Raw genomic sequence first — 62,117 nt, forward strand, 5'->3', positions numbered from 1 at the left:
CCCACTGTTTCTTTTATCTCCTGGTGCTGGTTTTATCCACCAGCAGCCCCACAGCTTGTTTGGAAAGACAAATCCACTATTCCTCTCAATTGCAAGTCACCTGGCAGGAGGGCCCCTGCTCCTTGCACAGACCCTTCTGCCAGCCTGGGATGTCTCATTTCAGCCTCCTCATCTGCCCCTCAGCAAAGCCCCTCAGCTTCCCTTCATTCCATGGTAACAATTTCTGTCAGAAAGTGATGTTGGGGAGAGGAATGTGACCTCAGCCTGCTGCAAGAGCTCAGCAAAGCAATTCTTTTTCTCCTGGGAGAGTGAGTGTTTCTCTTTCAGTGTCATGGCTTGTGGAGGGCACTGAGAGGATGAGGAGGACAAGTGGTGCTGCAGGACAGGCACGGAAGGGTCCCTGTGCTGCTGGAAGGTGGGGGTGTCAGTAGGTTTGAGCTGGGGTCTGTCCCCATGACTTGCACTCCGTGGGGTGTTTGCAGCTCAGGGCTTTGTCCATGTCCTCTCTGGGGCCTGCTCTGACTCCTTTGCCACTTCAGCTGCCCCTGGAGATGCCTCTGGTGTCCTCTGCCCACCATTCCCCGCACTGCAGGACTGTCCTGCTTTCCCCATCCTCTGCCCCAGTCGCTGCACCTGGGCCCAGCACTGTGGCTGCTGGAGTGATGCAGAACCAGCTGCTCTGAGTTGCTTTCCCCTGATGATGTCTAGATTTTTTGTAGCCCATCTTTTTTTGACAAAACCTTTCCTCCCATTCTTTTTTTGGATGAAATGTTTCCTCCCAACTCTTTTGGATGAAACCTTTCCTCCATTCCTGTTTAAAAGCTGGCCTATTTTAACACTGCCAAGTGAAAATGGGTTGTGCACAGAAAAGATCCCAGTTGCTCTGTAGAACTTCTCTGTCATAATTATTCACTGCCAGTCCTTCTGCTCCCAGCAGCTGTATAATTTATCAGCTGTGTTTTGTGCTCATTTCTCAATCAATGATGAAAACATTGATTAGTGTCAGGCTGGGACTGACTCCTGCAGAATCCCTCTAAATCATCTCTGTTCACTGACGAGTCCTTGTTTGGGAGCTGGATTTGCAGCTCTCCATCCATTTAATGTGGGCTTTATTGGGATTGTATAGCGCTAAATTTGTAATTAGGGTGTCATAGGATATTAACTCAAACACGTTGCCAAAAGCTAAGCAAATAATGGCTACATGGTAACCTTTATCTACAAACTTGTAATTTTCTCAGAGGATGAACTGAGGCTCATTTGACAAGACACTTTCCATTGCACCACGCTGAGGGGTGTATTTTTAATCCCTGAATTCTTTATTAATTGAATCCTCTGTGTCCTCTCCATTTTTCAGTCTGGACTGAGCAGCCGTGAACCAGGGTAGCTGAGCACCCCATCAGCATCCTGCCAAACCTGGCAGCTCCCAGGCTCCCACACACACCATCAGCAGCAGGAGGAGGTGGTTTAGCTTAGCTCAGCCCAGCCCAGCTCAGCCCAGCCCAGCCCAGCCCAGCTCTGCTGTTCAGAAACCCCACAGATGGCACCCAACATGCTCTGGGTTGGTATAAGACCACAGAAAATTTCATCACCCTCATGTCTGACATTCCCATCCTTTCCAAATGCAGAAGGGACCCACTGAAGGCCTTGTCACGAGCAAACCTCCTCGTCTAGGAATGCTGGAGCCTCTCCATGCTTGGAGATCTTCAAAATTCACCTGGGCAGCCCCTGAGCAAGGCAGTGTCACTTGGACATCAGTTCTGCTCCAAGCAGGATGTCAGACTGGAGACACCTGGGGCTGCTCCTGGCCAAAATCCTTTTATGCTTTTTCTAAGTCTATCTAATGAGTCTGTAACATCATTAATGTTTCTTTTGTTTCTAATGTATTTAGTAAACAACTCTTTACTGGCTGTGGCTTTGCCAGACATGGATTTTCCTCTGTCCATTTACCCTCCTCTATCAATAGCTCTGCTCCATGGCTTGATATGGTTGCTGCATATTGATCAGTATCTACTCCTTTCTTCCTCATCATATTTAGTGTCATTTTTCTTCCAATGGCTGTTTTCAGGACTACCAATTTACAGGATGGGCTTTCAGCCAAACTTACATTTTCTTGACTCTGCAATATCAGCTTTTCTGCCCTGTCACAAGCTCAACTCAAAGAACTGCTGCTTTCCCACACTGCAGAAGGATTTTTCCCCCACAGATTCTCAGAGTTACCACCATCTCCATGAAGTTTGTGCAGCTGCTGGCTCCATAAGTGATGGAGAGCCCAGCAAGCCCTGTGAGGCCATGGAGGGTTAGGTGGCTCTGTGGCACGTCCCAGGCAGGAGCAGAGAGCTGAGCCCATCCAATCTGACCCAGTGCCCAAGGGAGGCTCTGCCCCACCTGCTCACACCTGGAACTCTGTTCCACTGCTTCACAGTTCTTACACAGTTTTTCTTCAAGTGGAACCTAAATTTCCCCACCACAGTACAACCCTGCTGCTCCTTGCCCTGTCCTGCCTCCAGCCTTGTACTAAACCGGAGTGTGTTGCTTCAGTTTCCTGGGGTGCCTCAGTCCCTTTTCCAGCCTTTGCACTCTTGCACCATCTGACCCCTCCTGGTGCTCCCCCTGAGTCCAAACCTCCCCTGAATCTCACTGGGGCTGTCCCAGCCCTGCCCAGCCCACACAGGGCTCTGGCACTGTTATTTCTCATGCCATGGCATTCACCCATTCTGCACAATCACAGCATTTCTGACTCTGGTTCCACTGAAGATTTGCAGCAGCATCCCGGTGCTTTCCTGCAGAATGGGTGATGGATTGAGCTGCTGCCCATCCCCAGCTCTCTGCCAAATCCCACTCAGCACTGCTTTGAATCACCACAAACCTTTCAGGGCTGCTCTGCTCTTCCTCCTCTCCACAGGACAACTTGGAAGTGGGGCAGGAGCAGGAAGAGCAGAACCTGAATGCCCGCTGTGGCCACTCCTCTTCTGTGCCTTGAGCTATTTTGTAGCAATTGTGGAATTTGTTCTCTTTGCCAACCGGGTCTAAGCTAGAGGCTCTTTGCTGCCTGTGCCTTTGTGTGATGCTCCAGCTGAAGCAGATGGCACCTATTTTGTTACACCCTCACCATGGCCAGGAGCTGCTGATGGCCCTGAATGTGTGTGCATCCCTCCTCATCCTCCAGCTGAGCTTTCTGACTCATCCTCCCCAAATGTTTCTCCCTGCTCTTTCCCTGCTCCTCGCTCTGGACAGGATCAATCCCCACGTGCCCTTGTTCAGCCTCGTGGCAGGCAGAAGCACCACTTGTCCCTTGTTGCAGACAATTCTTTATGAAAATCCTTTCTTAGGATTTTTTCTTCCTGAGAAGCTGAGAGGCTCCAGGAATAAAATGTAAACAATGGTTATCTGCTGCTGTGGAATGCAACAGGTGCATCTGGGATTGGTCTCGTGTGGATTTAGTGACCACTCACGGCAGAGCTGGCTCTCTCTGTCTGAGCCAGCTGCCTTTGTTATCATTCTTTTCCCTTCTATTCTTAGCTTAGCCAGCCTTCTGAGATGAAACCTTTCCTTCTATTCTTTTTACTATAGTTATAATGTAATATATATATCATAAAATAATAAATCAAGCCTTCTGAAATATGGAGTCAGCTCTACGTCTCTTCCCTGATCCTGAAAACCCCTGTGAACACTGTCACAGTCCCTGATCTCCATCTGGACATTGAGCCATTGATGGTCACATCCACTCTCTGGTTGTAACCATCCTACCAATTCCTCATGCACTGAGCATTCCCTCCATCCATCCACATCTCTCCAGTTAGGACAGAAGGATATTGTGGGGGCCTGTCTCAAAGGTTTTACACAAGCCCAGACAGATACCATTTTCTGTAGTCCCTTGTCCACTGCTACAGATGGTCTGAGCCCTTCTACCAGCAGATGTTTCATTTCAGTGGTTTCATTTCTGCACTTTTAGATACAGCAAGGGCTGGATATGGTGCAGGGTAGGGTTGGAGCAGAGTTTTGGGAGTGAGATGCTTCCAGGGACACAATCATACAAATTTTCCCATAATGATAACATTTTTTCTTCCATTTTAGATATGACACAGTCACTTCAAACTTCAACTCTCCTTGTGCTGCGTGGTGCCAATGTCAGGACAAAGGCTGATATTTTGCCAAACAATGAAATACTGAGATGTGGATGGAGAGAAAACTGAGTAATCACTGAATCATTGAGCAATCAATTAGCATGGATCTGTTCCTGGAGCTGCTTCTGGAATCCTGACCTTGAGGAACTTCCATTGTAGGGGCCAACTCCTGCACCTCCACACTGCTGAGCAGTCCCTGGATCCCTGGGAGTAGGTAGAAAATTAGTTTCTGGTAGGTAGAAAATGAGTTTCCCTTCACCAGGAGGGTGGTCAAGTGTGGGAGCAGGTCACTTTGGGAGGGATCAACATCCAGCAAGTGCCTCAGTGTGGCCTAAAGAAGTTATTGTGCCAGATTTCTGGCAAAGACCTCCAGAGAGCCTCCACACTAGGGCTTCCAAAATTCTGTGGAGGAGTTAAGGAGTCTTTTTCCTATATGGCACAACCATAGTGTTGCTTCCTTTGTTATAGCAATTGGATTTATTATTTATTGTAGTTTATTCTGGGGGATTGGCTTATATAAGTTTGATGTGGCCAACAGGAACAAAATGACATTACCACCCTGCTCAAATCCTCCTTCCTGCTACAGCTGATGCCCCTTGCTTTTGTTTCTCTCCACTTGCTGGATCATTTTAAGGGAAAAGAGGTATCTAATATTATGCTGCTCTTGAAATGCTCACTCTCCTGTCAGCTCTCCTGACCCAGAACTATGGTCTCAGAGTATTCCCCTCCTGGGCAGAGGCAGTTCCCTGGCAGGGATTTAGGATCATGCTTTTGGAAAGGTCCCACCCAAGGGGTGGACACTGACCCCAGCAATCACCCATGCTGAGGCTGTGTCTTTGATTGATTGGGGTGTGCCCAGTGCAGTGGTGAAGCCACCACACCTGGAATGATTTGAAAGCTGTGTAGATGTGGCACCTGTGGAAATAGCACCTGGGTTTGGTGGTGGTGGCCTTGGCAGTGCTGGGGGAATGCTTGGACTTCATGATCTGAGAGGCCTTTTCCAGCCTCAGTGATTCTATGATGCTGGTACTTCATGTTTCAAGCCCTCAGTCCTGACAAGGCTTCCATTTGAGATACAAATCTAATAAACAACTGGCATGGCTGAGTGCTGAGACATCCTTGGGGCTTGCCTGGGACCTGGTGTCACCTGGCTCTTGTCAGGCCAGCGAGACCCAGATGGAGCAGCCCTGTCAGGAAGGCAGCTCAAGATTTCAGCCAGCAGAGTAATAACTAATTGAATGTATTTCAATCATGAGATCCACAGAAGGAGAGCAAACTCCACAGAGTAGAAGGAAATTGCGTCTTAGAGTAATCTGAATGTGGGTAGATAATTAGGCCTATATTTCATGGGAACATTTGCTGGGCAACATAATGAAAAGGCCAGCAACATAATTTTCTTTAAGTAGTGTGATGCCTCCCACTGGGGTGGTGCCGTGCCAGCACTGGTGCTGCAGTGCAGGAGCAGGAGAGGCAGTGCCTGAAGCTGTGGCACAGTGGTGCCAAGCTGGAGCCTGGCCTCCCCCTCTCTAATGCCTGCTCAGAGAAAGCTGCTGAGGCTCCTGCCCTGCAAAGCAGTGGCAGCCCCACAGCCTCATCACTTTTCCACCTTTCCAAACAACACACCAAGTGTGCTCAGGCTGTGCTTGCAGAGCCAGTGCTGCCCTGGGAGTCTCCAGTGGAAAGCCAGGCTGCTGCTACTGACCGAGTTTGGAGCTGCTCATGCCCTGAGTCCTTGCTGAGCCAGCCTGCGAGGTCAGTGCAGGTGAGGAGGCAGCTCTGGGCTGGGATTGAGGAACACACAGGTGTGTGTGCCTGGGAAAGGCCCTCATGCCCAGCAGGAGTGCTCTCTGCCCCCCCAGCCAGACAGGCTGCTGCTCTCACCCCAGGACAGTGCACCCACCCTCAAATCCCCCCAGGCTACCACTGTGCATGGGAAGTAAGCCCCCAAGACCTTTTTCAAGGTTTTTTCCCAAATTTGGGATAAAAATCTCTGCTTTTCCCTATCCTCCTCCCACAGCTGAGCACAGAGCTTCCCTTCCAAATCTCCAGTTTGGGAGGGCTGCTCTGGCTTGCTCTGCCAGGACCTTGCTGCCTTGTGCAGGACCGGACAGATGTTAAACACTATCTGACCTCTTCATAGTGCTGGCAAAATTAGAGAACTTGGGAAAATGCAGTTGCTGAGGAGGAAAGAGGAGAGGGTTTAATGTTTGAGCACAGCTCACTCTGTGCTCAGGGTCCCAGTGGGCTGAGTTCCCCTCCCAGCTGGGACATGTCACGTACAGAAGGCAGGGCTGAAAGGCTTTACCCAGCCCTGGCAATCACTGATTAGATGTTTCACTAAAAATAGCTGGGGGTGAGCTGGCCAGCATGGGGTCTGAGTGCCCTGCATCCCAGCTGGTTCAGAGCTGCTCACCCGGGGATTTGAACTACCTTGGGTTTGAACAAGATTTGCTGATGCCAAATGCTTGGCCATGTAAGAAGAGCTCTATGCAAATGGATCCACTCAAAGGAAAACCGTAATTCTTGACAAACTCCAACTTGTTAGCTATTGATTTTGCTTCAGTGATATATGGCCTCATTTTAATTATACCAGTGTTGGGTAAGTTATTTTCTTACAGCTCCTCATTCGAGTGAAGTTCAGACTTGATTAATTTAACAGCAACATCTTGAAGGGACTAAAGTGGCCAAGCAGGAAGGTGGAAAGGTGATATTTGAGTGACCTTCTGGCACCCAGGAGACCTTGAGCTTCCCAGGCACTTGGCCATAACTACTGTCCTCAAACCCTTTTCCAGTGCTGTGTGAATAAACCCCATCAGCTCCCTCCACCTCAGTGTTGTAGGTTTATCACCAGCTCTCAGGGTTGCTGTGCCTTGTCAAAAGAGCTTAACTAGAGCAGTGTTGCAGTGTTTAAGGACAGTGGGCACACCAGTTTGTCTTCTCTTTTCAGTCTTGTGCTTTGCCCCTTCAGTAGGAACACACTCAGGCCAGTTTTTTGGTGCAGAGAAATGGGAGCAGAAGGCAAGAGGCTGCAAAACACCCCTGCCCTGTCCTGTCTGCGTCACTCCTGTGGCCTGAGCACATCATGTTCCTGGGGAAGCACCTGCAGCTTGGCTTAAGCTGTGGTGATGTAGCCCTGGGAAGTGTCTGTGGGGAGGGGTCCCACAGCTCCCTTGGCACTGCTGGCCCTGGTGCTCTGCCCTTCCCTGGGTGACTGACTGTGCTCTCTGCAGGCACCACAAACAGTCCTGGGCTCAATTTGGAGCACAGGAACTGCAGTCATCTCACATGGGCCATTAAACACCCCCTTCATCCTGGTTTTATGCTTACCACGCTGCTGAGTCCCTTCCCTTCTCCCGGGTTTATAGTCCCACCAAAGCCAGGAGCCAGCATGAGGCACAAATGGATCTGGGCTGGGCAGGATGATATTCAACTGAACCTGGAAGAAAAATAGGATATTTCTGAGGATAAAGATCAGTGCACAGTCCAGTGCTGGAGGAGTTGGGATTGTTTTCATGCTGTCTTTATCTTTGTAATTATCTCCTCTGGATGTCCTGAACCTATTGCTTAGTTATTCACTATCACGAGGTCTTTGTATAATTCTTCAGTGTCTCATGTATTTATGACCCTGCATGCCTTAACATCAGCTGCAAGCTTTGTCACTCCTTTTTTTTCCCCAATTAATTTTCAAGATTATTTCTGAAAAAGCTGAAGTGAGCAGAGCCCTGCCCAGGTCCCTGTGGGGCTTCTTTCCAGTCCTCCCTCCATTCAGGAGCTTGCCTATTGAGAGCTGCTCTTTGGAAATCTTTTAACCAGGTATTTATTTATTTCAAGTATTTTCTGTTAATCCCATGGTAGCTGCATTCCTGTAAGAAACTCGTGTGACAGACCTTTTGGAAACCCAAGCAGACTACACCTCACACTTATTTACCCCTCTAAAGAACTGTAATGCCTTTATCAAACATTCATTTTTTTTCCAGGAAAATCAACTTTATTTTCTTCCCAGTATTTCAAATGTATCCAACTCTGCACTAATGAGATTCTTAGTGACAAATTCACTTTGCCCAGGAGGGAACCTCAGACTTCAGGGTGCATCTTAACCCCAAACCCTTTGCATTTGTCACCTTGAAGCTCTCAGACAGTGAGGCTGTTACACACAGTGATTACATGCTACAACTAAGTAATTAAACTGTTTCACCTCTGAGCTCTCACTGGGCACTTAGGTGAACCACCTCAGCCTGGTGCATTTGCACTCTCTAGTTTGGCTATTTATTCCTCAACTTCTTCTGCTGACACTTGAACATGAGCCAAATCCAATGCCACGTCCATATAAAGATGACTTTTGGCACAGGAACGTCTCCAAGCTTTTCCTCACTGACTACAGATGCAAAATATTCATTGTTTTTCTGCTCTGACCTTATCTCCTACGAATGCTTCTCTTGCACCATAGCCAACTTCTGACTCTCCAGCTTGACGTGCTTGAAGAAGTATTTATTATTGTTTCCCTTTTGCAGGTTGCTGCTGTGACTGGTTTTGGCTTGCCTTATTTCTCCCTTTTTTTGCATTTAAATTGTCAGGATACACAGTTTTTGCTCGTTTAGACAAAAATTACATTTATAAATATAAAAAGAATGGTTCCTTAAAGTCTGAGTGTCAGAATCTGCTACCTAGACCTAATAGGTTTGAGGTTCTGGGTTTTTTTACGGGACAGAGATGTGCTGTTTGGTTTGCCAGGGTGCAGAGACACCAGATTTTCATTTGTGATGCATTTCTCTGGACAAAACCCATGACTGGTTGGGATGGACTTTGCCTGGCTTGGACATCAGGGCATTGCACCTTCCCTGGTGGAAGGAGGGAACATCCTCTGGCCAGCTGTGGTTATTCTGGAAGGTGTTTTGGGGTGAGATCCCCGGAGAGCCCCATGAGTGGGGTTTGGGGCTGGGGTGGAGGGCTGTGAGGCTCCCAGCCCCCTCGGCCCGTTTGCTGTGTGCATGTCTGGAGGCCCTGTTGCCATGGAGAAGCCGTGGGAGCTGTGTCTGCCTGCCTTGCCTGACTTGTTCCTAGCACCAAGCAAAGGCATCTCTCCAGCTGTGAAGGGCCCCCTGGCCACCTCCTCTTCTGGGGTAACCCAGACCCCTAAATGCCTGGGACAAACCCAGGGGCAGGCAGGAAACCCTAAAGGAAGGCAGGGAAGAAGCAAAACCAAGAGGGGAATCTGCAGGGATGGTTCCTGGGGTGCTGTGGAGTCATGGGCTGGGCGCTTCTCCAGGGCACACAGCCCAACGTGGGAAATTCCCAGTGGATCTATGGGAATCTTTCCCTGTGAGAGTGGTGCAGCCCTGGGACATGGACCAGAGCAGGGTTTGCATCTCCATCCTTGGAGGTGCTCAAAACCCACTGGGCCAAGCTCAGAGTGAGCCCTGCTCTGGGCTGGAGCCTCCCCAGCCTCGGAGAGGGAGACCTTGCTGGGGAACGGGCAAGGCAGAGTTTGAGGGTGCAAGACAGAGCAGTCTGACCATGGGGTGAAGATGGAGGCATCCATCTGGATGCTTTTTAATTCTGGGAATTGATAGCACTGGGCACGGCTTCATGGAGACTGGGGCTGCTTGCATGGCTCCAGTTCTCTACAAGTGGTTTTTTATTTCTGTTGCTCATTCAAAACAGATGGATTTTTTTCTCCTTTTCTGTTGTAGGAACTCTTTCGTGACATGACTGTACAACAAAAAACAGGGTGGGGGGAAGTCATGAGTAGAAATTTAATTGGAGTCATATTCTGGGGGAAAAAAATCCGATTTATTGAGGTTGGGTTTTGTTTTGTACATGAAAAATGTCACTGTGAGCAACTTTGGGGTGTTTCCAGGTAGATCTGGTAGGAATTGTGTCATGGATAGAGCAGACCTGCCTGTCAGTTTGGAGGGTGAGTTATATTTTTAAGGAACAGCATTTGCCTCAACTGGCAAAATATTTAAACATAGAAATAAAGACCATTTCCCCCATCTAGTTTACATAAAGGGGAAAAAACGTTTGGGAAACACAGATTGACCTTATTTGTCAAGTATTTTCATGTCTTTATTGTGCACATGTCACTTTTTCTGCTCACAGCTTGGGCCTCAGCAAAGATACAGCTCTGAAAACTTGTTATTCATAGTGAATTGTTCAGATTGTGATAAAATTCTGCTTGGTGAGGCATTTGTATCCTGCTCCTTGAGTCCACAGAAACCAGGGGAATTGGGTACCTTCTTCATCTTTTTTCCTCTCTATAGAAATTATTTTTCAGTGGGTAGGTTAATAGACCAAACAGACTTAATTTGTTCAAATCCTATTATATTTTCTTGCAGGTTTTATGTTGGAGTCTATGGAGAGAGAGGATTGAAGCTTTTCCCCAGCTTTTGGTCTCTTCATGCAGGGTCTCTGAAGGACAGTGAAACATGAGCTTGTGCTACAGTCCTTCCTCAGGTACACACAGCCCAAGGTGTGCCTGTCACTCCCTCCTTCAGCTGCCTCCTTTCACAAAACCTGTAGGAATTTTAATTATCTATAAAACTTCTACCCCTCTGTCCAATATTATTGAATGAGTGGCTCTGAGTTTCTGGGTTTCCTGCACTTGTCTGCAGAGTCAGGGGGACAATCCAAGTGCTTTTTCTGTATGTATTTTGAATAATATGCAAGAATTTGCTGCCCCAGTCACTCAGGTATCCTGAAAGTAGATTTATAAAATACTTTCCCACGGAAAAACATTTTTCCAAACCCCCCTAGGGATCGAAACCTACACCCCTGAAATTGATCTGGAGGCTGGAACCCCTCTGCTGTGAAGAAAGGCTGCAGGAGCTGGGAATGTTCAGATTCAGAAGGCTCTGGGGAGACCTTCTTGCAGCCTTTATGTATTGAAAGGAGGATTATAAGGAAGATGGTGGGAGAATTTTTATCAGGGCCAGGATAAGAGGCAAAGGAATAGATTTAGACTGTGTGATAGGAAGAAAATTTTTATTATCAGGGTGGGCAGGCCCTGGCACAGGGTGCCCAGAGCAGCTGTGGCTGCCCCTGGATCCCTGGCAGTGCCCAAGGCCAGGCTGGACAGGGCTGGGAGCAGCCTGGGACAGTGGGAGGTGTCCCTGCCATGGCATGGATGGAGTAAGTGATCTATGAAGGTACCTTCCAAGCCAAGCAGTTCTGAGACTGTGTGAATTGAAAATCCTCTAAGGCTGGGCTGACTGACAAACCCTTTTGTTGGGTTTGTTTTCAAGCACTCGATGATCTCAAGGCAGGTGTTTGCTCTGGCAGGTGACACTGGACATGAGGGGGTTTCTGAGCACCCATCTCCCCCTCATGGCTCTGCTGCCTCCAGGGCTGCTGCTCTGGGACAACAGCAGGGAGCAGTGACCTGCTCAGGGGACAAAGCCAGCGGTGTTTGTGTCAATCCTTCAGAGCTGTCGTGTCCAAAACCCAATAGTCTGACCTTCATGACCGTGTCCACCCCATGAGCAGAGGGATGCAGCTGCCCTGCTGTGGAAAATAAACCATGTGTGAAATCTTTCAGCCGATCTGTCAAAGGCAGGCTGCAGTTTTGTGTCAAAATGACTGATTTTTTTGCAGGTTGCATGTCTACTTCCTGACAGGAGCCTGGAAGGAGATACCCCCGGGCCTCCCCTTGCAGCCGTGTCTGACGGCCGCTGGCTGGATATTCCCCTCAGGCAGAACCAGGGAATCACGGAGCATCCCGAGCTGGAAGGGACCCACCGGGATCACCCAGCCCTGCCCAGCCCCCCCAGCAGCCCCACCCTGGGCACCCCTGGCAGCGCTGCCCAAAGGCTCCTGGAGCTCTGGCAGCCTCGGGGCCGTGCCCATTCCCTGGGCAGCCTGGGCAGTGCCAGCACCCTCTGGGGGCAGAGCCTTGCCCTGAGCTCCAGCCTGAGCTGCCCTGGCCCAGCCCCAGCCGTGCCCTGGCTCCTGTTCCTGTCCCAGAGCAGAGATGGGAGCTGCCCCTCGGGAGGAGCCGCAGCCCCCTGAGGTGTCCCTGGGCCGCTCCCTCCTCCCGCTGCAGCCACACACTCCCCATGCGGGGGTCCCGCGGCCCCTGAGGCGGGGCCGGCGCCCCCTCCCCGGCCATGATGTCAGGCGGGCGGAGGAGGTGCCGCTGGCCAAATATAGCGGCGCTTCCTGGGCGGCGGGGCGGGCTCGTCCCTCCTTCTCTCCCTCCCTCCCTCCCTGCCTCCTGCCGCAGTCAATGGGGCGGCAGCGGCCGCGGCGGAGCGCAGCGCGGGCCGGGGCCGCGGGCGGGGGGCCGGCATGGCGGGGCTCTGAGGCGGCGCGGCGGCGAGGGGCGGCGGCGCGCCCCGGCATGGGCAGCCGCGGGGCCCGGCGATGAGCGCTCCCCCGGCCGCGACCCCCCGCGCGAATATGGGCACAGCCGTGTCCAAAAGGAAGACGCTCAGGAACGAGGCCATGTCGTCCGTGGCGGCCAAAGTGAGGTGGGTGCCCGGGGCGCGGCGGGCGGTGCCTCGGGGGGCCCCGCGGTGCCGGCACCCTGCTCGCCCCCGGCCGCCTCGGGGGTCGTGCTGGGCTGGAGGGAGCCCCGAGACCCTCGGGACGAGCCCAGGTACCGGTGCGGGCACGACGCGGGGCTTGGGTCCCAGGGCCGTCCCGGGGCTGGGAGTGGCAGCTCCCGGCGGGTCCCTGTCGCTGGCTGCCCCGATCGATGCCCCCAAAGCAGCCGCACACTCGCGGGTGGCAGCGGGCGGCCGTGCCACCCTTGCATCCCGCCGACCCTCAGCCTCTGGAGGGGTGACTGTGTCCAGAGGCGTCCCCGCCATCGGCCCGGCCACAGCACCCGCAGGGCTTTATTTTCTGGGTCGGCAAAGAGCGTGTCAGAAGTGGATTTGTCAGGGATGGATCTTTATAATCGTCGGGAATTCGGAAGCGCGGTCAGCGTGCCCGGTGGTTTCTCCTCTGCTGAAATGCCGTGCGCGTGTCCGAGGGCAAAGTCAGCAGCCTCCTTCAAGGGGTCTCCTCCTTTGAATGGAAAAACTGCTCTGTGAAAATCTGCACCCGCCGCGTCTGCCCTCCCCGGCAGCGTCCCAAACCACTACATGAACCAGTTAGGGGGTTTGGGTTCTATATTGTGCCTCTTCTGGTTTTATATTGCTTGTCCTACGGTGTAGTATTTCACTCACTGCCTGATCCCAGTGCTTTTCAGTATCAAGCATGGGAGATCCGAGAAAATATTTGCTGCTTAGTGGTATTTAGGTTTAAAAAGCTGTCAAAGATGAGCTCTGCCTTAGTGCCCTTTCCCAGGTGAAAGACCCTTCTCCCATGCTGCAGTGCAAGTGTCACAGCAGTCATCTGGTGACTGTTTGGGGGCATTGGCGCAGCTTTTTAGCTGCTCCTTCAGCACAGCTGTGCCAGGGAGTAGGTCTGTCACTGTCTCTGCTTCAGCTAGACTGGCTCTTTGCTGCTGGCGAAAAATTGGGAGAAATTAAACTTTTCAGCTGCATTATGTAACACCTTCTTTGTGTTGTTAGACAAAATTGCGTTAGAATAACCTGGAGTCGTGTGTAGAACTCAATCCGTGTTGCTGAAAGATCTCAGTCACCTCTCTCTGTAACTCAACATTACTGCATCTCTGCTGTGCTCAGACGAAGGAGAAGTCTTAAGGCTTGAAGTGAAGAGATGAAAAGCTTGTACCTTGCCATCTGTTTGAGTTGTAAAGAAATCCATCCTTCAAACTCTGGAGTATCTCGAGGGAAAGCTCTCCAGGCAGAGCCTGCAACTTCTCCCCACGTTTTGTTGCACCCTGTCCATAACCAGTAATGAAAACATGAATGCTTTCCATGGCATTCAGAGATTTGGAAGTGGGATTCTTTGTGGTGATGTCAGCCAGGTGCGTATACAGAAATGACACGCAAAGCACCATAAGTGCTGTGGTGGGGTTCTGGGAGTGGGATTAGGCAGTCACACAAACAACACACTCAGTAATTGGGAGGATTTCAAATGGTGGTGTGGGTGTTTGGGAGCGACTAATGTGTTTTGAACATAACGACTTGTTAGCCTACCCCAGGGTGGGCAGATGCTGCTCAGGTTCTATCAGCTGTGTGGAGTCCAGGAGGTGCCTCGGGGGTTCTGGTTTGCTCCATACCTGCTGACAGCTGCAGGTACAGGTTTGTGGGAGCTCTGTGGTGTCTCTGTGCAGTAAGGTGGTTTGACCAGAAAAGTTATGAGTGGGTTTGGGCTGGGGGACATAATGCCCTTGAGGAGTGTCTGGTCACACAGGCCACAGCACAGGACAGGTGCTTTTATGCGTCTCCCTGTTGGTGGCCGTGGTGGAAATTCCTGGTCCAAAAATCATTTGAGAAGGTCGGTGAATGTGCAGAGGGGCTCCCTGCAGAGCTTCTTTGCATGGAGAAGGTGCTGGTGGTGACAGGTGCTGTCCATGTGCCTCCATCCTGCTGCTCCAGGCACGGCTCAGTCCCTGCTCCCGTGGGCTCTGTCATGCTCAGAATTCCTACAGCGGCAATGACCCACCTGCTGAAAGGTTTCCTGGAGCACATCACACACAGCTGCTCTGCTCTGCCCTGGGTTCTGCTCCCTGTATCTCCTGCGTCCTCATCTACAGCAAGGACTCTGTAGGACACTGGGTAAGCCTACAGAGAGACTGTGCTGTCCATCCCACAAGGGCTGGGCACTTGGGTCACCTGTGTGTGTAGCACTGCTGCAATGGTCATGTGCCCTGTGGGTGTAGGCAGCTGGGGGATCCTGGGATTGCTTCTCTGCATCTTCTGTTCATATATGTCATGACTTCTCTTTAGAGAAAAATCATCTCCTGGAATTCTGCTGCAAGTCCAAGTGACCATGGTGTGTATTTCTTACGTGTGGCTGGAGTGTGTGTGCGCGCTTGGCTGTTTCACTGAGCAAGGAGCAGGGCTTGTTTGCTGGTGTGAGTAATGGGATCCAGGCAGGAGGTGCAGGCTCCCTAGATTGTTAAATTAAAATCTCTGCAGAGCCACTCAGAGGAGTTTTATGTCCCAGGAGCATTAATTAAGCAGCTTGTTGTGTGCTGGGTGTTTTAAGTAGCTCCTTACAAACTAAGGGCACAATTGCTCTGTGCCAAGGCTGTGCAGAGCACCCACGGTGCTGCTGACTTCGGTCTCTGTGGTGTCTCCTCCTGGGGGAATTGCAGCGCCCTGCACGCCCAGGAAGGGCTGTGCTTGGTGCTGCTGCTGCTTTGGTCTCCTGTGAAGGGTTTGGATGTGAGATCTCCCTGCCAGGAGGGTTTGTTCCCTCCCTGTGTGTGCTTTTATTGCCCTGCAGCTCCTGGCCCCCAGTGCTGAAGGCAGGGCTGACGCAGTTGTCCTTGAGCGGTGACCTTGGTGCTGCCCCTCTGCTGACAGCCTCTCCAGGGCCCGCTGTGCCTGTCTGACCTGTGCTCCTTGGCTTCCTCACAACTTTTCCAAGGGTGCAGATGAACCAGAGCCCTTCAGAAATGGGCTTTCATTGCCCCATGTCCCTTGACACCTGCAGGAAAACACTGGCACCCCAAATGAGGCAGTAAAGCGGATGTTTTCCTGCAGATCTGCTTTGTATTGTGCTGGCCTACAGCTGTTGTTTGGAAGAGCATGATGGAGAGAGCAAACAGACATGAGGCTTTTGCTGGGTGTTCCAGAACCATCTCTTCTTGCAGTGGTTAGCACAGGAAATATTTGAATTGGGAGTGTGGTTTGTCTTGCCCAGTTCCATGACCTTGGCATCTAGTCCAGGATAGCTCACAGAGGGATAAGAATTTGGTCTCACTCCCTCTCTTCCTGCCTTGAGAGGGATGAAGAGTGGCTTTGAACACAGCATTAGTGAAAGGGTGGATTTTTCATTGATGAAATGCAGAGGTAAGTGACCATGTACCTTATCCCAGGCTTCTTGCTGCGTGAGTGATTTTTGGCTTAGCTTGGGGTTCTTCATGGAGTCTAGATTCTTCTTTTCTGCTTGTGAATTATCTGAGGAGTGATATGAGCTGTCTCTTTGATTGCCTTTCTTTTAATTTCTGCTGCTCTTCCTCTCTTCTCCTGTCCAAAATTCATGATCATAAATTACTCCAATACTGTGGAGCCTCTAAGACCCATTGCTGACATCCAGTCTCCTGTTATTGAGTGTGAGAATTTTGAAATGAAAATTTTTCAGCTACCATTTCTCTACATAGAAATTTTAGAAAACTAATTTTTGTCAGGGTATTGTTACTATTAGGCTTAAATAACGTAGGTGTCACCAGTCTTTAGTGACTGAGCTGTTAACTGTGGCTGTGCTGGAGGTGTTCCCTTCTCTGCTTGGTGACAAGAGCAGGATTGCTGCTGTAGGAGGATGTAGGTCCTGATGATGCAGGTCTCTTTTCTCCTGTATGCCTGAGATGCAGCACTGTCAGATGCTGTCACAACAGATTCCTGCTGCAACTTCTCTGGGCATTACTTCTGAAGGAGCATGAGAAGGTGGTGGGTGTTCTTTATTTTTCCATGTAATACTCCTGAAAGTCCAGGTTTTGCTTAGCTTGCTGCTAAATGGAGTTATCTGAGGTCTTTCCTGTATCTCTGAGTGTTTCAATCTGCATTTCTTCACTCTGCAAGTGTCAGTTTGGTGGATAAATTTATGTGCATCAGTTTCTCATAGCTGCTCGTGTGCATCAAGGCCCCTTTTATCCTGTTGATGTGATTATTTCAGAGACATGAAGGCCATTCTGTGCTTATTACATTGTAATTGAGATCTTTGTTATTTGGCGGCTTTGCTCCTTCGAGCAAATCTCTGTCTAGACTGTCTGTGCCTCTTCACAGTTCTCTTCCAGACCTGATCCCAGCTCTGACATCTGAGGCACAGTGAGTACTGGAAAATGCCCCAGAAGGGCAGCTGCCTTTGCTGCCTGTGTTGTGCTGCCCCATCCATCCCTCCTTCCCTCCCTGGAGCCTTTCTGATGGAATTCTGGAGGAAACGCTGCTGTTTTCTGAGGCTTGTCTGTGCTGGTTATGCTTAGCAGCACAGTGTGCTAGAGCCCTGGTCCCTGCTTGATGTCCTTTTGTTAAATCTAGCTGTGCTGACTGTGTGCCATGCAGGTCTGCTCTGCCACTAGAATGAAAACCTCTCTCCAGATGAGTCAGGGCTAAACTTGTCCTGCCATCAGCTGATCACCTCTCAGTGCTACCTGCTCATTGGTATGCAGCTTTTGCAGTGTCATACACTCAGGGTTATAGCTCACGGGCCCATGGAGCTGTGAGGCACCTTGTATTCATCTCATTTATGTGAAACAAGTTTTATTTTCCATCTCTTGCTCTTAAATTATCCCAAGGTGTCTCTGCTCAGAGCCCAGTTGAAGGGGTTTATGTCCAGTGCTGTCCAGTGGTGTGAGGGGGCTTGAACTCCATTGCCAGTGATAGTGGAGGCAGAGCTGAGCTGAGGAAAAGTCTGATTGTGTGGCTTGTGGTAACAGATAAAAGAGAGAGAAAAGAATAGGATGAATAGAACAGCTGCCATCTGTTTGAATTGTGCTCTGGCTTTACTGCGATCACGCCGATGGGATAGCGAGGAGAGCGGAGCAATGGCACAGTGACAATGGCACAGTGACAATGGCACAGTGACAATCCAGGTGAGTGCTGGTGAGCTGAGGGGACTCTGAGGGCAGGGGAGGAGCACAGAAGGCTTGGCAAGGGGCAGTGGCCTTAGGAGCAGGTGTGGCCATCAGAGTCCCCTTGGCAAAGGGCAGTGCAGGCATCTGCGGGGGATCTGCTGAGGCACAGCCAAGGAGGAGCTGATGGGAAGCAGGAGTGCAGAAGGGAACCACTGAGATAATAGGCACAATAATTAGTGAGAAATTTCAGGTGTAATTGGCTAGAAACCCCCTGGTGCAGGCTGTGCTGTGTTCACCAGGGCTGGGGAGCTGTGCCCACGTGTCCATGTTTGTTTGCTCTTGGGTTGGCCTGAAGGGTCTGGGAGCCATGGAGTGGAACAGGCAGGACAGAGCTACAGGGAGCAATGCTTTTGAGCAGTGCCCAGCTGTGCTTCTGACCCGCACAAGAGCTCTGAGTATGGCCTGATCTCTGCGTGTGACCTGTTCTCTAGGAGCTCTGGCACCTGGGGTTGTACCCTCCTCTGCCTGGGGAAACGAGAGTGAGGTCAGAGACTCTGCAGCACCTTCCAGCTTGAGCTCTCACTGAGTGACAGCTTTCACCATGGAACACGATGGGCTGGAGGGCAGCAGTGCTTCTCTGCCTCTGTCTTAGCTGGTTATCAGTTTTGGTCTTAGGAAATGCTTTGTACTGGTTTTTTGAGCTTGTGGCTTGCAAGTTAAAGGTGAAATCTTGGTTCAGATTTTCAGACAGACAAAACAGCTTCGGGCACTGGCAAAGAGATGAATGGAGACAATGACAGATGAATTTGGAGCTCGTGGAGCTTTTGAACTAGTTACAGATTCATCATCATATTTCAGCATTTTTTGTGTAAATCACCATGTTCTCTCACTGATAATTTACCTGAGAACTTGCTTGCTGTTATTTTTTCTGCTGATGCAAAAGAGAAGCTTCAAAGTTTTTCCCAATGGCCTGAATGTGTGCCCATTTGTGAATGGTGTTGGTGGTGCCTTGCAAAGACAGACATTTCCATGGGAAGCCTTGGAGTCCCAGAAGTTTGGGTGGAAGAGATCTTGGAATCTCATGCCCAGCCATCTTATTAAAGCCATGGTGGTGTGCAGGATCAGCCGTAGCTTTGGCTGAGCTTTAACCAGCTCTGAAATGGAGTACAGGAGCAGTGCAGGAATTTGCTTGCAGCTGAGTAGCCTAATGTTAAAATCATAAACTGTTAAGGTTAGAAAAGACCTCCAAGGTCAATGAGTCCAACTGCAAACCAAACCCTGCCACATCTACCACTAAACCATGTCCCCAAGTGCCACATCCCCACTTCCAGGGATTTTGACTCAACCATTTCCATGGAACAGCCACACTCCAGTTCCTAACTTTGCGTTTCTGTGTTGCTCCAGGGTCAAGCCTTACTCTTTGCCTGGGCAGAAAGGTTGAGGGTGCCAGGAACATCCACGAGGTGCTTCTCCTCCTGGATGGGTGAACCATGATGGTCACCCCTTTGCTCTCCATAGTGGGGATTGTGGGCTGGTTGTAGGGGTCCCTAAGTGACAGAGCCTCCTTGTGACCACCTCTGGGGGTGTTGGGCACTGAGGGGGACAGTTTGGGCAGCTGCCACCCCAAGCCAGTGTCTAAAGGTACAGCCTGGAGCTGGACATGTAAGAATCCAAAAATAGGGAAAACCTAGCATTATCTGTTAGTATGAAAAGATAGAAAAGCTTAAACCTTTCTTCTTGCACAGCTCCAGCTGTGCTGCTCCAAAGCATTTTGCATTTGACTGTGCTGAAATTTAGTCCCGGAGAGATTAAATTACTCTTTCTTCATTGTTCATATTGATCCTGTGTTGCTGGCTGTGGAAGACAAATGGACTTCCCACTCCTTCCAGCCCAAGTCACTCTGGGAAGTGCTGTGGAGCCTTGTTAACCTTTTCTCCTCTGGGAGGTGGTGCATAAAAGCAGTGGGGAAGATCCTGCCTACACAAGCTGGGACATGCAAAGCAGAAGGTGGTTTTGGAGGTCAAAGCCATTTTCCACTTAGATGTTTAATGGCCATTATGAGCCTTTTGCAGCAGCTTGAGGTGGAGACGATGTTCTGAGGCACCTCTGAAGGAGGAGGACAGTGGATGTGATGCCTTAGGGTGGAGATCTTCTCTGTTGCAGCAAATCTTGTCCTTCCCCAGGAGATGCTGCTGTGCTTGAGGGCTGAGGGTGCTCAGCTCTGGGTTTCTTGGCTTGGCTTGGCTTGGCTTGCCAAGGAGGTGTGTGGCTGTTTCACCTCCCTCTTTGCCACTCTCCACCCTGGGCTGCCCAGTGGCAGCTCAGCTACAGACCTTGGAGAGATTGTTCTACAAACCTGGGGAAAAACCTGTCTCTAGTATTGGGATGGCTGGGAAAAACCTGTCTCTAGTATTGGGATGGCTGGGGAAAACCTGTCTCTAGTATTGGGATGGCTGGGGAAAACCTGTCTCTAGTATTGGGATGGCTGGGGAAAACCTGTCTCTAGTATTGGGATGGCTGGGGAAAACCTGTCTCTAGTATTGGGATGGCTGGGAAAAACCTGGCCCTAGTATTGGGATGGCTGGGGAAAACCTGTCTCTAGTATTGGGATGGCTGGGGAAAACCTGGCTCTAGTATTGGGATGGCTGGGGAAAACCTGTCTCTAGTATTGGCTCTCTTGGGTCACAGGTCTGGTAGATACAGGAGAGCAATCACAGCACCAGGACATTACAAATGCCCTGGCAATTGGAGTCTGGAGGTTGCTGTATTCCATGCCTTGACCAAGGGTTCCTTTCCTGTGTGAGTTGCAAGGAGAAGGCTCTTCCCTGGTTGGAATATTCATAGGTTTGCTCTCTTACGTGGGCCTGGATGTGTGATAAGGGTTGAGCTTGCCCTGCTTGCTTGGTTCTTAATATATTCCAGTAAAATCTCAGTCATCCACAGGACTGGAATCCATCAGAGAAGCAGGAACTGCTTTTGTGGGAGGCTGTGGGTGACTCTCAAATAAGCTTGTCCAGTGCTCCAAATACTGACAGAGCTGGGGCTTGAGAATTTAGGGTTCAGGTAGGTAAAATGGGCATTGGCATCCACATCTGAGCTGTGATGGCTCCCAGCTGGGAGCTTTCAGGACCTGTGGGAACCTAAATGATGGTTTGGCTCCTTCCTGGGCTGCCAGGAGGGGCTTAACTCAGGGGGCTGGAGACAGTGAGTCAGTTCCTCTGTGCATCACAGGATGCAGGTGCATTTCAATTCTGTTTTTTCATTCTTATAACAGAGAAGCTAAAGCCTAAACTAGTCCTGGATTTCTAGTCACAGAATCACAGAATCACAGAAATTCTAGGTTGGAAGAGACCTTTAAGATCATCGAGTCCAACCCATGTTCTAACACCTCAACTAGATCATGGCACCAAGTGCCACATCCAGTCTTTTTTTAAACTCTTTGAGGGATGGTGACTCTACCACCTCCCTGGGTAGATGATTCCAGTATTAGTCCAGCTCTGTTTCCCAGTTTGGCCAGGGAAACACTGATGTTCCACCAGAACCACTGGAATCCTGGTGTGTAATGAGGAAGCCTCTGTGCTCTGGCAGTGAATTTCCATGGGTGTCACCTGAGGCTGAGGGGTGGCAGCTGCAGGGGCACAGCAGTGTGTTGGTATTGAACTGTTCCTTCTCTCCTTGGCCTTTAGCATCTCAAATCTCTCTCTTTCTCTTCTTGGCTGCCTCCTGATGCTGGGACACAGAGCGGCGAGGGCTTTTGGAGAATACCTTTCACAAAACCATCCTGAAGGCAGAAATGGCTCAGGTAAGAGAACTGATGTGCCTTGGTTATGCCCATGTGTGCCTGCACCTATGGTTAATTGCCTTAGAATGAAAATATATTTATTTATCTGTCATGAACAGTGAGATCTCAGCAGCAGAGGCAGGAGGAGCTGCCCCCAAGGAGAAAAGGCAGTTTGGTGACCCAAGGCTTGGGTGGGCTGTGGGGATGAGTTCAGTTAGGGGACAAGTGCCCTGTCATAAATTCACCCCTGCAGCTTAGGAGAAGTTGCAGCTGGGAAATGACTGCACTGCACAAGGCTTCTGCACTGCTTTGTGACTCCTAGGTTTTGCTTTCACTGGGGTATAAAAAGCAGGTGAGTTATTTTCTGTTCACTGGTGTAAATCCTTACTGGCAAAGGTGACATCTGGATTTATTCCAGGGGTTTGCTTCAACAGGGGTTAAACTGAGATTTGCCTAGATGAGGGCACTACATGTGCTGGCTAATGTGTCAGTATTTTCCATGTAGATATTATCCCCATCAGCTTATCATGAGTTCTGCTTGATGGGCAGGAGAGTGCAGGATAAACTCACCAGACTTCTAACAGGGCTGTGTCTTCTCTGTGATGAAAGAAAATATTATGCAGGCAGTTGCAAAACCTACAGAAAATCCTGTGTAATCCACAGAAAGTCTGTGTGAAAAAGCAACAAACTGTTCAGTGCTGTTGAGCTGCTGTGCAGAGGATAAAGTTATTAAATAGAATGTAATGTGGAGTGATGTTATCATTTTAGGTAAGCTGTGTGTGTTTAAGCCTGTACAGGAGATGCCTCTTGCTCTAGGAGCAGTCATACAGTCTTTGCAGCCAGCTGAGTCCTTTCCTTTTCCCTGGGATCTCTTCTAATGACCTTCAAGTTGTGCTTGGCTGAATTGTGCTCATGTTGTGAATGGAAAGGCTCTAAGACAATGTACCAAGGTTTTCTTGGATTTTTTTCATGAAGAACTCCAGGGACACTTTACTTACAATATTTGGTCTAAGAACAGCATGTGGAGGTAGGAAGGGAAGGGGAGAGAAAGGCTGGGGTTTGGTGCAAACCTTTTTTTTGTTGTTCCTTCCATCGTGGCCGTTTCTGCAGCTGCTCCTGTCTCCTGGAGTCTCTGCCAGTCCTTTTTGCAGCCCCCCACCCCAGTTTCCAACAGGAAGAAGTGTTGGCTCCTGTTTGTTTTGTAGTGCTCTTGTAGTACCTGTGGGGTCATGTTGGGGCCAGGCAGAGAATCTCTGATGGAGACAAGAGGAAATTGCAGATGTGTTCAGGTGCCTGAGGCCTGGGCAGCCCTGGGCAGATCCAGGGAGTGGGAGCCTCTCTGATGTGCATTTAAAAGCTGCTGTTTAACTCATCCTTGGGGTGCTCCTGGATTCTCTGACTGTGGGTTAGGAGAGCATGGAAATGGAGCTGATGTGACTCCTGGTTTATGTGTCACAGCCAGGCTCCCCAGACAGCATTTCAGCCCCATCTCTGCTTGTGACATCCATGAGCTCTCCAGGGAAGCCTTTTCACCCACTGTTCCTTGGTGTATCAGCCTTGAGATTGTTTTTGAATCCAGGAGAATTTAGTTGCCACAGGCAAGAATGAAGCAGTGAGAAATACACTTGGAAATACCACAGTACTTCTGGGATCCTTAAGTATTCACTTGGAAAGGAATAAAATTCCCTAGAAATTACTCTGAATTCTGAGGGAGAGGGGAGGGAAAAAAAGGAATCGTCATTTTTAAGTCATCTTCTGAAATTCTGCAATGTATAACTTAACACAGTCTGTAACACTTCTTTATAAATAACCCCAGTAGGAAGGTTGCTATCCAATAAAAAACACTGCAAGTAGAAAATTTGGCTCCTTTTAGTTCATCCCAGCAGCCTGATCACAGGGAAGTCACATCTTTCCTTCCTGCAGGAATTCCACCTCAGGATCACTTGTTCAAGTTCTGGAGGCTTCACCTTTGGCTGGGCAGGTGCTGGAGCTGCCACCCAGTGACTCCAGGGAAGCAAAGGAAGGGCTCTGCTGCAGAAGCTGAAGGTGTAGCACAGATCCAGAGGGACCTGAATGGGCTCCAGCTCCTCAGAGAGCAGGCAGAGGCAATGTGAGCAGGGAGAAGCTGTGCAAAGCCCAGCTTTGTGCAGCCCAGCAAAGCCCTGTGATGCTGTGGTGTTGAATTCCCCCTTGCATGTGTTGGTGCTTTAGGTCCTGAAAGCTCAGTGCTCCAAAGAATCAAGTCCTCAGTGCCTGGGTGTGTCTGTCAGCTCTGAGCTGTCACCTGAGTGTTGTACCTGGTGGGACAGGCCTGTTTCTGCTGTCATAACCCCAGCTGTGTACCCAGGTGCTGCCTGCACTGCCAGCACACTGAGCTGGGTTGAAGGCTCTGGCCTAAATATGACTGGAAGGAGGCAAACCTTGGTTCAGTCCAGAAAAAAATTGTTTAAGAAATGTTTAAAGTCACTGATGAATGCAGTGAGGGAAAAGAGGTGTGGATTTTGAGGAGCAGGAAGGTGGTAGAGCCAGCAGTGGGACAATGAGGGCATAAATGGAGGAGGGAAGGGCAGGATCCTCCTTTTCTGGACCCAAGAGCTAGAACCCTTCTCTCCTCCTGTGCAGGGCAGTTCTCATGCAGAAAATGAGGGGGGTGACATCTTTGGGATGTCAATTATCTGCTGGTCTATCTCCTCAGCAGAGGGGTGAAGTTCTGACAGCCCAGGAGATCCATGGAGATGTGGAGGGAGATGCCAAATGTGCAGACACTGCCCCAACTTGCTCCACTTCTGCTGCACTTTCTTCTCTGAGAATTGTCCATTTCAGTTTGCCTTTCTTTTTAGCTTTTTAGTCCCTTGACTCCAAGGAGAGGAAAAGATATAATGGCTTTTGTATCCCTCATAACTTCACATTCCACAGCTGATCAAAGAGCTGCTCCTTCTGTGATAACTTCTGTTTGTGGTGGCTCCTCTGGAGAGCTTGTGTGTGTGTGGCAGAATGTCTTGGAGAAACTGGGGAGTGGTAATGAAGAGCTGCAGAGGGGTTGTAGGTCAGCAGGACAGCCCAGCTGCCTTGTCCAAGGCTGAGTTATGTGCAAGGCTGTGTTTGCCTTCTGTTTTCAGTGAAAGTGCAGTGTGCATGCTCTGCCTGCTTTGCTGGGGCAGGGTGTGGAGCTGCAGAGCTGCACGAGGTACAGAGCTTGCAGGTGTTGCAGGGTGTACCTGGGGGGAAGAAACGTGAGGGGGAGCTCACCTTTGTTGGTGACAGCTTCTGATTCTGCTGATGTGAGGCCCAGGAACCTCATGGCTCAGAAATGTTGTGTGACTATTCCTATACAACTCTCCTGTCTTATCCTGGAAGATGTTTTTTCCAGGTGACTGCAGAGGTGCATTTACCTCTCCTCTTTCTCAGAGGTTTTGTCAGGGATGATGACCATACAGAATTTTCTTCCCTTGGTTTCCCTTTTGGAGCAGGGCAGTTGCCTGGTGGTGGGGTATAAATGCAGAGGATGGAGGGATTGTCCCTTTGGGGTCACTCAGATTTTCTTTCCCCTGATCTTTAAAATATTTTGAGCAATTAGAAAGAAAGGGAGGGTTGGACTCTGCTGCAGGTGACAGGATATGGATGTGTTGAGGGAGCTGCTGCCAGGATGCTGATGCATCTCCTGCTCTCTTCCTGCCTCTGTTAATTGCTGGATTATTTATGCAGGCTGGAGGTCTTGGGAGGGTTCCCATGAAGAGCACTCTGCCTCGTTCAGCATTCATTCTGCCTCCAAGGCTGTGGCCAGAGTCTTTGCTGACTGTTGTAGCTTTCTGGTGCCTTTTAATGTAGAAGTGGGTGACCCTTGGGACAGACTTAGAAGAAAGGTACAGAAAGGGATGAAAATGTGAAAGGGAAGTGTAAAAAGGCTGCAGAGAATGAAGCATGGAATAAGTAATCACTCAGTCTTACAGAGATCATGGAATTTTGGACATTCTCCAGCTTAGGTGTCAGAGGCCCCACACTGAGATAATGCACATTAGATTTTATCTCCATGTTCTGGAACTGTGAGAAGAAAAGGTACCAGGGCATGGGGCAGTGACATTGAGGAGGACAGCAAGCAGAGCCTTTGAGAAATTCCCCAGACAGCAGGGATCCATCCTGGTGAGCTGGGATTCAGACACAAGGATCGGGAGGGAGCTGTGGGAGGTTTTTCTTGTTACTGTTTTAATCTTGTTACTGTTTTAATCTGTTTTGCTCAGTGGGGTTATTGGGAGGGCAGCTGCTGCTGCTGGAGTGGGGGGCTGTAGGATGCAGCATGGGCTGCCTGCTGGACCAGCTGCTCTGGGCAAGCTGTGTGGGAAAGGCTTTGGAAATGAGAGAAGGAGAGATCCAATATAAAGTGTCCTTGGTGCTGCAGGGGTGATGGGCACTGGGCAGGAGCTGTGAGCCAAATTCTCCATGGCTCCTGCTAAACCAGCGTGGCTACTGGTTTGCAGCAGGACAAACCAAAGGAGGCAGTTAGCTGAAACTGGAAAAGCTTCTTTTTAAGCTCAAAAAAAGTAATCTTTGTGTCTTTCCTTTGTTTTTTGCACGATGCATGATTTTTCAGTCATCAGTGTGAGTATGTGAGAAGAGGGCTTTGTGAGCTTCCCCAAGCCAAGTGGCAGTGGGGAGTGGTGGCAGGAGCAAAACCAAGTTTGTGCCTGTGCTGGGTGTGGAGCCACCACTGGATCAGTCACTGATCTTTGAGTGTGTGTGTGTGCAGGGAGCAGCCAGGCACAGAGGAGCTTCCTGCTGCTGCCAGAAACTGGCAGGGAGTTAGAGAGACCCCAGGTGAGGCTTCATAGCTGCTTCAGGCTGAGTAACCTGTGAGCTGAGCTTCCTGTGCCACCAGCAGGTAAAGCTGCAGCTGTGCAGTGCTCGGAGAGGGACATTCCATCTCTGGGGTTTGCACTGTGGAGCTGCCAGCCCAGCCTGGTTCAGAGCAAGCACCAGGCTGGCCTTTTTCTCTAGAGATGTTTGTCCTGTCCCCAGCAGTGCAGCTGGCCCTGCTCTCAGTCTGTCCCTGTGCTGATGAGGTGGTGGTGCCTTTTTGGGAAAAGCTGTGCTCTGGAGGGAGCTGTAGGATGGAGGACAGAGCAGGGATGTGAAATCTCATCTCTGAGGGCTTCAGGCCTCTTCTAGCCTGAGCCAGTGCAAGGGTGGTGTGGGTGTCTCTGGAACTTGCTGTGGAATGTGTTGTTGGCTTGCAGAGGGAACAAAGACGTAGGTCAGGGTGTTACCATGGAGATGCTGGGCCCGTGATGGAGCTGCCACTTGCTCCTTTGGGTCCTGTCTCACAGTAGCAATTTCATCTGTTCACATAAATGTTACAGGCCAGACTAAAAGGTTACTCACCTATGAGATGCCAGGTCAATGCTATCTTGAGTTTGTTTGTTTTTGAAGCCCATTTGAGCAGGGGAGACTAATTGGAACCATTTTGTCATGGTTAAGTGACCTTCTGGTTTCTCAGAGCAGCTCCCTTCCAGAAGCAGCCTTTGCCTGTTCCCTGTGCAGGTCCTTGTGCACAGCTCAAGAAACACAAGGAGCTGCTGGGGAGGCTCCAAAGGTGATGAGGGGTCTGGAGCATCTCTCATGTGAGGAGAGACTGCAGGAACAGGTCTGGTTAGTCTGGAGCAGGGTGGTCTCAGAGGGATCTGATGAGTGCACATAAACATCCCCAGGGGGTGTCAGAGGATGGTGCCAGACTCTGTTCAGTGGTGCCAGTGACAGGACAGGGAGCAGTGGCCATAAACTAAATCACAAGGAGTTCCACCTCAACATGAGGAAGGGAAAAGAGCTCTGGATCAGGTGCCCAGGGAGGGTGTGGAGTCTCCCTCTCTGGAGACATTCCAAACCCACCTGGACATGTTCCTGTGTCACCTGTTCCAGGTGACCCTGCCTTGGCAGGGACTTGGACTGGATGGTCTCCAGAGATCCCTTCCAACCCCAGCTATTCTGTGATTCCATCTACTCATTTGGCTTTGAAGCTGCTGCATGGCTGAAATGCCACTGTGATTTTTTTTTTCTTGTTGTATTTTCTGTTTTGATATCCCTGCCTCATGCTTCAATAACTTGAACACAATTCCCATTTTTTCCCATACTATTTCTTGATCACATTTCAGCCCTGAGCCCAGCAGGGTGGGCTGCCTGTCCTGTGCCAGGGGTCACATTGTTGGGAGAACAGAGCTGGCATGGGGAGAAGCTCTGCATTACATCTCTGAGAGGGAGCAGAGGAGAGCAGGAGAGGGAGCAGAGGAGAGCAGGACCTGCCAGCACACCTGAGGGGCAGTGACAGGCACGTGGGAGGTCTTGGAGTTGTGACTGCAGGAGAAACTTCTCAGCTGTGCCATTTGAATGGTTATGGGTTTTGCAGCTCTGGCCAATGCTCCCCTCACTGAGGGAATCAGCTGGATTCCTCCTGGTGCAAGGCAAAAACATCATTAACTTCATTCCTACTTCTGTGAGCAAGGCCCTGTACGTACACCCAAAAACTTTCTATTCATCTTCAGTGACCGTGGCAGTTCTTTGATTTAAAGTTGGAACTTACTTGTCATAAATGTCAGGTCCAGAGAGTTCCAGCTGAGTAGAAACAGGGAAGAAAGGACTGTCTCTCTGAAATTTTTTTTTTGCTGAGATGACAGATGTTCTTTTAATAGGGTTTATCTGGATTCCCCTTTGCCAATTTGCCTCTGATGCTGGAGCGGAGCCTTTAAATCTAAGGTGCTTTAATCATCAGTTTAGCTGCTAAACACAGGAATAAATTTGGAGCTTCTGTCTGTGCCTTGTGGCTATATGCTGCCTTGATTTATAAACTTCTCATCCCAGGGGGTCACAAGGCAGTCTGCAGCAGACAGGAGTTGGCTCCACAGCTGTGGAAGGGCACCAGTCAGTGGGGGCTGATCCCAGCGTGTTCCCTGCTCTGGAGAAATGTGGTGGCACTGAAAGGAAAATGTGCAAGGCCTTTCTCAGTTCCCTAAGTCAGAGTGAGGGCTCAAGCTAGGGTTACTCAATGAGAAAGGATGTATTGTAAGTATCTAACACAAATAAATGCCTGTAGGGGGATACAATATAAGTAAATAAAGGTAGTATAGAAAGTAATCTTACCCCCTAAAGAGTTGCAGCTGAGCCAGTTATTAGAGCTTGGGAACAGGCCTGATGTTAACAGGCTGCAGCTGTAGCCAGTAAGAGATGTGTTATAAAAGAGTGGATTCGTGGGAGCTGGAGTTAGTTGGCTGCTGCAAGGACAAGGACGAGTCGAGTCAGTGCCTAGAGGAGCTGCCTACTAGAAACACCAAGCAGGTATGAAACTCCAGCAATATGGAACCCTTGCAGTGTAATGACAATAGAACTCCTGCACTATAGTGACAACAAATGCCTAATTATCAGGAACTACACGTACTGAGAATGTGAGTTATTTTTTCCCCAAGACACTGCCAGTTTCCCAGCACAGATGTCACTGCTGTCAGTCTTTGGTCGTGCATGTGGCCTGTGTTGGGCAGTGCTGTGTGGAAGGTGAAGAGAGAAATGTCAGACAGGAGCAAGTGAAGCCAAAAAGACAAAAGGTTGTGTGTTCAAGTACATCATGAGGGGGGTGAGAAGTGGTTTGGCCCTCAGGACTGGATGTGAAGCCCTGCTGGGCTTGGCCCAGGTGGGCAGGGAAGTGATGGAAATACCACTGGGATATTTCTGGAACCAATGGACACATGATCTATAGATCAAGCACGTTGGTCTTCTTCCTTTCATCTTGGTGCTCAGTTCCTCATGCACAATAAATCCATGTAGAGCAAGAATCAAGGTGAAAAGAGAACCTGAGGAAGCTGTTTTATCTGGTCCTAAGTAGCAGTGTGAGACACAGGTGTTGCTGCTGAAGGCAGCAGAGGGGGGAGCAGAGTCATTCCCAGGGCAGCTCTGGCATGGTGAGGGGAGGGAGCTGTGCCAGGCTGCCCAGTCACACTGGCCAGGGCTGCCATGGCAGGTGGAGGGAGCAGCTGGGAGTGGGAGAGGTGGCAAGAGCCATGTGAAAATGAAAAAAGGGAGCAGCAGCTCGAGGCGAGGGTGTTAACAGCAGCCTGCTACAGCTGACTCCAGAAGGCAGCCCCAGTCACTGCTGAGCTCCTGTGGGTGCCCCTTGGTTCTCCTCACCCCACATCCCTGGGGTGGGGCTCAGCTCTAATCCAGCACTGATTTCTGGACCAGCCTGACTTCCTTCCTAGCAGAAGTAACCTGTTAGCCTCAAATGCCTTTGTGGCAACAAGTGCAGTGTTTTGGCACCTGAACCCTGTTCACTGCAGGCACAGACAAGGGTAACTGGTCACATCTTGGTGTATGTGAATGCACAGACTCCTGAAATGGTGTGGATTCTGTTCTACAGGCCAATAATTCATTATGATGGATGTTTGAATCTCTTTTCCTTCCACACTATTTTTCTGTAGATAATTCTTTATTAACGACTACTCTTGAATAAAGCTTCGTATTCCCGTGGCATATGAGGTTGCTTCTCTAGTGTGTAATTACTGAAGGTGCTAAATTGAATGAAAATGAAGAATTATCCAATTGTTTTACAAAAAGAAAGTGCATTGGTGTGCTGGCAGCCCTTTGTAGTGTAGATCATGAAAACTCTTACATAAGTACAAGTGAAAACACTTTGAGGAGGGCACAAGTAAGGTAGGAAGAAAGATTTATCCTCACATTTTGCATGCTAGATCAGGTAGGTAGTTTATGTCATATATATCTGGTCAATCCTGCCAAGATTTCAGTAAAAGATTTGCTCTTCCTTGAAACCAGTCATGGGCCCCTGAAATCTCTGTAAATTTTATGGAGCTGAACAGACCTCACTGCTTATGAAACAGAGATTAGAATTGGTCTCTTTGCTCTTGTGATCATCAGCATTTTCAGGCATATTGTGCTTTGGAGACTTCATTTTTCCATTTAGCCCCAGATCCCAGGGCTCAGGAATTCCTGGATGTCTGAATTCCAGAGCTGTCAGTGTGTGAGTGAAGGTGACACTCCTGTGTGTTCCCTCTGAGGAGGCTGTGCATCTCCCATGCAAGTATCACTTTCAGGAGGAGCAGGGGCAGCTGTCAGCCACGATTTTGTGGTGCCTTAAGAAATCTGTAGCGTCACTGTGCCCACACAGATTAGTAAATTTGACAAGTTGAGAAGAGTACTTAGAGCTGGCCTTTGTTTTTAATTTTAAAAATGGTTTGTTTGGCACTATTAGCGAGCACAGATCTTGGCAGAGCTCAGGGAGTCTTTGGTGGTGTTTTCCCAAGACGTGCCCACTCTAGAGCACGGTTAATCCTGGAGCTGGGGAGGATCTGAGCTGCTGGAGAGCAGATACAGGGGACTTGCTGCCTCTTGAGGAGGGACACGTGGTTTGAGGCACTCTGGGGCCTGTGGGCACTCTCTGCACTGTTCTCTGACCCTGTACCCTGCAGGTGGGTACAGACTCTGGGGCCTGTGGGCACTCTCTGCACTGTTCTCTGACACCGTGCCCTGCAGGTGGGTACAGACTCTGGGATCACAGCCTCTGGAACACCTTCTTCCACTGAAAATGCTCTTGTTGTCCATCAGGCTCCTCCTGGAGCAGGAGCAAATGTCCACACTGACCATGGGACACAGTAGAGCCCTGCCAGCCTTTCATACTCTCTGGGGAGTATCTGAGGGGCACTACCCCTCACCACACCTGGACATGGATTTTTGACTTCATGTGAAGCCTGGACAGAACATCAGCTGCAGGCTCAAAAGGCTCAGCTCTTTCTTCAGGACTCCTACAGTGTCTCCTCCTGGCCAGCTCCAGTATCCAGAGACTGTGAGGAGACAAGTGAAAGGAAACCTGACTTGTGTCAGCCTGAACAGCCCTGACAGTCACTTCTTGAGCAGAGTGGCCAGACACTGATTTATTTCCTAGTGGTGCTGGAGGAAGTTGTATCTCAAGCAGAAAAATGAGACAAGGGTGACACCCTGTACCAGTACTAACTCAGTTCTGGTTACAAACAGAGCAGGGGGAGAGGCCCTGGGCAATGTGAGCATTTTCCAGGATGGATTTCAGATTCAAAAGCTGACTGTGTATGACCTCAGCTTGGGAGGGCTGCTCTCAGAGGGGCACAGGAGCACTTCATGGGCAGCAGTGAAAGATCTGTGTTACACACATACACTACCACTCTTGTCCAGAGGTCATTCTCCTCTTCCTCCTTCACTTCATGGCCAGTTGCAAGGTAGCCAAGCCTTCAAATTGTGGATGAATTCTTCTAGGTCATGGCTCGGTAGCCAAAGAAGTTATGTTCCATAAATATTTACTGAAGTAAAGGCTTGGGTTTGCTTTCTGCCTCTGTTTTAAGTGCTTCTGTCTGTGCTGGACACTAATGATTTCATTTTTTGGGTAGCAATGACATAAATAATGCCTTCCCTGCTGAGCCTTTTTGCCAGTCCCTGAGCTGCTTCCCATCTGAAGGGAAGTGTAAGAGGTAATTAACAGCCACTTGAAAAAGGATTAGCAGGTGGGTGGGAGCTACTGTTGGGTTCATGCATGGAATTGCCATGGAAATGCTGAGATTTCCTGGCACTTCATCCAGTGTGTGGGCTCCAAAGATAGTTGCACTCATGGGCCTGTCTCCCTTGGATCTTCCTACCCTGCACAGGGAGCGGCTGTGTTTGCTGCCAGGACAGCTCCAAGCTGTGGCCATCTGTGAGACCGGGGCGTGCCGCAAGCAGGGTGCTGTGCTGCAGCTGCCAGCTGAAGCCTTGCTGCATCTCTTTCATGTCAAACCACCTGGCAGAAAATCAGGAGGGGAAAAAAACAAACCGTGTTGGTTTGCCCCTTTGCCAGTGTTCTGAAAGAACTTAATGGGCCAAACACTCAGAGTTTGGCACTTGGAGGGGCTGGTGCTGGTCCTTGTCCTGCAGACTGTCACCAGCTCCGTAGCCCTCGTGTGGCTGAGCAGGGCTGCAGCTGGACCAGGGCTGTCTTGCATGGCAGCATTTTCAGGCTGTGCAGTGAGACCTGCATTTGCTACTAGAGTTGTTGGGTGGCCACACATGTGTAAAATATTGGGGCTCTCTGTGAGAAGAGGTTTATCTCTGTCCTGGTTCATCTCTCCTTTCAGTGCCTGCTGTCACAGACATCTTTTCATTAAAAATCCTTTCCTTAGGATTTTTCTTCCTGAGAAACTGGGAGGCCTCAAGAACAAAAGGTAAACAATGATTATCTGCTGCTGTGGAATGCAACAGGTGCATCTGTGATTGGCCCATGTTAGATGTTTATAATTAATGGCCAATCACAGCCCAGTTAGTTTAGACTCTGAGACACAAACCTTTATTATTTGTTCCTTTCTATTCTTAGCTTAGCTAGCCTTTTGAGATGAAACTTTTCCTTCTATTCTTTAGTGTAGTTATTATGTAATATATATATCATAAAATAAAAAAATCATGCCTTCTGAACGTGGAGTCAACATTCTTGTCTCTTCCCTCACCTGAAAACGCCTGTGAACACCGTCACAGCCTGCCCGAGAGGTTTAGAAGGTGGTGATGGGCACACATTCATCTGAAACGGTTCCTGCAGGGACCTCCTGTGTCTGTCTCCCCTACACAGCAGTAACAAAGAGCCTCCTGGATTTGCTGGTGTCTGTTTAAGGAAAACATGCCTTTTGTTTCAGATCACCTGCTAGCAGACTCCTACATCGGGCAGGAGGACTCCCCTGAGCTGCAGCAGGTGGCCCAGAACAAGCGCAGGCTCTCGGTCATCTCGGACGGCAAATTCGAGAGGAGCTTCACCGAGGAGCAGGCGGAGAAGCTGCCGAGCGAGGGCCCCAAGCCACGGGTGTACACCATCTCTGGGGAGAGGCCCATGCTGTCAGAGCACGAGAACGACAGCATGGAGCTGGTGGTGATGAAGGGAGCTGCCCATGAGGAGTGTCACCACGGGCACCACGCGCACGGCGCCGCCGGCTCGCACGGCGTCCGCCACTGCAAGGCCTGGCCTGGCGGCCGCCAGGGCTCCAAGGAGTGCCCCAACTGCTCCAGGCTGGCTGCCCCTTCCCCGCAGTCCATCGAGCTGGAGCAGCACCCACCTGGCGAGGCTGGGTGGCACAGGAAAAGGCTGGAGAGGATGTACAGTGTGGATCGAGTGTCTGGTAAGTGACTGCTGTGGGTTGTTGTAGTGAGGATGGGTGAATAAAGTGATCTATAGACTCTAAGGTCTCAGAAGGTAAAATGCAAAGTTTATTAGAAATTGCACTTTTTTTAATAGACTGTCCTGGTTTAGGGCAAATTTGGGAGAGAATCTCCAAAGGGGGACCCCTCCAGAAAGCAAACCCACACAGCCCCTTCCCCCAACCGAATTGCGAAGGATTCCTTGGAGAGAAGTGGAAAGAACCTGTTTATTTAACAGGCACAGCACCTCCAGCACACAGAATGAACAATACCAGCTGACACCACTCTGTCACCACTCTGAAAAAGATGACAAATTCAGAAAGTCTCTCTTGGGGGTGGTCGCTCTGTTCTCAGTCCCTCCTGTGCTGGGGCAGCTGCTGCAGCCACAAGGTGCAAACTCTCGGTGTTCCCAGGGCCCAGTCTGGAGCAGGCTTGAGTAGGTCCAAAAAAGGGAAAGGAGAAACAGTCCAGGAAGAAATTTGGACTGTTTAACTAAACTAGCTAATGAGCAGAAGCAAGAGCGAAAGCAAAAGCAAAAAGCAAAAGCAGCACCATGCACTGCCCTGTCTCTGTGTCCCACCAGCTGTGGGGGAGCGGCTGATAAGAAACCAAAAAAAAACTTTCACTCTTCAGAGCCAGTCTTGAAGGCACAGAACATGATATCCAGCATAAACAGAACACACAGATGGGATACAAGCATCATAATATCACCCTAGGATATTGACAGTTATGATAAAGGTGGACTTGATTTGTTTTTAATTAATACTCCTCACAGCACTGGTTAATTAGGAACAGCACCCTTCTTGTAAACACTTTACAATTAACAACACATTTTACAATCAAAACACCAGCTGCAGGATTGTTTTAATTCTTTCTCTGAGCTTTCTCAAAATTTCCCTGAGGAATGTTTGGGAAAATTTATCTGACTGTCCCTCTGACCAGACTGTCAGCCACCACACTGGGTGACACAAAAGGTGACACCCATCTCATCCCAGCACAGGGGTTTTGATCCTGGCCCTCCTGGTACCATGGGGCAGCATTGGAAAGGGATTGTCAAAAGATGAGTTTGCAGTAAGCTGAGCTCAGCTGGGGGCCAGCTCATCCTAGCTCCTGGTCATCAGAGGCTGCTCTGGGTGGTTTTCATGACTTCATGCAGCTCAGTGGGCTCCTTTTCTGTGGAGGAAGAGTAGAAGAGGAAGGACTCTGTCAAAACCCTGCACCCATGCTCATCCCAGATGCAGTTCAGGGCAGGATCCTCTCTCTGCCTCTTGCTGGGCAGGGGAAATCTTTCTGAACTGCTCTGTGGGAGCCTCAAGTTACGGTGTTGTGTACTTTGGTGTGTTCCCAAAATTCTTGTTTGCAGGGCTGGATGCCACTCATGTAGTGCCACCTCATGGGCTTCCTACAAATATTGGCAAATAACATAGTGTTGGACTTTTTCCCTCCTTTCTTCCTTGCTTAATGCTCTCTCAATTACAAGAGTGCTTGTAATTATTCCATTCCATTTTAAAAAAAGTCTTTAAAAACTGAACCATTAATCAGATATATGCCACAGTCTGTGTGCTTTGAATTATAAGCTGATGTGCAGTCCATCTTTGCCTGTATGTAGCTGGCAAAGAGTCTGGCCCAATTTGTCTGAGTTTTTCTGTAAACACACATCAAGGCACTTAGAGCAGAGAGTCTGGCCAGGAAAGGTCAGGGCTTTCTCCTTGGAAAGAAACTGTGTGTAAGGACTGTGCAGATCAAACTGTCCAGCTTCCCTGGGTTCAGAGTTTTCTGATAAATACTGCAGTGATGTTTACTACAGGTAAAATCACCAAAGGTTTGGGTCCTGGACCATGTTTTCATGCCTAGATGCCTGAAATCATGTGGCTACATGAATATATGGATTAAAATGAAGAATAGTAATGAAAAAATAGCTGATTATGAAATGTGTGGAAAAGCCCCCGAAATCCTGTGCATGATTTTTAAGCATTGTTCCTCTGTTCCCTGAGACGTTTTGGGATTCACATCAGACACTGCATGTGCCCCATATGAGAAAAAAATGAGCTTTATCCCAGCCCAAACCAGCACACCTGGACAAATCAGAATTGCACTGTGGGACTGAAGGAATTACTTGATACAGAAGGAAGGGAAATCTCCGCAGCATTAATGGAGGGATTTAGATCCTCATAGCTGGAGCTTGTTTTTGCTGGAAAACCTGTGCTGGTGATTCCTGCAGGGAGATGCTGTTACTGGGCCTTGGAATTCAGTGTTTGTTTTCAGCCAGGCAGGCATTATCATTGGGGCCAGTCATCAGTGTGGGGTGGAGATTGGTCTGTCTGAAAATGTGTCAGAGTAGTCACTTAAAGGGGAGCAAAGTGGCCAGTGCAGGAGCTGTGGTTCCCCCCATGTTTCATTCCATGTTTCAGCAGCTCCCCTGAGTGCTCATCTGAAACCTCTGGGTCCTGACATGTGTGGCTGTACAGGCAGGGCTGTGTCCCCAAGCCCAATTTCCATCCCAGCACTGGCACCATGGAGGGAGAGTTCCCTCAGCTTGGTGTTATTTGCACTCTCTATCCAAGTGCTGCCACTCAGAGATAACCCCAGAACTGAACAGCAAAGTGCAGGAATTCCCTGGCATGTCCTTCCTGCCTGGCTAGCAGGGAAAGGGAGCAGTGGAGGCAGGAGAGGCTGATTTCCCCAGGGCTCACCTGACAGTGCTGCTTCTGTTTGCATCCACATGACAAGTGGCTGCTGCAAACCAACCCTTATGGCAGCCAGGCCCCAGTGGCATCACTGAATGTGGGTTTTGATGCTGAGTTTCTGATGCCTGACACCATTCCAGGGGAGCACAGGCTGTCATCTCCTGGCTGCTCCCAGCATCTGACACACACACACTATGGACAGAGGATTTGGGTGCAGTGGGAAGCAGCTGGAGATACTGGATGTGGTGGTGGTGTCCCTCCAGTCTTACCAGGCCCCTGGCTCCTTCACTGTTTCCTCACAGTTGATGGTGAAAGGAAAGGAGACCAAGCTGCTCTGCCTGGCCAGAAAGGATGTGCTGCCTGCTCCTGGCAGCAGCAGCCATGCCCATGGTCTGAATTTTAATGTGGTGAGTGAGCTCTGGAGCTGAGCTGTGCTGCCCAGTCCCCACCTGTGAGCTCCTCTGCTGATGTCCTACCCTCTGAAGGGTCCCAAATCCTTTATTCCTCATTGAGTGCTGTGTGGAGGACAGGGGTATTTTTCCCAAGTGAACTCCAGTCTATGAGAAAAGGAGAGAAAGCTCCCAGTGATGGGGCAGGCAAAGCCTCCTAAGGATATATTAGCTGTTGTTCATAAGCTCTGCTTTGAACCAAAGCCTGTGGCTTAAGAGCTGTAAAACACATGAAGAGCCTGTCAGTGCTCTGAGATGAGCAGTCCCTGAGAAGCCCATACAGAATTGTTGGCTAGAAAGGAATTTGTACAACTTCCCCTTTGCCACTTCTGTGGGTTGGAGGCTTCAAACAAGTAACTCATTTACAGTCTGAGTTGTTCTGCTTTGCTTCTGCCTCTGTGTTTTGGAGGAGAGCAGACTTTGGGACTGCAGCAGAAGTCTTTAGCACACTGGAATGCAGTTTCATTTAACATCTATATTTCCTTAGAGTGCCTTTAAGCAAGATTTGACGTAAACTGTGAGCTGAGAAGGCGTGTCTGCTACAGCTTTCTATAGATTTCTTGGAAGCTGCACTTCAAAGGAAGGCTCCCCAGCTGCAGTTAGCATTTTTTGCATCTGTAATTGCAGCCACTTTCTGTACTTTCAGGGAATAATCTGTAGGATATGATGATCTGAGCAAAACATTTGGTAAGATAGCTGGTCTGTAGTGATTATGCCTGCAGTGGGCATGTGGAGTTTGACTGGGCTTGGGCCAATGAAAGTGAATTTAAAAATATCTTGACAATGCCAGAATATGAAATATTATCAGATCTGAAGACGTGAATGACTGAGGCAAGACACAATGAGCAACATGGGGCAAGGCATTAGGCAAGGGGGTCACAAATTGGGTGTGAAGCAAGATGAAAAATCAGATAGCCCCCAGCCCCAGGAATGCAGTCCACTGAGCTCTCACAAGTGTTGTGGCAGTGGGTTTCAGTACCCCTCTGATTCCCTGCCTGCCTGACTCCAGCCTGAGAGTTCTCAGCAGCAGCAGCTGCTGCTTGGGCAGGTTCTTCCTCCTGGCCACCACACACATAATTGGTGACTTATTTTGCTTTCAGTGAAGGTGATGCAGTGTTCTGATGCCCTGGAAATAGGGAAAAAAACCCCCACAATTGGTTTGGGCAGGGCAGTTTACAAAGAGAAGTGACTAAATCAGCTCAGATACCTGCAGGTTGTGGAGCTGATGGGTGGTTTGACTTCCAAACCAGGGGAACCCCTGAAGGCCAAGTCACCAGGAGCAAGTGTGAGAGGGGTTTATTGAAGCTTCAGTGGCAGAAAAAGAGAGGATATTTCAGGCTTACTGTTCTGAGTGGAAGGTAAATGCTTTTCATCTTCTACAGTGCTGTACCAGAAAGAACTGGAGGAATGGGACAGTTTAAATCAATGATATAAAGGAAAAGGCAGAGACAGGAAAATGCTTTTAATGAAAAACATTTCATTTCCTTGGGTTTTTTCTGAGTTCAAATGTCAGTTCTGTAATTCCTGGATTATTCTAATCTCCAATGCTTAAGATAGAGCTTTTATTCTTCACTTAGTAGCCTGATAGACAGGCTTAGCAGGAATTTACAGAACACTCGGAGGCAGTGTGCAATTACATGAGGAGGATGAGACTTGAACTGTTCAGCCAGGGCAGGATGCTGAAGGAAAGTCCTGAGGGAAGGAGCTTGGGGAGGAAATATGGCTGTCTGAGGGGTGTCTGTGCCTGCTGGGTGCTCAGGCTCTCTCTCTCTTGCAGATGATGTCCCCATACGAACCTGGTTCCCAAAGGAGAACCTCTTCAGTTTTCACACTGCTACCACAACTATGCAAGCGTAAGTGCAACCTCTGCTGTGGCTTTTGTTCTGTACCTGAGGGTCTGGACATGCTCCTGGAGCAGGAGTTGTGTGTTTGGCATCACTGTTCAGGGATAAGAGAGAAACTTGTCTCTTGTTAATTTTCTTTCCTACTTACTATCCTTCCCTATTGCTCTCATTTGTTTGGTTTTACCTTCTTTAACTCCTCGGTACCCTGCTCTCCTCTGTTCCCTGATTTTGTCTGTGACTGTGCCTGGCTGCCTCTCACAGCAAGGCTCCTGTGGGTCACTCCTGAGACCCTCCACCAGCTGCTGCTGCTGCACTCACTCCCCAAGGGAAGGGTGTTCCAGGCTTGCCCTGCATCCCTCACTCCCCAGAAGTGCCTTTCTCTGGGATAAGGAAGCCCTGCAGCTCTGTGTGTGTGAAAAAGTGTCAGTAAAATGCCTGCAAAGTGTGAAGGGGTGTGAGTTAGCAGGAGCCTCTCCCTCCACACTCCATGCAGGCTCCTGGGTGCTGAGTTTGGGAGGAGGCAGCTCTCAAAGGGCTCAGGAGAGTGAGGGAAGCCTCCTCCCCAGGTTGTGCCAGCTTGCCAGGGAGTGCTGCCTTCCTGCTTTCGACTATTTCCCACCTGACTGGAAAACCAAGGCGAGCAGAGAGGAAAACAAGATGCTGTTCTGCCTTCCAACTCCCTTCCCCAGCCTTGTCACCTTTTTCCTGTGTGTTTCTTCCAATGTCTAGGACACCCTCAGCCCTCTGGCTCTGTTTCTTCTTGTCTAATCTGATGTCCTTTTTGTACTCTTGTTTCTCTGACATTTCTGCCTTCCCTTATGCTTTTCCCTCCCCAAATCCTGAAAAGAGGCTGGTTATTTCTCTTGGGATAACCCAGACTGGACCAGAGCTGGAAGGATTCATGCAGGGAGGGCTGGATCTGGAGTTCAGGAGTGGGGTAGCTGCATCCCCCAGAAAAAAAAAACATTTAAAAGATATTGTCTGATAATAATCAATGGTATTTCACAGTTCTGATCTGACCCACAAACCATCAGCAAAATCAGCACATTTGGACACAGCCTTTGCTGTCTGAATTTGTATTTTCTGGGCAGATTTGTTGCAGATGATGGCCCATGGCTGGGTTTACAAGGCTTGGAGGACATTGTGGGGCTGGTTTGGGGAGTGGTGCCCTGAGGGAACCATGGAGGAGCACAACTCCCTTGGTAGATGTGGCTTCTTGGTTAACATTTCTGGAGCTTCTGTGCTGCCTCTAGAAGTGACACAGAAACTCCTCCAGAAGTTCCCAAAGTTCTGGGGTCACTCTCCAGGTGCCCTTGGCCTCTGTTCCAGTGTTTTCAACCCGCTGTGCCGCTCCCTTCATGGAGCAGCAGCATGAGCCAGCTTCAGCAGTATTTGCCATGGTGGGAGCAGCTCTCCCTGCTCCAGGAGCTCGTGGTTCTGCAGCCTGACAGGCCACACTCAGCTCTTGTACATCTGCTCATCCTCTGGGTCTGTGTGGAGCTCACTTTGCATCCAAGCCACATGTCAGCCCTGCCCCAGGGAGGATTAAGCTCAGTCAAGGAGGAGTCTCACCACTGAGAAATGTTTAATTTAAAAAGCAATTTCCTTCCACCTAACAAGATATATTCCTTTTGGAGTGAGAATTCCCTCAGAACGCTGGCTGGGGCTGAGCACTAATAAATTCCTCTTTTCTCTCTTTTTCTCTGCATCTCCTGGAATCTCTAGCATCTCGTAAGTATAATCTTATTTTTTTATTTCCTTGTCTGTTGGTGTCCTAGCTAAACTCTCCTCTCCTGTCCATCACATTCACTCGTGCTTTCCCTGTGCTAGGGGCTCTGTCAGCTGGCTGGAGGTGAGGTGGCTACACCTGGTGGGCCTACATGGATCCCACCAAACCATCCTCATCCTCTGAGTGCACTGGCACACTTGGAAGTGGAGAGGAGTTCCTCTCAATGCTGGTGTGCAGAGAGGGTGTGGCTGCAGCTCCCAGGTCCTTTCTGCAGAACAGGGATGGTGGCTGCTCCTTTGGGTTCTGATGTTTGAGGAGCAGCCCAGGGATGGTGGGTGCTCCCTTGGGCCACATTCTGATGTTTGAGGAGCAGCCCAGGGATGGTGGGTGCTCCCTTGGGCCATGTTTGAGGAGCAGCCCAGGGATGGTAGTTCCTCCTTTGGGCCACATTCTGATGTTTGAGGAGCAGCCCAGGGATGGTGGGTGCTCCCTTGGGCCATGTTTGAGGAGCAGCCCAGTGAGTGAGGAGCTGTGGTGTGAGTGCCCTGACCCACACATGGTCCTGCCCACCCCCTGGGCAGCTCAGCCTCTGTTGTCTGCCCAGAGCTCCCCTCTGTGTGTCCCTTGTCCCCTCCACCTCCAAGCTGGACCTGGTTAATGGCTTGCCGTGGTTCCCCAGGGCGTTCAGGGGCTACGCAGAGAGGAAGAGACGGAAACGAGAGAATGATTCTGCAGCTCTTATCCAGAGGTAGGGCCCGTCCCCACAGCTGTGACCTGCTGCTGCATGGGCCCTTGGGGTCACTGCTGAGCCCTGGTGCCATTGACTGTGGCTGTCCCTGTCTCTGTGCTGTCCTGGGGACACTGGCAGTGCCTCTGCTGGAGCTGTGCAGGTGAATGATGCTCAGGGATAGCTGATCTCCCTCTTCTTAAAGAACACTGTCAAGTTGCTTTTAGCATTCCACATGATCTGTGCCTCAGGCAGAAAAATACATACTTAAAAAATTAAAGATGCAGTTTCCCCATGCCAACTTGAAATTTCGTATCATCGCAGAATGGTTTGGATTGGAAGAAACCTAAATTATGATCTAGTTCCAAGTCCCTTGCCACAGGCAGGAATTTGTTTGAGGTTAGATGAATACTGTATGTGCTGTTACTGCATGTACAAATGCACCTCAAAAATCTGAGACTTAGGCAAAACTGACATCTCTAGTGACCAGAAGTCTATTTTTAAGTCTTATTTTTTTTCAATAATAGAAGGGAAGTAAAAGTGGATGGGGACTGGTTCCTTGTCCAGGTATTACAGAAAGGCCTGGTTTCCTTCTGCAGGCTTCCTATGGCACATCATTTATTCACAGTAGGAATCAGAACTGGTTTGGTTTTTTAAATGTGCCCAGAGTTGTGGCAGCCTACTAAAAAGGATAGCAAAGTATTTGTATAATTGGTTTAAAACTACCATGATCACTTCAGCACTGTTTAAAACCAAGTGAGAGAAAATCAGATTTTCTTAACTGAGAAATTGCCCGGCAATATTTTTTATAGCAACTTCAGAGTAGTGGGGTTTTTTCCATCAATAACAAAGAGAAATAAAAATCCAAACTAAAGACACTCAAAACAAATAGACAGTGTATCTTTAAAAAGAGAGATTTCTCAGAGTTTGTTAGGCAGAGGCAAGTCTTGGTTGGGAAATGGTTTGTGAGTACAGGAGCAGCTGTGAGCCTTGGTGGGGCTGTGTGGTCAGGAGGGAGGATGGACTGACCTGAGCCATGTCCCTGCTCCTGCTGAGCACAGTGCAGGGAGCCTGGCTGTGCCTGCCTGTCCCAGAGAGGAGGTGACAGCAGAGGAGGGCTCTGGTGCAGGCATTGCTGGCAGAGCTCAGCCCTGTCCTGCAGGGAGTGAGGAGAACCCCACTGTGGGTTTGGTGTTTGCTGTGCAGCCCTTGGTTTGTGTTTCAGGGTTCAGCTGTTCTCACACAGCCCCTTCAGCGCTGTCTGGTATCCAGGGATGCTGGGATGTGTGGTGTGGCCACAGGGATGCTGCCTGTGGAGTGAGGGATGCCCAGAGCTTGCCCACTGCAGGAGCAGCCAGAGAGGGCAGTGTGAGAGGTGCTGCCAGGAGTTTGGGCAGGGAAAAGTCTTCTGGGCAGAGTGGGGTGCCCCACTGCAGGCAGAGCTGCAGGGTGGAGAGGGACTGCAGTGCCTTGGAGCCCCTCTGGCTGGGATGGATACCCTGGAGGTGCCATGGGGCCATGCAGACCGTGAGGCACATGGAGCAGAGCTGTTCAGAAAAGGGAGTGGTAAGGAGATTTCATCACTGAAACTTGAGGGATGCTGGTTGTGTCATGATGGGTGAAGGGATCTTGCAAGTGATCAAGTGTCACAGGGTTCCTGGGCAGGCTTGGGGATCCCCATTGCTGACAGAGCTGTTTGCAGCTTTCCCAGGGCCTCTCATGCTGACATGCAGGCACAGAGGAGCCTGAGGAGCCAGGCAGCTGCAAGAAGCCCTCAGAAGGATCTAGATGTTCACAGCATGGCCAGATTAGGAGGCAGTCCCAGACTTGCACTTCTTTTCCAAAGGGCTGTTTTTTCTAGAAGAAAATAGATGGAGCAAAAGGCCTTTGTCCCATTCTGTGAGTGTTTAGTGCAGTGGTTAACCTTGAACAGCTGGATTCTCCTTAGAGCTGCTCTCAGCAGAGTTTAGGAGAGTCTCTCAAGGGAGAGCCCAAGCTGTCCAGGCAGCTGGGAGCAACCTTCTTCTATGCAAAGGCTGCTTTACCCCTCTTCCTCCAGGGTCTGAAGAAAGTCCTCTGTGGAAAGGACAGCTGAGCATTTAAAAGAAAAGCGGGTTTTACTCCAAAATGCCAAAAGCCCAAAGGATATGACAGTGGCCTTGGGCAATTAACAATGGTGCTGAGTGTCTGCTATGATCTCAGGCTCACAACAAACCATAAAGATTTCCATATAACATATGTCTGAGACTTCTTTGTGTAAAGAACAGCCCTGGTTCCTTCAAAATGCTGTATTTATTTGGATTTTAATGGAATGCACTGTAAGTGATGGTGCACCCCAGAAAGCTTTGTACAAAGAGCCAGGCCAGGGATGTGCCTAAAGGAGCACTTGTCTCATCCACAGCAGTAAATCTTCATGGACCCAAGTAGAGACAAAATAAATCTTTGGGAAACATTAATAGCCCAAGTGTAGACAGAAGTTTGGCATGGAACAATGCTGCTCCCAGCTGCTGGTTTTGCTTCTTGCTGGATTTGGAGCCTGATGACAGCAAGAGCTCCCAGGCCAAAGAGGGGAAGTGCAGGAGGTGATGTGGGTGCAGTGCTCTCCATGAGGACTGTGTTTGTGTGGATCTCCTGGGCACGAGCAGATGGATCTGAGATTCTCTTAACCAATTCTTGTCAGTGCTGGAAGTGTCTTTTGTTCCAGTCAGTTTGCTAAAGCATCTGCATGGTTGTACCATGTCCTTACTCATCCCACTAACCTGTGTGTGAGCCAGATAACCTGTGACTTACCCCTTTCACCAGCTGTGGTGTCTGTTGCCTGGTGTTTGCCCTGTGTTTTGGGGGCCACAAGGAGTCCAGGGAGGCTCCCCCACTCCAGGGTGCCCAGTGCATGGGGCTGCACTGTGGGGTGAAGCCACAGTCACTAAAAAGGGTTCATGGAGAGGTGACACTGCTCTTGATTCTGCTTCTCCCTGTCTCTTCTGATGTCCTGTTTGTTCCTGTCCTGTTCCTGCCTCGTGAGTGATGAGAAACTGGTCCCATGCCCTTGGAGGGGCTGGACAGAGTCCCTTGGCCATGGCCTCTGAGGAGTGGCCAGGACATTCTGTTTCACACAGAGCTGGCTCTGGGGTGTAGCTGCTCCCCAGGGCTTTCCCCTGCAGCTGTGTGCTCTGCTGGGGTGTAACTGCTCCCCAGGGCTTTCCCCTGCAGCTGTGTGCTCTGCTGGGGTGTAGCTGCTCCCCAGGGCTTTCCCCTGGAGCTGTGTGCTCTGCAGCCCCTCTGGACCTGCCTGTGAGGCCAGGCCAGGGCAGCACACAGGGAGAGCAGGCCCATGGGGACAGGCAGCATCACTGAACTCTGCTGTGCAAGGAGGGAGAACGTGCTTTGGTCCTCCCCAGCTGTGCCTGGAGAGCAGCACGAGCTGCATGGTTACCAACAGCACAGGAGGGGTTTTAGGAGCTGTGTTTGGGAATGAGCACAGCCCCCAGTGTGCAGAGCCTGGGCACCCCACGTTCTGCTGCAGAGAGGGGAGCAGTTACTGCTCTTTACCAGGAAAAGAGGGAACACTGCCAGCACAGGTGTCCTCAGCAAATACAGCACAGGTAAAGCTTAATCAGAGGCAAGGGAAAGCAGCCATGAGCAGAGGGCTGCCCTGTGGGACCCCACTTGCCCTGTACCAGCAGCCCAGGGAGCTCAGAGCAGCCCCACTCAATGAACATCACCATCCCAGCACTAAATCACTGCAGGCTGTGGACCTGGTCTCCAGCTTTGGAATGCCCAGAGGGAAATAGACCATCATCCCCATTTTATTTTCTTTTCTTCCTCCCTGTTTTCACAGTCCTGCTGGGCCCAGGTGTTGCTTCTTGTCTCCTTTCTCAAAGGTTGTGTTTGGCCTTTCTTGCAGGAATTTTCGGAAGCACCTCCGCATGGTGGGGAGCCGAAGGGTTAAAGCACAAAGTAAGTGAGCACTGGAAGTGTGTCTGTGAGGAGCTGGGCTCTGTGGGCATTCTGTCACATGCAGATGTGGGTTGAAAGACCTGGCTTTGGGCTGGAGAGAGGAATTGACCTGTTGGTGCCATTTTACCCTACAAATAAGATCAGGTGGTTGTGAGTGTCCAGGACATGTGGATGCCTGCAGCAGCCTGGGGGCTGTTCCCAAGGACCCTTGCTGTGGCTGTGGGACATCTCTGGTGCAAGGCATGGAAGGAAAGCTGCAGCATCCTTGTCCCCTGTGTGGATTTTGGTGATCACCGGGGTGGAGGCCAGTGAGGAGAACCGGGGCTGGGAGTTGAGCAGAGCTGCCTGGCCTCTCTCTGCAGCTGTGACCAGCTGTGGCTCCATGTGCCACACAGACTGCTGGCTGTCCCCTCCTGCCCTGTCCCACTGTCATCTCCACAGCTGGCCCTGTGGGAGAGTTGCCTGGGGGAACTGAGATGATGGTGGAAGGAAGAAAGAAGAGGATCAGAGAAGAGATTGGAGCAAGGGGCAAATCAGGGAACGTTATGCCTCACTGGGGAAGAAATCACCTCTTAGGCCTGAAAAATTGCAGTTCCCTTTCCCTGGTGAAGGCAATAATCCTCCAAAACTTGATTGGGCAATTCCCTTAGTGCTGTGAAAGTGGCGTAACCTGCTCCTGGGAGCTGAGGATTGCTCCAGAAGAGAAAGCATCTTGTTCTTCCCAACCTCCCTGGCCAGGCATCATGTACAGAGTGCCCCCAGTAAAGCATTGCTGAGTTCAATTTGCATTCTTTCCTTTCTCATGTGCTGTGGGAAGTGATCAGCAAAGAGCTTTGCCCTTTCCAGAGTCTTCACTGGCATCTGAGTTAGCACTGCCTGACGTGGACAGGGCTTACCTCTGTGAAACTCAGGCTTGGCTCTGCCTCAGGAACTCTTGGGTCATGTTTTCAAAGCTTTCTTTCTGTGCACAGTAGCTAAATGCCTGGGTTATCTGAAAGCTGAGGATGGAGATTACCCGAAGAACTGAAGCCATCATTTGTCTCCCCAGACACCCACCCTGGCCACACTTCAGCAGGGGACAGGCTGCTCTTGTGGTGCTGATCTTCAGTGAATTCCTGTGCTGCTGTTACTCAATTCCCTGCTGCACACTCTGTCTGCCACCAGAAATAGGTATTAGTGCCCATAAGTGGCTGTTAATCCTGGCACAATGGCTCTCACATGGGCTTGCCAAGTCAGACACAGGGGTTGCCAGTTCCCAGGAATTTGCCTGCGGTGCAGCCATCTGAGCCAAGCTCCCTGGTTTGTGCTTGAGAAATGCCAGTGCAAACAATACAGCACTCCTTGGGAGGAAAAAAAGCCATGAGTAGTGCTCACAAGAGTGCAGGCAAGCAAAGGCTGAAGGATTTCCTCTTTTGCAACAAATTGTAGAAAGCGTGAGCTTTCCAGAGACATCCCCTCCCTGCTGTTTGGTCCAGCTCTGACTGGGATGCCAGTAGAACATGAAGGGAGAACTTACTGGAGCACTACAGCTGCCTTCTGGCCATGCAGGTGTTGCAGTGCATATTTCTGTGAGGCCTTGGAATCTGAGCACTTACACTGGGACACTGGGCTGGCCTTGGTTAAATTGAGGTTTGCGCTGTGTACATTTGAGGAGAGACCATCAAGTGTTGTCCTTTTTCTGTGTTCCATGTCCCATCCTGTGCACAAGTGGGCACTTGTCTCTGCTGTGTGGAAAGGACTCACGTTTGGCAAATGGAAGGAGCAGCCCAAGGGAGTCTGTGATGTGTGGCTTTGGTGGCAATCTGCTGGATGATTTGTTTGCTGGCAGCAGCAGAGGTGCTTTGGGATCTGTTAATGTCATGCTCTGGTTTTATCCTTTAGCATTTGCCGAACGGCGTGAGAGGAGCTTCAGCAGGTCCTGGAGTGACCCGACTCCCATCAAAGCTGATTCCTTCCATGACTCTCGAGAAAGTGAGTTCTGAGTCCTTTGAGCTTCCTCCTGTGGGCAAACCCTCCAGCAGTTGTTGGCTGGAGTCCCACTGGAGTAACTCCTCTGTGCCCTCTGTCCTGTCTGTGATCCTTTTTTAGTTTCCTGAGATCGGAGCAGGTAACGCTCCAGGTGTATGTACCTGTTCATCTGTGTGTACCTGTATTTATTTGTAGAGCACCACTCATCCAACCTCAGATTATTGAGCGGTTGCCAAAGGGTACCCAGTGGTACAACTCTCTTACTCTGTTCCCATCATCCCTTATCCTCTTGGCACCAAAACAACCTCTCTGGAAACTCACCAGTCCAAGGCTGCCTTCACCGTAATGGGGCTAACGTGGCTTCCCATGCAGGAGCCCCTTCTGAGCTCTTTCCTAGCCTGGAATAGCTCAAGAATACAGCTGATGACATGGAGCTTTGATTTCCTGCACAGGTGATAGCTTGGGGCAATCTGATCTTCATTTGGGCTGCCAGGAATCCCTCTGGGAATCCCCAGTAATGCTGCCATGTTCTGCTTGAGGGGACTGAGATGCTGTTGTGTTCATTTACAGGAAGGAATGCCAGCATCTGTATTCTTATAAAGGGAGTGTCTGTTTTACACAGATTTTATTGCAAGCCTGTAGGCAGGAGCTTGGTGGATATGAGTTTGCCCATGTTGAAGTGAATTTCACTAATGAAATGACCTGATCTACCAGGTAAGCATGAGATCTGGCCCTGCTAGCTTTAGAAGACCCAGGTTGCAAGGGGAGGTGTGTGAAAGGCCAGGTTCACAACATGACCCTGTTGTTTGGCAGTCTGACTTCTCCCTGCTCCCTCAGCTGCCCGGAGGCAGATGGGAAAGCCATGGAAAGCCATGGGAAGCTGTGGTTCACACAGGCTCCAGGCACTGCCCAGCGAAACTCGGACATCCCCAAAGGCACAAACAGCGGCACCTCGGTTCTCTTTCCTCAGTCCAGCAACCATCTCTGTTTTTAACCTTTAATGGTCAATTATATTCCTTCCAGATGTTTTTTTCCCCAGGAGGCATTGAAGGCCAACAGGTAAGGTCGATTTGGAGAGCAAGTTCAAGTCTACTGTTGCAATATGACTGTGTTTGTTGCAGCTGTCCTCACGCACGCTCTAAGACTTCTCTGCCAGGATCAGTCTGACCCACAAGTCAGATTTTCTTTATGATCCCTGAAAAGATGTAGTCAGAGCAGTAATTACTACAAGGAGACCAGCTTTGAAGTCTTTGGACTTCTGCTTATCAGCCTGGCAGTGCTGAAGTGTAGAGAGTCTGTCTGTGTTCTGTCTCCTTCCCCATTTCTGGAGTGACAGGGTGACTGTTGTGACTTAGCATTTGAAAGCCAAGCTTGGTGACTGCGAGAGTGCTGAAGTTCTGTGACACGTGCCGTGAGCTCTCTGTGCACTCTTCATTTGTTACATGTTTGTCTGTTTGAAGGCACCAGCCCCAGAGTGGTGTCTGTCACTCTGTGGTGACAAGAGAGCACGAGTGTCGTGGCACCTCTTGTGAGGAAGCTGCCAAGGCAGGATGGAGTGGGGAAGGCTGTTCTGCCCTTGTAATGGTCCCTGCTGTGTTCTGGCAGGCCATGACCTTCAGGATTCCTGCGGGACTCTGGATGGTGACTTTGACTTGAACTGGGAAGCAGAAAAGGAACTTGAAGCCATGGCATGTGACGGAGAAGACTTTATTCCACCAAAAATAATGGTGAGTGTTTCCAGCTCATGCTCTGCCTGTCCTTTCAGTGCTGCTGAGTTCAGGATCTTCATGGGAAGTGTGTTGTATAGGCACAGGGGTCTGTGAGGGTCACTCAGAGATGAACCAAGAGTTGACACAGGCTCAGATCAGGTGGTGCATTGAAATAAAACTAGAAGGAGGGATCTGTAGTCCAAATCAGAGCAGGAATGACACCATTGTATTTGCAGGGAATGCCCCAATGAAGGGAGGAATTATGTATCTGACCCCATGTTTTCACAAGGCTAATTTATTATTTTATAATACTATATTATATAAAGAATACTGTACTATACTAAAGAATACAGAAAGGATACTTACAGAATGCTAAAAAGTTAATAATGAAAACTCGTGACTCTCTCCAGAGTCCTGACACAGCTTGGCCCTGATTGGCCAAAGAGTGAAAACAACTCCCAGCAGAATGCAATGGAACAATCACCTGTGGGTGAGCAATCTCCAAACACATTCCACATGAGCACAACACAAGAGAAGCAAATGAGATAAGAATTGTTTTCCTTTTCTCTGAGGCATCTCAGCTTCCCAGGAGAAAATCCCTGGGTGAAGGAATTTTTTCAGAGAATGTGAATGCTACATGACACCAACACAGAACCAAGTCAGCCTGAGGCTTGTTAACCCTGAAAACAGAGACCTGAGCACCACTGCCAGCTCTGCTGCCATACTGGAACTGAGGGGCCTGGAATCACAACAGAGTTCAGGCTCTGGTGCTGCTGGTGCCAGCTGAGGCTTCAGCCAGAGTTGTCAGCACTGTCTGACACTTGCAGCCCTGTGCCTGCTGTGCCTGGGGCAGGGCCAGCCCTTGGCTGGACCCTGGGCAGGTCCCACCAGACACTGAACACTCCCTACAGCCAAAAGCAGGTTTTGCAGGAGTGATCCTCACTGGGATACTGTGGTGTTTGTGAGGGTCCCCAGGACAAGGTAAGAGATGAGAATCTGACTCCATGTTCTCAGAAGGCTGGTTTATTATTATATTATATTATATTATATTATATTATATTATATTATATTATATTATATTATATTATATTATATTATATTATATTATATTATATTATATTATATTATATTATATTATATTATATTATATTATAACTATAGTAAAGAAAGAGAAGGGTACAGACAGAAGGCTTAACAAGAGGGAATAATAAAAACTCGTGACTGACTCAGACAGTCTGGCACAGCTGTCTGTGATTGGTCATTAAGTAAAAACAATTCACATGGGTAAACAATGTCCAGACCACATTCCAAAGCAGCCAAACACAGGAGAAACAAATCAGATAATTATTATTTATGTTTCTCTCTGAGGCTTATCAACTTCGCAGGAGAAGAAATCCCAGTGAAGGGATCTTTCAGAAAATACCACAGTGACAGGATACAGCCATCCATGGTGGTGCACGAGCTGCTCCATCCTCTGTGCAGCCCAGTGTCCCCTTTCCAGCCTGTTCTGGGCCCAGTGCAGCCTGGGGGCAGAGCTGTGTGCTCATGTGGCACTCAGGGCACTCAGCAGCCCTGGGGGTGCTCTGGGCTGGAAACTTTCCAATGGGATATGGCTAAACTGGGTTAGCTGCTCCTCGAGTCACACTGAGACAGCTGAACAGGGTTTATGGCCTTTGTCCTTCTGTCCAGACTCTGCTGGCTTCTCCTCATGCTGTTGCACCTTTGTTCCCCTTTGCAGCTCATCTCTTCCAAGGTGCCCAAAGCAGAGTATGTCCCAACAATCATCCGCAGGGACGACCCCTCCATCATCCCCATCCTCTATGTGAGTAAATCCCTTCTGCTGTGGTGAGAGCACGAGTCATGCAGACACTTTTTTATTTCCCTAGTTCCTGTTAGGGTGACTCCAAAATGCTGATGTGATTTGGAAAAGCTGTCAGGAAGGGGCTGGGGGTGTGCTGAGCCCAGCTTTGGGATCTGGGGGAGCTTTGTGGGGGCTCAGGTCTAGGTGGAACAGCCAGGTGGGGTGGAAATGGCACTTGTGGGCTCTGGGCTCTGCAGCCCAGCCAGGCTGTGTGGGAGGATTGCCAAGGGAAGGCAGGGCAGGCATTGCCAGGCTTAGGGCTCCTCCTTATGCTCATCCTTGGGATAAGCAGCACTCAGAGCTCAGCAGTGAAACACCAACCCCATCACCCCATGGGCAGTGGGGTGTCCCTGTCAGTCATTAATTTAACTCTGGCTTTTCCCTGGGAGTCTGGCCTGAGCAGGGGTCTGACACAGCAGTGAGGAGTCATGGGTTTCTTTTTCTAATCACTTAATTTGCAAGGGAGGGTGGGACTGGGAGCCCAGCAAGGGCACTGCCAGTGTGCAGCAGGCTGTGCTGCTGGGGTTTAGCCTTGCTGCTCTTGTCTCTCTCCTTGGAGGGTTGTTCAGGGCTCCTGATGACCCTGCTGCGGCAGAGGCAGCTGTGCTGGGAGTGCAGCTGTTTGTCAGCCAGCTTGGACAGGGGTAGAGCCTGAGAGTGGCTGCAAAACACAGGCAAACAGGCACTGCTGATGTTGACTGCATCTGAGGGACAGTCTGTGCTTTGGATGTGTCTGCAGGCTTCAGCTGCAAGCTTTGGGTGGATTTGATCTTCATGGACTGTTCAGCTTCTGTGCTGAGGTGTGGTTTGGGGTGAGGGTTACTGCTGCTGTGACCAGCAGCCATCAGTTGGTGTAAATGTGCTCTTAAAGCATCCTTGGAGTGGGATTGTGTGGTTATTAGGGAGCTGGTGCAGTGACAGTGAGCCTTTACATGTCTTCTCTCTTGGTTTCCAGGACCATGAACACGCCACCTTTGATGACATCCTGGGTATGTCAGTGTTGCCTCCTTTTCTATCTCCTGCCCATTGCAAATGTAACCATCAATATTTAAGTCACTCAGCTGCCCTGTGCTTCAGCTGCCACGCACAGAGTTGTTTTTGTCACCCCAGTGACCCCTGACAGTCAGCTGGCTGCTCTTGGATGTGCTGCTGCAATAAACATTCACTTTGACCTGTTTTCTGTGCTAAACTCATGGTCTGCAGCAGGGAAACTGAGGCACGGGGCAGCAGCTGCCTGTTCATTGTACCTGTGGTGGGGAGTGGGAGCAGTGACAGAGGCCAGGAGGGCTGGGGCTGCTCCAGAGCTGTGGTCACCACAGAGCAGTGTCTGGTGCTGTTCCATCCTTTCTCTGTCACCTGCTGACATTCCCTGCTCCCACAGCATCCTTGGCATGTACTGAGCACCCTCAGCTCAGCTTCCTGCCCTCAGGACTACGTGTAAAGGAATGAGATTAATTTTTACCTTTGTCCATGGTTCATCTTTTCCAACATGTTTTGTTTGGTTGGGTTTTTTTTTTTTTTTGCAGAGGAAATAGAGAAGAAGCTGAACATTTATCGGAAAGGCTGCAAAATCTGGAAGATGCTGATATTTTGCCAGGTACATGAAAGTTGTTAAGCACTTGGGTGGTTTGTCACAAATTTGTCATTTTCTGTGGGGAAAGTGACATAGAGGAACCAATATTCCAAAGTCAGCTTCCATTAAAGTCGCTGCCAAGGCGCAGCTTTCACTTCCCATTACCCAGACATGGAGCAATCCCAAGTTGCTGAGACAGCAGGAAATCAAATCTGATTTAGTGAGGCCAAGTGAGGAGCTGGGCTGATTCTCTCAAGGAACCCCAGACAAACTAGCATCAGCACTAACCTAGAAAGGGTTTCATAGAAGGAAGAAGTACTTGCAGTGTCATGGTTATGGTTTCCATCCAGTTTCAGTGTCACAGTGGTTGTGGGTCAGACTGGCAGGTGGCTCAGCTGGGAGCCAGAGGATGCAGAAGCAGGGTCAGGCTGGAGCTGTGGCTGGGACAATCCAGGCCCTGCTGGATTTGGGGGGTGCTGGGGATTTCCTTCCCAAGTTTGCTGTTCTGGTGGTGGTCAGCTGTGGCTTCCCCAGCAGCTGTGCCATGAGAAGTGGGAAGGGTGACCTGACTTAACTCCCTCCAGGTGCCCAGAGCTGCAGAGGAGCAGCTTTGCTGCACACTGACCTGAGATTGTGACTTTACTGTTGCTGGTGCTGTGTCAGTCTGTTCATGCTCCTGCTGCCCCAGGGCAGTTCCTCTGCAGTGCCAGCCCTGCCTGCAGCCCCTGCTGTGCTCAGCTGCTCCTCTGCCCACCCCCAGCATCCCCCAGTGACAGGGACTTTCTTGTCTTCCCTGTTACTCTCCAGCCACCCACAGTGGCGTTTTAAACCTATTTTTGTGCCTTTCTAGAGTGATGTGGGCACAGAGCAGCAAAAACCAGGGAATGCAGCCCCCAGCACACTGCCTGTGTGTGGATGTGTCTGCACTGCTCCCTTGTGGCACTTCTGGGAATGCCTGGGCAGGACAGGAAACTCATGCAGGGTCTGTACAAAGGGGTTTCCATCTGTCTGTCTGCCTGTCTCTTGCAGGGAGGCCCCGGGCACTTATACTTGTTAAAGAACAAAGTTGCCACTTTTGCCAAAGTGGAGAAGGAGGAAGATCTGATCCTGTGAGTGGCTGTGCTGTGTTCATGGTGTTTCTCTGCTGGATTTGCTCAATGTTTGCAGCACGTGGTGGAGGAGAAGTGAAGGGAGCTGGGGTGGCTTGGTCAGGGGATGAGGAGGCTGAGGAGGCATTGAACAGCAGCTCACAGCTCATTCAGGGTGACAGCAAAGGTGGCAGAGCTGAGCTCATCCCTGGAGTGCTGCAGCCCTGTCACCAGGAGATTTATTCTTAAATGTGTTTAGTGTCTCTGTGCATAGAGACTGTCAAAAAAGGAGGGGAAAAAAAGATATTTATTCTACTAAAAACAGCCTTGCTGACCAGAAATCAGAACATGCACCTCGAGCCTGTGGTGCTGTGATACCATTGCTAAGCTGTGGCTGTGGCAGAAATCCAGGGTGTTCCCCCACAGCTGACTCTGGCCAGGGAGAATGGAATTTGTCTCTGCAAAGCCTGCTCAAAGTCCAGTCTGTTACTGAGGAGGCTTTTCACTAACATGCCAGCCTTCAGCTGGGAGTGCTGAGCAATTTTGCTGCTCCTTGCAGAGAGTAAAGCTTTGCCTGTTTTGCTGCCTACTCGCTTGTGCTGGCTCAAACTTGCTTGGCTAACAGTGCCTGGCTGTGGGGGGAGGATGTACACCAACCTGTTCCTACACAACTTTGTGTTGGCATGAGAACTGAGTATTAAAATCAACATCTGCTCAGCAATCTCGTGCCCTGGCACAAACACTGGCTGTGGAATTCTCCAGCACGTGTGCACATCCAGGATTCTGAGCACATCCCAGGCATAGCTGCTCCCAAGCTGATAAATCAGGGATCTGCAGGGAGCTGTGAACACACAGCTGAAAGTTGGGGAGCTTGGAAGTGAATGTCTCCATCCAGCTTGTGTGTTCTGGGAGGCAGTGCTGGGGGAAGCTGAGGCTGCAGTCTGGTTGGAGCACCCAGGGAGGAATTCCTGGGCTTTAGAGCCCCCCAAAGTTGCTCCAACCCTCTGCCCAGGGGAGGGGTTGTGTTTCACATCCCTCAGGCACCCAGTGCCTGGTCACAGTCACTGCACTGTGAGCAGCACCAAGCACAGGCTGACATGGAGCTGCCTGGGCTGTATTGTCTCACTCAGAACAATCTCTGCAGCTGTTCCTGCTGATTTCATGCCCTGGAAATGAACCAGTGCACTGATAAGCCTCGTGTTCAGAAAGGGCACTTGTTGATAGAAACAGGAGAGAGGAAGCTGGAGGGGATGCTTGGTGAAACTGTCACTGCAGAGCACTCTTGGGGGACTCTGCTCCCTTCTCCTCACCTTGGAGCTCCCTTGGCTCTGTGGGCTGCTCTTCCTTCTCTGCCACATGACTTGGACCTGCTCCTCAGGCCCTGCCTCTGCTCCTGTTCTTCCTTGTCTGGGATCCAGTGGCTCTTCCTGAGCAGTTTCCTGCCCAGGGTACAAACCTTGGGCCCTGCCTGAGTGCTGTGTACACACATCCTTGGCATTAATCATGCCTATAAGGAGAGATTTTTATTTTAATTATGTGTTCTGTTTTTTCCAGCTTCTGGAAGAGGTTGAGCAGGCTGATGAGTAAAGTCAATCCTGAACCAAATATCATCCACATCATGGGCTGCTATGTTCTTGGAAACCCCAATGGGGAGAAGGTAGGAGCCTGTGGGTCACCCCTGGGATGTCTGCTGGGCCCAGGGAGGCCAGGGTCACACTGGGAGCTCTAAACCTGCCTCTTGTGCTGGCTGGGAAGGTGCTGCTGTCCTGTCTGTGGGAGCTGTGAGTGGGAGAACCCTCTGGATTGTGGGGCAGGGGAGGAAGGATTAGTGATGTGCAGGACAAATAATGAAACCTTTGAGGAGAGGAGCAGTTCAAAGCACTTGCTTTGTTTATTTACTGGTGAGATAGATGTTCTAAAGGACATGGGTGGAAGGTTTTCCAGAACAAAGATGGGCAATTCTGGGGGCTCAGGATCATCACTGTTTTCAGCTCTTAACTCTGGTATGTTTTCCTTTCAGCTATTTCAGAATCTGAAAAACTTAATGAATCCTTATAGGGTTGCCTTTGAGTCTCCACTTGAACTATCAGCTCAAGGTAATTAATTTCCTGTGCAAAGACACATACACCCCTTGCTACCCAGTCTGCCTCCTTTGGGGGGCATCTCCATGAAAAAGCAGTTTTGACTCCCTTAAGTCCTGCCATGGTCTTTGTTTTGCTTGTAACCACTTTGTGTAGCTCAGCTGCTGCCCCTTGCAGTTCCTGCATCTGTTCACATTTCAAATGCTGTTTGTTGTGCCTGAGGCCTCTCCCAGGGTCCTGGCAATGCAGAGGAGGAGACAGCTTTCCAGGCTGGGTGTTGGAGATCCCAGCATTATTAGGGCATGAGGAGTCTGTGGGGGAAATGCACATGGAGCAGAACCTTTTCTGTAGCCAGGTGTGCTGGGGTCTCTTCTCAAACCACTGGCACCAAGGAAATTATGTCAGTAAACAATGGGGATGTGGCCCATCAGGGCCATTCTACAGCTCAGTCTGCTGGCCATTTTCCCTTTTTTTCTGTAGCTCAAGATATTTCAAGAAGCTCTACAGGATTTTTCCTGTTCAATGTCAGTAATTCACAGAGCAGTTTCACAAGTGACAGATTCTGAATTTTGTTCTTTTATCTTTGCTGTAGTTCTTGGCCAATAAAACCATGCAGGATTCAGCTCTAGGCACTTCTCTGCTGCCCACAGCTCTGGTCTCAGCACTGATGGGTTTTTCTTACCTCCCCTTCACCCTCAGGAATGTGCAGGAGTTCAGCACATTGGTGCTTAACTGTGCAGAGCTCACAGAATCAGAGAGTCACAGAATCACAGAGCTCACAGAATCAGAGTCACAGACTGATTTGGGTTGGAAGGGACCTTCAGGCTCTCCCACTTCCAGCCCATCCATGGGCAGGGACACCTCCCTGCAGCCCAGGCTCTGTTCATGTTCAGTTCCCTGTGCATGATCAGTTCAGCTGCCCATGGTGCCTGCACAGGAGCAAACAGGCTGGGATGTGTCCAGGAGCAGCTTGCAGGGAAATTCCTGGGTTTGTGGGCAGCTCAGCAGGCCAGGCAGTGGGTTCTGTGTGCAGGCATTAGAGCAGCTCAGCTTTCAGGAGGCTGGGCTGAAGAATACGTCTGAATTTATCCCCTTGATCAGTCTGGGACATGCTAAGAGTGTACCCTTGTAATCCTTTGCAAAGTCATCTAAAACTAATCTTAATCAGGCCTCACAAGTGAAAATCCCCTCCTTGAGCCCTGTCTGAGTGCAGGGTTGTTTGCCCTTGTGTTTTCAAATGAACCTCCTGGCTGCCTGAGAGATCCCCTTCAATCAGAGGGGCTGGGGGGCACAGCTGGCACTGGTGTGTGCAGGGAGCTCATTGCTGGCAGCACACACAGCAGCAGGACAGGGATGGCCTGGTGATTTAAAAAAATATGTATTTTTAAATTGGAATTTTCAGTGTTAATTATTTATAGTGTTTCTTTACAAGAGTTAGCTCTTGTTTTACAGCCCCTGAAGTCCCTGTGCCTCATGCAGGCTGTGGCTGATCATCTCCAGCCCCCAGCTCCCCTCAGCCCTCAGAGCAGAGAGCTCAAAGTCTGGAGACAGACTTTGTGCTCAGTTCCTGCCCCCAGGGACAAACCCTGCCAGGGGATTACAGGGAGCTGTTCATGGTTGAGGAGATCTGAAAAGATCTTTGGCTCTCACGGGCCCCTCCACGTGCCCAGCGTCAGCGTTTGCCATGGATGTGTCACAAACCTGGGGCTTTGTGCTGCTGTGTGCTGTCACCTCTCCCTCGTGCCCCTTTCAGGGTGTGACCCCTCTGCCTGGTTTCACTCCTAGGTAAGCAAATGATTGAGACTTACTTTGACTTCCGCCTTTACCGCCTCTGGAAGACGCGCCAGCACTCCAAACTGTTGGATTACGATGACATTTTATGAGCTGGAGAAGCCTTTGCAAGAGGAAGCTCATCACCAGTGTCCAAGAAGTCATGCTTTATTGCAGAGAGACTTTTTTATTGGCACGGGGAGCCCTTCACAGCCCTACAGGAGGCAGCAGCGCTAAAGGGAGGGAAGGAGGAGCCCTCGGAAGCAGGAAAAGGCTCCTGGGCCAGGAGAGACTGGAGGGAAGGGGGTGACAATGACGGTGACACCTCGCTGGCCTCAGTCCGAGCCCCGGGGCCTCAGGAGGAGCTGTGTGAAACGAGGACAGGATGGAGTTCCTGGCAGAACTGAGCTGTTTTGGGTCAGAATGGGCCAGATTTGATTCCAGGTCCTTTTAAAGACTTTTGAAGCTCAGGTTTTCTTACAAAAAAAAAAAAAAAAAAAAACCACAAACCCAATTAACCCATGCACTACAGTGAAGAAGTCACCAGAGCACAGAGGGAGCAGGGGGTTGTCCTGGTGGGACTTTCTGTGCTGGGAGTCCTGGAGAGCAAGGACTGCTACACCTACTCCTGCAAGCTTAGAGCAAGATGATCCCATTTCCATGTGAATATATACTGGGATATAGAATTGAAATCTTCCTTTTTGTTTGTTTTGTTTAATAGAAAATAAGTGCAATTTTTATAGCAAGGGAGGGGGTAAAATCCCTCCTGATATTTAATTAGTTAAAAATAACACACCATAACCAATAGATGAGGTATTTTTGGTCTGCTTGAAAATATATTCAGAATGGTAATATATCTTCTGTAGACATATTTAATCACCAGCAAACAAGGTTTTAACATAAGTTAGCAGACCCTGCATGTCTGCTGCATTGGTTTGGTTCCTTTCAGAGTAGCTGTGCTGCACTACCTGTACGTGCTCTCACCAATGTGTAGTTCTCCTCCAGTTAGCCACAACTTCATTACTTTCTACTTTGCTGCTTGCAAAACTATGGAACTTTAGTTTTGCTGAAATACTTTAGGTTAGAGCACGGGACCTGGCTAGGAATCCTCTGTCAGGCTCGCTTTGGTATAAAAATGAATTAGAAATTAATAGCCATGGTAATGAATTGTTGATGCCAGTGTTTTGCTTTGTGTTGGGAGAGGAGCTCTCTCCTGTGTGGAGACCCCTCTGCGGGGGCTGAGCACTGAGGCATTTGGGAGAAATGCTTCTGGAGGGACACAGCACAGGCCTGGAGCATGAGTTTGACTCTTTGTTCACTTGACTGCCAGTTGTTTGTGCAGAACCCACCCCTTTTCCCTGACCTGTTTCTTGGTCTGAGCTGCTCAGCCCCTCCCTGTGGAGGACAGAGAAAACCCTGAGCTCTGTCAGAGCAGCCTGAGAGCCCAGGTCTGTACTTGGTATTTGATGGTACCTTTTGAAATCTATTTATTTTTGTTTGGTTGGGTATGGGGGTGCTTTTTTGGTTTTGGGAATGGGGCTTTTTTCACATTCTGCTGTCCTTTCAGAGGACAAATAGTACTTAGAGTCTATGTAGGTCACTGGCAATTTTGGGAGGTGACACAAGTTATTTCTTTTACAAGCAAAGGAAGGAACAGGGAAGGATTGCTTTATTTTCCTGATTTCCTGCTATCTCAAATTTCTTGATTGTGAAGTGAAGGAAAATACATGTACAAATCTTCTTTTAATTACTTACAAAGAGAACTTGGTGTTCTGATCTGTAGAGTCCTCCTTCCCCCCTGTGGTTGTGATTTTCGGGAACAGGCCCCTGGCTAGAACTGCTGAACCCTTTACATTTAGAGCAGTTTTATAGCAAAACTTTTGAAGAAATAATGTACATACAGTAAGGAGAGGAATGGGTGGAGAGAGGTATTTAAAGTCACTGAAAGCCTCACAGACAGGTGTGGGCTGTTGGGAGCTTTGGTGGCCACATCTCATCCCTGGACTCAGTCAGGTTTGCCAGACTTACAGTGAAGGGGAGAACAGGCACCAGTCTGTAGCTTTTGGAAGAAAATTGTGCCGGATATAAAAGAAAAAGAACCCCAAATTTATGCCAATTCTGTTTAACATTGGAGCTTCCGCCAGCTCTGCGTGAGAGGTGGGAGCCAGAGGTGCACTGAAAGCACAAAGTCATGTTATCTGGAGAAGGAAATGGCTGTGGGAAGATTAAAATGCTGACACAAAACTCTCTCCCTTTCTGACCCTTTCACCTCCTAACTGGAGACAGGCAAACTGTTCTTCCTTTCTCAGATCCCAATTCAGTGAACTTGGTAGCATGAATGTAGCATTGTGCAACTATTGAAAATCTTATTTAACCCCCAAAGGGCCCATTTATGTATCCACTTGAGTGATTTCTCTGTAGAATTGTTGTATATCCTCACTGACCACTTGTAGTACTTGGGGTGCAAAGTAGAAGGTAGATTATACAGTAATTTCTGTGTTGGGATGGACACTATGGACTGTTCTGGTGCAGTTTATGGGATATGACAACTGATGAATGCATTTCCCTCCAAAGATCTATATTCCTCATAGCTTGTGATGTTTATGACATGAACATATTTTTTCCTTTGTAGCATTCATATGCCTAAAGAGATGAAATTTTCTCAGAGCTGTGACTGGAATAGAGTTGTGATGTTTGATGTCCTGTGTGCAGCAGCATCCTTGGAGTTAACCACTGGTGACAGAGGAAAACATTTTTATTCCCTTTTTTCACTGGTGGAGTTTTTCAGGTGGCTGCTGGGAAAGGAAGGGCTTGACAGAGGCAAATAAAAATTGTAATTATTTTAAAATTTAGAGGTAAAAATAGAGCCTGGAAGTTCTTCAGTGAGAGCAGCCTGTAAAGGATGAGCCCAGCATGGTCCCAGCCAGGACAGCTCCAAGGCCCCCTGTGTTCCTGCAGCATCCCCTGGAGGCCCTGGGGCTCTCCCAGTGCCCTGCCTGGGGCAGCTGTGGCTCTTGGGCACAGGGACAATCTGCAGTTCCACTCCAGCTCTCACCCTCTGCTCTCAGGGTGTGTCTGAAACCAGTTCTGCCCTGTGCCTCCGGCAGTTCCTGTGCCTGGGCTGAGCAAAGAGCAGCTCCATCCCCCTGCCCCGTCCCAGCAAGGAACTGCTGCTGCTCTGAGCTGCTGCTCTGAGCCTGGAGCTGCCTTCAGCAGGGGCAGCAGGGTGGGGACACCTGGTTCACTTGAAGAGAAGCTGATTAAACCCAGGTGGCTGAGCTGGGTGCCAGCCTGGCTGCTCACCAGGCACGGGTGGGGTTTGTGCAGCCCTCGCTGGAGGTGGTGCTGGATGTGACCCCCAGCCCATGCCTGGGTAAATGTGTTATCACATTTACCTTATCAGTGTGATAAATGTGTTATCACATTTACCTGTTCAGTGTGATAAAAATCACATTTACCTGTTCAATGTGATAAATGTGTTATCACATTTGGCTGTTCAATGTGATAAATGTGTTATATCACATTTACCTGATCAGTGTGATAAATGTGTTATATCACATTTACCTGATCAGTGTGATAAATGTTATCACATTTAGCTGTTCAATGTGATAAATGTGTTACATCACATTTACCTGATCAGTGTGATAAATGTGTTATATCACATTTAGCTGATCAATGTGATAAATGTGTTATCACATTTACCTGCTCAGTGTGATAAATGTGTTATATCACATTTACCTGATCAGTGTGATAAATGTGTTATCACATTTAGCTGATCAGTGTGATAAATGTGTTACGGCCTGGGCTGGCAGTGTCACTCCAGGAGAGGAGGGGGCAGGAGGGGTCTCAGCTGTCCCAGCCCTGCTGCTCAGCCTGGCTCAGAGCTGGGAGTGCCCCCAGGATGTTCTCTGGTGCCTGCAGGGAACCCAGGGTGCCCAGGGAGAGGCCTGGGGCATCACAGGCTCCGTGGATGTGGCACTTGCAGAGAGGCTTTTCTCTTTTCCTCTTGTGTGGCTGGGAAGGAAAGGGAAGGAAATTCAAATTACCCATGGAATATAGAAATAGCTAGAAACATAAAGCTTTTTGCACCTCTGCTCATGCTGCAGCCACCAGCTTCCCTGTGCAGCTAACCTCCAGGCCTGGGCTGGGAAACATGAATTCCCAGATAATCCCTTCCTGTGTTAAACAAAAACAAAAGCAGAAAAATCCTTGTAGCTCCAGCAGAACATCTGACTGCAGAAGGTACCCAGCCAGCTCATCCTGCCTGTGTGAGGACTCTGCTGTGGGATCCCACCTGCTCCCAGCCCTGCAGCCACCAGAGCCAGTGCAGGGGCTTGGCCTCTGTGCAGGAATTTATTCACTGCTCAGCCTGGGCTTGCTGCCTGGAGCTCAGCACAGGGTTCCTGCTCCCAGTGGTGCTCCCATGGACACCCCAGGCTCTGCCCAGCTCTGGGGGATGCTCCAGGGCAGTGTGAGCTGGGATTTGGTGTCAGCACTGCCCAGAGCCACCCCACAAACAGCCCCTGCTGCTGCTGCTGCCTTGCTGACCTGTGCTGGCAGCTCCTGTTGCCAGCTCTGCACAGGGCTGCTCTGCACCCTTGGCAGCACCACTGGGGTTGGCTGAAGGAATGGAGAATGCTGGATATAAACAGCCAGCCTGGCAGGATCTGGGAGCGTGCCCTTAATCCCAGCCCCATTCTTAACCCCACTGGAGGGGGAATGCCAGGCTCGCTCTGCTCTCTTGGTCTAAATGTAAACATTCAGCCTCTCACAAGCTGGTTTGAGTCACACTCTGCTGTTATTCATAGGATGTGTTACTGTGGGAGTGAGGAAACCCTTCCAGGGCCCTTCCAGCTGGCACCTGCTGGCAGAGCCCTCCAGGGCTGTGCTGGGCTGTGCCCTCATTCCCAGGGAACTGGGCCCCACTGCCCGGTGGGCTCAGGTAAAGCTCAGCTCAGGTCAAGCTGAGCTGCTCTGTGCTCTGGGCTTTGCTGTGCCAGTCCCTGG

The 62,117-nt window shown here is 49.8% G+C and overlaps 1 protein-coding gene across 2 annotated transcripts; it reads left to right on the top strand.

Moving 5' to 3' along the window:
* The first annotated feature begins 12,482 nt into the window (after positions 1–12,482).
* On the top strand, positions 12,483–59,808 carry NSMF (NMDA receptor synaptonuclear signaling and neuronal migration factor). 2 transcript variants are annotated; one of them, XM_059486378.1, is made up of 16 exons: positions 12,483–12,589; positions 21,456–21,517; positions 33,172–33,648; positions 38,581–38,656; positions 40,373–40,378; positions 41,056–41,124; positions 45,008–45,060; positions 46,942–47,031; positions 48,634–48,755; positions 50,476–50,559; positions 51,554–51,587; positions 52,125–52,195; positions 53,201–53,280; positions 54,814–54,916; positions 55,280–55,355; positions 57,126–59,808. In XM_059486378.1, exons 1-16 carry the CDS (start codon positions 12,483–12,485, stop codon positions 57,221–57,223), a joined length of 1,608 nt encoding a protein of 535 aa, XP_059342361.1. In that variant the 3' UTR covers positions 57,224–59,808. The 2 variants fall into 2 exon arrangements, with proteins under 2 accessions (XP_059342361.1, XP_059342360.1); XM_059486377.1 differs by lacking the exons at positions 40,373–40,378; positions 41,056–41,124.
* The last annotated feature ends 2,309 nt before the right edge of the window (positions 59,809–62,117 follow it).

The sequence above is a fragment of the Ammospiza nelsoni genome, chromosome 20 (genome assembly GCF_027579445.1).
Source record: "Ammospiza nelsoni isolate bAmmNel1 chromosome 20, bAmmNel1.pri, whole genome shotgun sequence".
In the NCBI taxonomy this organism is placed as follows: domain Eukaryota; kingdom Metazoa; phylum Chordata; class Aves; order Passeriformes; family Passerellidae; genus Ammospiza; species Ammospiza nelsoni.

Bases quoted from the DNA above. Each gene is read 5' to 3' on its own strand.
- NSMF (XM_059486378.1), top strand. From the start codon at position 12,483: ATGAGCGCTCCCCCGGCCGCGACCCCCCGCGCGAATATGGGCACAGCC. The intron at 12,590-21,455 runs GTGGGTGCCCGG...GCTGGGACACAG, and splicing joins TCCGTGGCGGCCAAAGTGAG to AGCGGCGAGGGCTTTTGGAG. The intron at 52,196-53,200 runs GTACATGAAAGT...TGTCTCTTGCAG, and splicing joins AGATGCTGATATTTTGCCAG to GGAGGCCCCGGGCACTTATA.